The sequence below is a fragment of the Chenopodium album genome, chromosome 17 (assembly GCF_948465745.1).
Source record: "Chenopodium album chromosome 17, dcCheAlbu1.1, whole genome shotgun sequence".
In the NCBI taxonomy this organism is placed as follows: domain Eukaryota; kingdom Viridiplantae; phylum Streptophyta; class Magnoliopsida; order Caryophyllales; family Amaranthaceae; genus Chenopodium; species Chenopodium album.
This window is the reverse complement of record NC_137850.1, coordinates 6066599-6131412: the sequence shown is the minus strand read 5'-3', so window position 1 is coordinate 6131412 and position 64814 is coordinate 6066599. Positions and strand designations below refer to the sequence as shown.

Sequence of the window (64814 nt, the reverse complement as noted above, 5' to 3'; positions counted from 1 at the left end):
ATGAAGAGTAGTCACCTTGAATACTTGCTTCCCCTTAAGACAATGAGGACATTGTCTGATTTAGCTTGGGGGGAGGTTCTCGTGTTCATATGGTATATCTTTCACTCTCTCTCTTGGTATGCTTAGTGTAGTTTTACTGCTTTCCTAGTGTAGTTTTATTGCTTTCCTATAAGAAAAATACAAAAAAATTGAAAAATTAAAAAATCCAAAAATACGTTCCAATGAATTGTAAATCATGCTTCTCTATGCCCCCATACTTGAGAAAATTTGTTTTGATTCTTGGTTATTGATGATAAGCATTGTGGACTTGTTGGTCATGATTTGAAGTTTAATTGCTTGGATGCCTAAACATGCGTCAATTTTGTCCAACTACTTGTGAATATAGTGCTTGACTAGTTGATTTGGTTAGGAATGTGTGTTTAGTTCCTGGTATGTCAATGAATTTGAGTATTGGTTTGAAACTATGAGTAGTATTTCATGACTCACCTATTATGCACATGAGGAGGACGAAGGCGTTCATTCTTTTAGGTAGCCTTCAGTCGATATGAGATACATTTGTTCCCTTCTTGCTACCCATGTTGTTGCTTGTGCCCTTTTATTGTTTATTTAGCCACATTACAAGCCTTTTTAGCCCCATTGGTTACTAGTCCCAAGCTTGGCTTGGGGGAGCTATAGTTAGTGAGGTGAGGGAGTTGTAGTGTGCACATTATTTGCACAATGTGGAGGTATAAGAAGAGTAATTTGTTCTTTGATTTTTGTGATTGGAAAAAATAAGAATTTGTGTTTCAAAGTTGAAATTTCCAATGTGGAATAAAAAGAAAAAAAAGCAAAAGAAAAAAATTGTTATATGTTCAAATTATCTATATGAAAGTTGCCCAAGAAAAATTCAAAGGAAAAAAAAGTATCAAGTTTGAAAAAAGAATGAGTTCAAAGTTTGTTTATTCACTCAAGTTCTACATTGTCATATTTTTATGAGTGAAATTGTAAGTGTTGGGATTGTTTATGTTGTTTGGAGTAGTATTTGGTGGATTCTTGTTGGAGTTAGTTATGTTGGAGATGTTGATCATTGGTTTTATTAGGATTTGGCTCCCTTTAAGCATGGCTTTTCTCTCACATGTTCCCAAATATTTCTTACCCTTTATCCTAGCCTTACATTACAAGCTTTAAAGACCTTCCGACCTTGTGCATAGAGTTGTGTAGATGTGAAAGTGTTACTTATCAATGCAAGTTATGATTTGACATATTTCGAGTCGACTAGTAGGTTGACTGTATGTCTTTTTAAACACACGAGAGTGTGAGTTAGGAGGGCATTGTTCACATTAAAGGGGTTGGGATGGAGAGCGATCGAGTACATCTTTTACTCGCCACATAAATGAGAGTTGAGTGTGTGAGCACTAGTCTTGAATTCTATATGCTCGTGTGGTTTGCTCTATTTGACAATTGTTGGGGAGGAAGAGTGATTGGATGAATGAGATTGATTGATATTGAAGCATGCTCATTAGATTTTCCTTGAATCGTCTGTGCTTGATTTGATTATTGGGGTGAGGAATGTTTTATATGTTCATTGATGAGCTCTTTGCTTAGGGACAAGCAAAGGTTTGGCTTGGGGGAGTTTGATATGTCTAGTTTATGTAGTATTTTACCCCCGTCCCTTGGTCATTATTAGTAGTGTTCTTGGCTCTTTAGAGCCATTTTTATTACTAATATGTGTTTTCTAGTGTTTTCGTAGTTTTGGTTGAGTTTTGTAGGGAATTGCACCTTTGGAGTACTTTCCCGGGATTTTATGGAGCAACTACGAGCATTGGAGGAGCACGACCATCTTTCGTAGCCCAAGATCGGTTAGAGTAATCAAACCGGTGAATAAGGGCTCGACTTGTGTGAAGACGAGGCATTTGGACCGAATGATTAAAGCCCCAAAGAGGATATTTGGTTTGGGCCAAGTTACGAGCCTAAACGAGGAGTCCAAGCGGCCCAAGGGTGTCCGCCCGGTGGTTCGCCCGATGGTCCGCCCGATGGTCCGCCCGATGGCGCGCCCGATCGGGCAAAGAAGACTTATATCGCAACAGCCCTTCGCCCGATCAAAAAGGCGCGCCCGGTCGGGCGGTGTGGCGCCCGGTCGGGCGCGTGTCTCTGATAGATCTTTTAAGCATCGTTTAGTTTGTTTTAGTTTAGGATTCTTGCTTATTATAAATATATTTTTGTTAAGCAAGTTTAGGATTCTTTTTTTACACTTCGTTATTCTTCCTTTACTTTTGTAATTCTTTCTCTTAGATTTTCTCTCTCTACTTAAGCTTATTTTCTCTCTCTACTCTATATACTTTGTTCTTTACTCAACTCTTTATTCTGATTACTTTGGTAACGATTTCTTTTCTCTTAATCTCAGTTATTTATTTTATTCCTTCTATCATGTTTTATTTTGTTGCTTTGATTAGTTTAGATTTAATTATGTGTGAGTAGTTCTTTTTCTAGGGTTTATGGGGATCCATAAATAATATGAAGGGGTAATTTATTGTTGTTAATTATCAATGCTATATTAATTTCCTATTGATTGATTTAATGCTCTGTGACTAGATTAGGCCTGATCTTTTATGCATGAGTTTGACAATATTGATTCGAGATTCGAGAGATGAGAATTGATGTTTAGGTCTAGTTTCAATAGGCAGGTTAATCTATAAATGGTTAAGTCGAGATTCGAGAGATGAGATTTAATGCCGGTAGATTAATTCTGTGATTGTAATACGTAGCGAAAGCCCTTTATTATCTGGTTAATTGATGCATTAATGATTGGTTATTATGTTTTACCCTGGAATATTATTTATTGGTGAACCTATGCCCTAGGTCCTTAATTCATTGATTCCTCTTATTTTATTTTCCCTACTTATATTCTTCGTAGTATAATCTTTAAATCACAACAAATTGTTACTAATAATTTAGATTGCTATTAATTAGTTAGAAATAGAAAGACTAGTTTCCCTGTGGATTCGACTCTACTTCCCTATCTACTTTAGTTAGAGGACTTAGGTAATTACTTTTGATTAGGTGATACGACTTTAGCCTGTCAAGCACCTTGGTGAAAAAAAAGTAAAGAGCGTTCTAAAGAAAAGCAACAGATATCAAGTGGGATTAGTAGTTGTCGGTGGTCAAAGATTCATCGACAACCGACATCCGAAACTGTCGGTGATATTGCATTTATCAACAAAACGTGTACCGATAACCACTCACTGATAGTTGGTGATCACGATAAAGTAGGTCGTTGAATCTAATACCCTAATCAAATTAATTATTTATAAACCTAAACCTTTCACTAAACTAGTTAGCGGCAGGTATAGGGTCAAACCACGAGAAAGCACACAAGTTAAACATCAAATCCACTAATGCAATAGTAAATGGGAGAATATTTTTGTTGGTTTTCTTGATTGAATAAACTAAAACAATAAAGAAAGAAAGATAAAAGGGATTAAACCAAAGATAAACAACGCTAGGGGTATGGGGGTGTCAAACATGATCAAACATAGATGGACAATGATGATTATCATGAAGAACATGCCATAGAATGCTAAGTTCTACTCAAACAACTCACTTTCATGCAATTGCTTAAGCAAATCAATGAACTATGTCTTGTCCTAATTGAATCACTTTCATGCATCCAATTAGTCACTAATCATGGCAAGAGATTAAGAGTGCACAATACGTAAAACACTACTTAAATAATTCATTTTCATGCAATCATCAAAGTAAAGGTGATCTTAGTCTAATCCAAATCATTCTCATGCATTTAGATTAGGGAACATCAAATAATGTGCTACTAATAATCTCAAGCTATTAAAAATCTTATCTTTCATCAATTTATGGCACGAGTTCAATCAAATCATCATCAATCATCAATATTAACACATGTTTTCCACCCCCTTTCCCTAGCTAAAAACTTAGCCTAGGAAAGAGAAACTAACCATCATAACAAAACTAAAGAAGGATTCAATAAGCACAAAACTAGACATGATTGAAAACAAATAAAAACAATAGCAACAAGTTCAACTAAAGAGATAAATGAAAATAAGCAATAACAAAGCAAATAAATCAAACGAAAAAGAAAGGATTAGAGATTACTAAAGAGGAACTTGATTAAAGATGAAATCTTGGAACTTTGCCTTTGATTGAAATAAACTTGACCAAATGTTGAATACAATGAAGAAACTTGAGGAATAAGCTACTTTCTCTCTCTAAAATACTAGGTCTAATGTTGATTGAAAAATAGGATGATTACAAAATTCAATAAGAAGTCTATTTATATGCATCTAAAAGTCGGAAATAAAACACCAAGGAGAGGCCTCTAGCGAGCTGCCGCGCCCTTTCTAGACAGGGTACGGCTTCGGCCTGCCCTGAAAGCCGCGCTCGCGGGTCGAAGGAGGAAAGGCCTCTCCAGCTGAGGAGAGGCTGCGGCCTGGGAGCAGGGGAAAGTCAGCCTCAAAATGCCGCGTCCGCGGGTCATGGAGGAGAGACCTCTTCCAGGGTGCGGCTAGGCATCTACTGAAAATTATGTCCAAGTACACAACAGTATCCCGCGCCCACAGGCCTTGGTTCCGCGCGCCGCGGCTCCCTGAGTTGCTTCCACCTTCTCCTTGAGCATCTCTTTCCCCTCCATAGCTCAATATCCATCTATAGGCTTCTCCAAAAGGGCCAAACATCTACAAAACAACGAAGAAAAACTAAGGGAAACATAAGAAAAGGGAGAAAAGGAGGGGAAACACAAGAAAGGACAAAGCATCATTAAAGCGAAGATAAAACGCTTTGAAAAGGATCAAACAAGTGCAAATGAGGGGAAAATTCTTAGAGAAAAAGGATAAAAGAGTGGCATAAATGCCACTCATCAGTTGGTCATTGGTGTTACCAATTACCGACGATTTTTACAATTTCACCAACTATTCTGGGCCATCGGTGATTAGCTGTTTTCTTGTAGTGACAACATCAGGTAAACTGAGAAATAATATTCTTCTATGACATACAACAACAAAAAAAGTGTAGATTCAGAGTTGTAATGACATGAAACTAACACGTGTAGTCTGAAAGGTCATAATAAAAGGGGATGTAAAATTGGAGGACAAGAGAGGCAGCAGAGGTCAAGCAACAAAGTAGATGAGACATAAATAGTTGTAAGGGACAATCCATTACCCATGCACATAAGGGAGTTGGGGTGTACACATATATCCAAATGACTTTAAGAGGGTAGGAACAGTAAGTATACTATCTTTTTAAAGCTGCTCATGAGCCTTAAGCTCATTAACATCTATCTTTTTTAGGCTGCTCAAAAGCAAGCCCAAGGAGCACAACCACAACCAATACAATGCAACCCTACTTAGAGAGCCTTCATTGACATTGAGGGTGATCTAATAAAATAGTGTACTCTTTTCGGTCAAGAGTATCCCCTCTCAAGCCAACAACAAAGTTAGAATAATAATTTTATATCAAGCCAAGCACCGCAGGTAATTATAAATGGATGTATTTCAAATCAAATAAGCAACTGCAATCAACCTTACAAATGCAAACAATCTTACATTTTCAAAATACAAGATCAGTAAGGCAGTCAACTAAACTATTCTGTTTATTACAGTTTATCACAATCATTTGTAATCATTTCTTGAAAGCAAATTAAACCAACAAAACCCTACACACGCAAGCAAAATGACCTTAAATAACTCACAATTGAACCCCAAATTCAGCTTTACAACCCTTTTCATTATCTTCAGCAACAAGCCTTCCTGCATATGTTGGTTTGATTACTTCAATTCTTTCCTCATAGTCATGTACTTCATGCTTCCTACTTGCAGTAACCCCAAAATAACCTCAATTTGCGAAGAAGAAAGGTCACTTTATCCACCCATTTAAAGAATTTGCAGCCTCTTATTTCTATTTTTGCATCATAATTAGGGCAAAGGAGCCTTCTTCCAGGTTGTCATTTGTCCATGTCCTACTCTTTGACACTAACAACCCATAATGAAATCTCTTTGCTACTATAGCCACTCCATAACTGATCCTAGGGGCTCCCACATCGGAAGTTGAGAAGAACGAAACCTTTTAACATGGGGTTGATATCTCAACCAATAGAGGCCTTTTAAGTGGGACTTCTATCTTGCACCAAGCAAATCATTAAGGCTAGGCTCAAAGAGGACAATATCTTCTAATAGTGAGCTCATGTTGATTGGTGTTAGTGTGTTAGTTTATTACATTGCTGTCAAAAGCTAAAATATGTACCAAAAATGAGTGATTTTGTAATTCAAACCATATAATTTCGGTTTCTTCATTTTGCAAACCGAAACCGAACCACTTTTAAAAAGACAAACCATATTTGTTATTCGATTCGGTTTTCGGTTCGACTCGGTTTTAAACTGAGTTTGTTTCACCCCTAAAATAGTTGATTCGTTGTTCCTAAAAACACATAAAATTATGATCATTGAATTTATGATCTGACGGTTGTCATTACTCAAAATTAAATGTCAATTGTCATAAACCCCGACTCCGTTATTTTTTCCACGTTGACTATTACGCTGCACCATTAAACCCCTTATCTCTCTTTCTCTAACTCTCCTCCATTGAAGTAGCTTCTGAGCTTTCTTTCCTCAATTGAAGCAGCTTCTGAGGTAAGATATTTTGCCTCTTCTTTCTGTTATTCATCGTGTATCAGTTTCAGAATATAGCATTTATCATTAATTCAATTGTCATTATAATCAATTTAGGGTTCTTCTAATTTGAATCATTGAACTATTTACTATAATTACTGAACCTATGAAAAAATTCAATCAAATTTGTTTCTGGAACTTTGCTATTTGAAATTTACATTGATATTCTTAAGCTAGAAGAATTCAATGTGATTATTGGAGCCTAATTTGATAATGGAGTCAAATTGGGTTGCTAATGTGTTGCAGGCTGTTGTTTATAATCCTTTTAATGTAGGAAGGAACTATGAAAATGGACCTTTTCTCCCTGAGCCCGGGGCGGCTGCCGCTCTTGCCTTGGCTCAGGGATGGACCTGATTGCTTGCTGTTGTTTAATATCAGAGGTAGCTCTGCTGTTAGAATTGCAAATAGATTTCCGTATTGTACGCGAACAAGTAGTGTGCAGGATCTACCATCATCGAAGCGAAGGTCTCGTGGACCGGTCATGGCAGCAAAGAAAGGGTCTGGCGGTACGTGTCTTAATTATTTGAATTTGTTATTGGCATTTGTATTACAATGTAACTGTGGTGTTAGCTTAGTTGCATTTTTGCTACTCTAATTTGATTGCTATTGAAGGTATAATTATCTAACAAGCTATGGTTATAATTATTAATTTATTAGAATCCGTTGAGCTCAATGTCAATTTTATTTATGTTGCTCGTGCCTTGTCTTCGTCTCATGCATTAGTGATTGCTTTGCTTAGTCCCAGGCCTTATGGACCCATGTCTGCTAAATTATATTGCATTCTTAATGTTTTGCCGTCACAGTTTACATTGTATTTGGATTGAGGTTTCCAGGAAGAGTAAGAGATAGGGGAATTAACTCCTTGGCCTTGGTGTTGGTCATGCTTTGGTAATGGGAAAGATTTGCTTAAATGCACCTCTCCAAAGAGGCAAAGTTTCAAAAGTTTTGAAATTTATTATTAGTGATATTGATGTTCTTTGATGATTTGGACCTTCTAAGAACATGTGGATATTTTTCTATTGTTTTAATTTTTAAGGATACTGGTGCAATCTGATAATAGTATCCTTCTTTTCTCATTGTGCCTTCCCTTACTTGCACAGCCAAACACCATAGAAGATGATTCTCCTTCTCTGTCCATCTCATAATTACTATCCCCCGACCCTGAAGAAAATGCCAATTCCATTATAGATTATTTTCAACATATACCTTTTGAGTTTTGGCTTCGTCAATAAAACTTGGCTACAAAAATTAATAAAGTAATGTTGGTAAATGTGAGGAAATGGTTTCTTTGTTCATTTCTCCCTCCTTAGGACATTCTTGTTTCCATTCAGGTACAGAACAAGATGGAAAGTACAAAGACTCTGTAAATTTGCCTAAGACAAATTTTGGTATGAGGGCCAATTCCGTAGTGAGGGAGCCTGAAATTCAGAAATTATGGGAAGACAATCAAGTTTTCAAGAGAGTTGTAGAGAGAAATGATGGGGTAAATTCTTAACACTTCTTCTGGTGCAGTAAATTGACAACATGACTGATTTTCTCTTAATCTGGCAGGGTACTTTCATTCTTCATGATGGTCCACCATATGCTAATGGAGATTTACACATTGGGCATGCTTTAAATAAGATTTTGAAGGATATAATTAACAAATACAAGGTGATGTTCCTTATCTTGAAATTTATCTGCATACATGATATTATAGTGTGGACTGATTCCATAAGAAATAATGGCCTGTTTACCTGTTGTTTTCTTACGACAATTGTTGGTTTAAATGACTTCTTGTAAATTTTGCAATTCTTTGTATTCTAACTTAATGCGCTTGCCTGACAAGTATTTGGTCCTAGCCTACTCTGGAGTTTATAGGTTTTGGGGTGAGAAAGGCAGAAAATTCCAGATACTATACAAGTGTTAATATAATATGGAATCTTTGGCAGTAGTGCAACTTTATTGTTTTTAAGATGAAGCTTTGTGATTATGGTTGAGGAAAAGGAAGGAGACAAATAGCAAAAGGAGAAAGATAAAGGACATTAGAGAAATAAGAGAGCTGAAAGAAGGAAAAATTGTGGAAATTAGGGGAACATAATATAGAGGAATTAGTTGGATGAACAATCAATAATTCTTACCATCAATTACCAGTGGTACATGTTGATACAACAGAGGCTATGACCTATGTTTATTTCCTAAGCAGAACAAAGATATTAGAGGAAACAATCTCAATGAATTTGTAAATCCATAATGAACCTAGTCCCCAATTACTGATGTGATTATTTTTATGCCAAAAGCTAAGACAGTGGTTCAGGTACCTTGAATTGTTTGGTTTCTATTTTCAAGTTTTGGTTTCAGTTTTTATGTTGCCGATTTTCTGCACACTGGTGAGGAGAGAAACATTAAGTAATGTTTAATAAACTTCTTTTGAGAAAAGAGCTATGTAGTGTGCTTGGTTTTAAAAAGCGCGCCTCGGGCGCGCCTCACTCCCAAGCTGGGAAATGGGCTTTAGCTAGGTGAGGCTCAGTCACCTACGGAAGGCGCGTGCCTCGTGCGCCTCAAAGTGCCTTTGGTAAGGCGCACCTTTGCACCTCAAGGAAAATAACTAAGATTTAAGTTATAAATTGAAGAATGATGGACATTTTTTCAAATTCAGATTACCTTAGCTTTAAATATATCATTACTTAATTTATTATGAATCTTTTTAATTGGTATTAAGTACTATCAAAATAAAAAATAATTTGAAAAAATATATAAATACATGCGCCTTGCATACAAAAGGCGCGCGCCTTCGCCTTGCGCCTAGGCTGTAGGATCATTTGCGCCTTGGTGCGCCTTGCGCTTTTTAAAACTAAGGTAGTGTGCTTTTGGTCTTCACTTTGTTGAATATATTCCCTTTGGCAGATGGCTTTTATGAATTGTTATTTAGAAGTATGCCTTGGGCTAGGAAAAGGAAGGAGACAAATAGCAAAAGGAGAAAGATAAAGGACATTAGAGAAATAAGAGAGGGAAAGAAGGAAAAATTGTGGAAATTAGGGGAACATAATATAGAGGAATTAGTAGGATGAACAATCAATAATTCTTACCATCAATTACCAGTGGTACATGTTGATACAACTGAGGCTATTACCTATGTTTATTCCTGAACAGAACAAAGATATTAGAGGAAACAATCTCAATGAATTTGTAAATCCATAATGAACATAGTCCCCAATTATTGATTTGATAATTTTTATGCCAAAATCTAAGACAGTGGTTCAGGTACTTTGAATTGTTTGGTTTCTATTTTCAAGTTTTGGTTTCAGTTTTTATGTTGCCGGGGGAGGAGAGGCATTAAGTAATGTTTAATAAACTTCTTTTGAGAAAGAGCTATGTAGTATTGTAGTGTGCTCTTGGTCTTCACTTTGTTGAATACATTCCCTTTGACAGATGGCTTTTATGAATTGTTATTTAGAAGTATGCCTTGGGCTAGGATGCTTCTGTAGGGCTTCATGTGTCTCCTGCAGAGTTGATGGAGGTTCATCTTGAAATAGGGATTTGCATGCCATTTATTTGCATGTTTTCTTCTCTAGCGTTAGACATTAGGATACATGGGCACTTCATCTAACTGCTATGTCCGTGTCAGACACTCGTTGGACACACAAAGATACATCTCAGACTGTATCGTCCTATGATATAGTCTGTTGTGTTTCGTGACACGCCACCTTATCTTTTTTAACTTTTTTTTTTTTCAATGAGAAAATTTAAGTAAAATAAGATAAATAAGGTAATAGTTAAATAATATGGGTGCCTTCATATATAGCTCATTGTTAATATGGTATCATATGATCTAATGTGAGGACGGAATGACAAATATATGGTCAAATTCTTTTGTTAAAAATATTTTATAAGAATTTTAATATCCGGTACCCGTGTCCCCTATTTTGAGATAGATGTTTTCGCGTATCCATTTCGTACCCGTATCCGTGTCGGTATCCATTCTTGTGCTACCTTGGTTAGTCCATTATCTTTCATTGTTCAAATTCCATGATTGCAATGACGCTTCTAACGTAGGAACTTTTATCTCTGAATAGATTCGTGTTTGATTCTATTCAATTTTTAAGTACATTTTGCACAAGGGAGTGCTTTGAATTTGGTGGTGTTATGTGCTATGACTTTAACGCTGGGGGATAATCTATTTGATTATTCACACTTTTTTTTTTTAATAAATTTGGAATTCTGCATTTCTAGGTGAAAGCTTTTCTTTACAAAATTGGTGCTGGTTATTGTGCAAATCAGTCCTGTCTTATAAAGTTCATCATGCCTAAGAGTCCTGTCTAATAAAGCTTTCTTATTCTACAACAATCTCTTTGCAGCTTCTTCAAAATCACGAGGTTCATTATATTCCTGGTTGGGATTGTCATGGCCTTCCAATTGAGTTAAAAGTTTTGCAGTCTATGGATCAAGAATCCAGAAAGGAGCTCACTCCATTAAAACTGAGAGCTAAGGCAGCAAAATTTGCTAAAGAGACTGTTAAAAATCAGATGGCTTCATTTAAACGCTATGGAGTCTGGGCTTCTTGGGAGAAGCCTTATATGACTCTGGATCCTGCCTATGAAGCTGCCCAGATTGAAGTTTTTGGCCAAATGGCCCTTAAAGGGTATATTTATAGGGGCAGAAAACCAGTTCACTGGAGTCCCTCATCACGAACAGCTCTGGCAGAGGCTGAACTGGAATACCCCGAGGGACATGTTTCAAAGAGCATATATGCCAGTTTTAAGGTGGTTGAACTGTCTTTAACTTCCTGTAGCTTATTGGAGGAATTCCTTCCAGACCTTTGTTTGGCTATATGGACCACAACTCCATGGACTATTCCAGCTAATGCAGGTGAAACTTTTTATATTCTCTCTCTTCTCCGGATATTAAAAGCAACCACGGCCACTTTGTTTGTATTGGCCCTATTGGGGTAGATGCATATTACTTGTTACTGGAGTAACCAAAGACACTTTTGGGGACTCCAAGTAACAAAAAGTCACAAATTAAATACCTCTATTACTTGTAGTTCTTGTTCCATTTAATCTTGTAACTTTAGTATATCAATGCATTTCAGTGTCTGTAATATCTATTTAGAGTTGGGTGTGATTCCTTAAATATAGTTGACAATATTTTATAAATGAGAGCTATCTGAACGCAATACTGTTGCCGACTCCAAGAAACATAGAGGCCCTATTATTTGTCACATTTTAGTTATAAACTTTTCAAGATACATCTTAAGGAATGGAGAAATTCTGAGGTTGTACTTAGGACTTTAGGAGAGTTAACAGAAGCTCAGCCTCACCCCACCCCCTCCCCTCGATATCAATAAAAGGAGGTGGAAGATTTATCTCAGTTTCTGTGACCTACCGGTCTCCCTTGCTTCATAGCTCGCTTATACACTCATATGGATGTTATAAACTCATGCCTGGTCTTTTTTAGAAATGTAATTTGTGTATTGGTCTGTGGCATTTACTCTTGCTTTTTCAATTCACAGCTGTTGCGGTAAACGCAAAACTCAGTTATTCTGTTGTTGAAGTACTTTCACCAGAAGAAGTTGATGGAGTGTCTCCTTCTAGTGGAAACAAAAGGTTTGGTAGTATTTTAGGAACATTGAAAAAACCTAGTCTTATAGTAGCCACAGATCTTGTAGAAACCTTGGAAGCTAAATGGGGAGTGAAACTCCTTGTCAAGAGAACATTTTTGGGCTCAGATATAGAAAATTGCAAATATTCACATCCGATTGATAAACGAGAATGCCCGGTGGTGGTAGGAGGTGACTATATCACAACTGAATCGGGAACTGGACTCGTACACACAGCCCCTGGTCATGGCCAGGAGGATTACATAACTGGCCTGAAATATAAATTGCCTATCTTATCACCTGTGGATGATGATGGAAAGTTCACAGCAGAAGCTGGACAATTTTGTGGGCTAAATGTACTTGGGGATGGCAATTTGGCCGTTGTTGATTACTTGGACGAATGCTCATCACTTATTATAGAAGAACCCTACAAGCACAAGTATCCCTATGATTGGAGAACCAAAAAGCCTACTATATTCAGAGCCACTGAGCAGTGGTTTGCATCAGTTGAAGGGTTTCGACAGGCAGCGATGGAAGCAATTAGCAGGGTGACTTGGATCCCAGCTCAGGCAGAAAATAGGATATGCACTATGACTGCAAGTCGCTCTGACTGGTGTATTTCTAGGCAGAGGACATGGGGTGTCCCAATTCCTGTATTCTATCATAGAGTGTCAAAGGAACCTTTAATGAATCAAGAGACTATCAATCATATTCAGTCTATAATATCTGAGAAGGGAAGTGATGCTTGGTGGTATATGACTGTAGAAGAATTACTTCCTGAGAAATATCGTGATAAAGCATCAGAATATGAGAAGGGGTTTGATACCATGGATGTTTGGTTTGACTCTGGCTCATCTTGGGCTGCCGTTTTGCAGAATAGAGAAGGTCTCAGCCTTCCAGCAGACTTGTATTTTGAAGGATCAGATCAGCATCGTGGGTGGTTTCAAAGTTCTTTGTTAACTAGTGTTGCTACTAGGGGAATTGCTCCATATTCTGGTGTTATAACTCATGGATTTGTACTGGATGAAAAGGGTTTAAAGATGAGCAAGTCCTTGGGTAATGTTGTAGATCCTCGAGTTGTAATTGATGGTGGTAAAAACCAAAAAGATTCACCAGCCTATGGAGCAGATGTCCTCAGACTTTGGGTGTCTAGTGTAGATTATACAGGTGATGTGTTGATTGGAGCACAGATTCTTCGTCAGATGTCTGATATATATCGAAAGCTTCGTGGAACTCTGCGGTATCTTTTGTCAAACCTGTACGATTGGCAGGTATTTACAGCAATTTGTTAAAGCAATGATTTCATTCACTGAGAAAAGTTTCTTAATACTCCAATTGTTTTGACGGAAAACATTTTCAAGGAAAATGATTTTCTCATTTTCAATTGCTTGGTTTGTGAAGGGTGGAAAACAGTTTTCTCTAAGATGGAAAATAGTTCTCGCAAGACTCTAAAACATTTTCCATTGAAAAGGAAGGCATATATATTTTCCTCCCTACTCCTAACATACCTTTCGCTCCTCCCATCCATCTTCTCTTTTCCACTCCCATTTTCCTAATTGTTTTCATTCTTGTCAGCATGTGTATGATGGTCTGTTGAGTTGGTTGAGGGGTGAGATGGCTATCTGTGTATGACAGAGAGAATGGTGCTTAGGTGTGAGCATATGATTTGGTGTGGTTACCTTGCATTGCAAATGGCTCAGGAATTTGTTGTCTCTTTTTCATTAGTTGCCAGGGGAGAGGTGTGCGCATGTGATCTTGATATGTTTAATTGCATTGCATATAGGAGCGCCCATGTCCGAGTATATAGTAGGGGTGATTTTATCAGTGATGTGTACCTGTTATTATTACTATTTTGTTACTCTCTTTTCTTTCTCTTGCCTAGCGCTTTTTATTTCCCTTTTTTTTTTTTTTTTTTGAAATTTATCTCTCATTCTAAAATAATTTTTCCCCTCTGTGCAGGAAGAGAATACTGTTTCTTACAATGATTTGCCAATGATTGATCAACATGCACTCTTTCAGTTGGAAAATGTTGTCAAGAACATTACTGATAGCTATGAAAAGTATCAATTTTTTAAAATATTTCAGGTTAGGCTACCAAAACTCAATCCATAGCTTTTATTCACAATTAAATTGATGGTTTATTTTTAGTTATGCATCTTGGAGAACTGGAGCGAATAGAACTCTGCATTGTGATGGAGTGACTATTCATATGGATACATTTCTCAACTTTTCATGATGTGATTAATGTAGTTTATCTTCTAGTTTGAGCTCCATTGATGAATATTGCTCTTATATGAAGAGTTGGGCTTGGAGAACAGGAGTGTTTTGGGACCAAGATGGCAGGAAAAAAAATAATTATACTGTGTCTGTACCGTAGGCTTTTTAAACGAACATGCTGTCAAGTTTATATTTATGACGGTAATTTGAACAAAGCATAGAGTGATTCTAATTAGGATTGGCTTCCTCCCCTCTCCCCTTCCCTAAAATTTAATGGATATAACATACTTCATCCAAAGGCTAAAGAAGTGCCTTGATGAACTTCAACTTTTACTGTTGCCTGTATAATGAATTATTTGTTTCTTATTTTAAGTGTGTTTTCTTGAAAATTTTATTACAAATTGGTTTAGATAGTTGTCCAAAAGAACGACAACACTTTCTTTTCTTTTTTTTTCTTGTATTTGAGTTTGAAGTATGTAGACCTCTTCTCATATAGAGGCTTGTTGCATAGACCACTACTCATTTGCTGAAATTCTATGTAAAGAGGATCTATCTCCATGTAAAGAGGTCAACCTCAGCTGCTGCCTTTATGGAAGCAGGAATGGATTCCTATCCATTATTACTTAAGAGGATAATTTATGTGGTTGCTTTTGGAGATATGGTGATTTTTGCTCACTTTAGATTCTTTGGGTAAAACCTTGCATGTAGATCGCACAACCTAATCACAATGGGAGAGCCATTTCAAGTAAGATGATTGAACTATGAAACTAGAGATATAAATCACCTCCTTGATTAACAGCATTACGAGGGCATGGTGAATTATAAGTAAGGAGATCAACCAGACATATCTATCTCCTTGTAAAGAGATCAACTTCAACTGCTGCCTTCATGGGAAGCTGCAATGTACTCCTATTCATTGGGAGGACAGTTCATGTCGTTACTTTTGGAACTATGGTAATTTTGACTTATTTTTCGATTCTTAGGGTAAAACCTTGTATGTAGATCTCACAACCTAATCACAATTGATGAGCGTTCTTCAAGCAAAGGTGATTGAACTATGAAACTAGAGATATCAACCTCACCCCCTTGTTTAGAAGCAATAAGGGGACTCACTAACCCAGTAAACTATAAGTTATTGAAAATATTTAAGATGGTCAACACAAGGGTTTTTTTTTGACTTTTACCACCTTTAAAAACTCCGATTTTTATTTTAACTACATCAAATAATTTTATTTTTTAATTTACCACAAAAAAATGTACTTCCTCTAAATTTTTTTAATCGCAACTTTGAAGATTTCACGTTTGCCAATGCACATTTCATAATTTAAACGTCTTAAGTTATGTTGTATTAAAATTTTTAAAAAGTTCCATATTATGAAAGTATATTTTTGGATGAATCTAACAAGATCACAGATGACTGAATTCTTTCCAACGTATTAATCACAAAAGACAATCAAATGAGTGGCTTGTGAATAGTGTATAATTCCAAACGTTGCAACTAAAGAAAAAACGGAGGAAGTAATAATTATGATTTTACCACCACTTAAACAGATTTTGTCCATTTATCAATTAAGTGGTGGCAAAATCATTTTTTTTGGATTTTACCACCACTTGATAGCTTTTGTCCATGAATTTGTTAAGTGGTGGCAAAATCAGTTTATTTAGTTTATTTTTTTATTTCTATTTTTATTTTTAAAGGGTGGTAAATTTTTTTTTTTTTTTTATTTTTTTTCAAAAAAGAAAAAGGTGGTAAAAGTCAAAAACAGTCCAAACAATTGAAATGTAAAGGAAAACTTGATGGTTATTCAGATTGATCATTATAGCTTTAATACTTTATGTTAGTGGTTAAGACTTAGGAGGCGCTAATATGCAATGTAGAATGGAATATCAAGAATTAGTTGTCACCCTCTCCTGATGCTGGCCCATCAGAATTTTTGCAGGCTGCCATGCTGTAGTGTTCCGAGTGTGAATTCTGTGATAGAGGAAGTGAGCTGCTAATTTATTTTCTTGAACCTGGACTTGATTCCATTAGGAAGACAATTTATGTGGTTGCTTCTGGATCTTTCTGGTAATTTTAGCTTAACTTAGGGTGAAAAACATCCAAAGAGTGATATAAGGAGCATTTCCCTGATTGGATATAATTGAAGGTGATTGAGTGATGAAAGTTCTGAAACTTGAGATTGTAGTCATGAGCACTGTTGAGAAAGCAATAGAGTTATGCTGGTAAATGGGAAGATGGCCAAAGTAATTGAAAAGTTAGACAATTTTTGACAATCATCTTGGAAATAAGACATATCATTATTGCCTGGAACCCTTTTCTTCATGGATAAGAGATAAAATATACATTGGGGCATCAACAATGAGCTAGCAGTGTTTTCAGACTCAAGCACGTTGAAATGCTTACAGGCAACTGTGTTGCCTTGCTACTGTTTTAAACTCTGAGATAGAAGCTGTGGGCTGTTACTTTGTGTGCATACAAGCTATGGGCCATGCTCATGTTCAAACAGGAACCAAAAAAGAGAGCCAACATTTGCATTACAAATTATCTGCCTTTTTTTTAATATGATGCAACGAGGCTTTGAATATGACTTCTGAATCACCACTTTCTATGTTTTAGATCCATCTTGATTGGATCAACATTCAACAGTGAGGCTTTTGGTCTCCTGGTTTTCTAATTCTTACATTCTGCTCCTTAATAATTGTACTGCGCTGTTTTGTTGTGTTGTTTAGAATGTTTACTGTGGTCTTGCTGGTTTGGGATCTTTGATGAATTTTTTTTACATATTTCAGAGTATTCAAAGGTTTGTGATTGTTGATCTGTCAAATTTCTATCTTGACGTTGCTAAAGATCGTCTGTATATCGGGTAAGCATTTCTCCACAAATTTAAACGTCCCCTTCTTTTCTCTTATGATTTTTTTCTTTTTCATTTCATTGCTGTGGTTTCGTTTACTGTATCATTTTCCTGGCATAAGACGTTGAAGAAATATATTTTTTGTTTTATTTTTGGTTGTGGATGGAGGGGTAGGGGCTTGATCCAGAATTATACTTCAACTTTATGCATAAATCTTGTTTCCAAAAAAAAAAAAAAAATTACTTCCTCCATTTTCTTAGTTAATTGTTCCACTTTGACTTTTGCATGACTCGTATGTTTTTCTTGACCATGTATACCTACTTATATTAAAGACAAATATTATTATGCAAAATCTCATTGTGTATTGTCAACTTATCAATATTTTAAAATTTTAGCTTATAAATAATTGAAGATATTAATGGTGAAAGTTATGCATCGACAAACATCATGAAAGTTAAAGTAGAACAATCAATAAAACATAAATAAAGGAGAGTATGTGTGTTGTCAAAACTCAAAATATCCACTTTTAATATCTTTAGCTATGAAGTGAGTGATGAGGAAGGATTGTATTGATTTGTACCCGCACATATACCCGCCATTTTGTTATAGGCGGTAATGGGAATATTATTTTTCCCTTCTAAAAATCCGATTAGCAAAATATCAACTGCCTATTAACAAAGAAGGCCATGGGGCAAGCAAGGGACAAGCTTATTTATTCCAATAGGGGTATATCTAAAACCCCATTTTTCATTAAAACTTCAATTCAAAAGTTGGTGGTTAAGGTAGATTTACGTACATGTAAGGTGAGTGGTAGGTGATGGAGCGAGATGCTATCGAATTTTATATCTGCCATGGGTGATGAGCAAAGCGTGGATGAAAATACATATATTTGTATATTTTAAGTATAAATTTTATCTTTTTTAAAAAAGAGAGGATAGTTTGTGATGAGCTTAGTCATCACTCTAGAGGAATATATTATGCCCTCATATTGAATAATAAATATTGCCAAACTAGAAGACCTTCAAAATGAGAAGGATGAGAAATATTTTATATACATATTTTTCATGCCCGGGCATATATATTTTGAAATGAATGTGCATCCTTTTTTTTACTCATATGATGTGCATATTTTTAGATTTCCAAGATCAAAATCTATTATTGAATTGAAAATCTAATATGCACATTCAATTGAGAAAATATGCTTATTTCATTTAAAAAAATTGCACATCAATCCCTCTCATTCTTGGGTTAAGAAACTTCTCATTGGATAATTAAAAAAAAAAAAAAAAGTTAGTATATACTTCATCTGTTTCTTAATACATGCAACATTTGACTTTGTAAAGTAATATCATTAACTTTGACCTTATTTATTGCTAACATACAACTGATACAAGTATTAAACTAATAATCACCAGTCTCATTATTGTTGGGTTGATCTCAATGTATAATTTCATAACATCAAATTCTATAATTATTTTTGATTTACAAATACAAGATATTGATGGTCAAAGTTAATATTAAAATATTGCAAAAAATCAAATGTTGCATGTATTAAGAAACGGAGAAAGTATATACCACAAGAAAGAGACATAGTGAAATTAGTTACCAACATTATGCATTGGTAAACGTGAAAAGGCAAATGGTTGGATTGTGGCACAATCTTAAAACCACACCTGCCTTTTTTATTAAATAAACTAACTTCCCATCCTTAGATTAATTTGATGTAGATTTGTTTAATTGTAGCTACAACATTAAAAACTCACTAGTATTTAAGTTTTATTACATATTTGGCCTGGAATTTACTGCTGCATCTGGTTGAGCTTCTGCAAAGTGTGTTGTCTTATTTAAATTCACAATTTTGGTATGGAGTAGAAATCCTCTCTACCTGTTCTGGCTTCACTAAACCGGGACGTTTTTCAGGGGATTGAAGAGCTTTACAAGAAGAAGTTGCCAAACTGTTCTGGCAGCACATCTTCTTTCAATTGTGAGGGTTATTGCTCCAATATTGCCACATTTGGCTGAGGATGTCTGGCAGAACCTGCCATTCCAGTTTGCTAATGATGATGGCTCCACAGCAAAATATGTTTTTGAGTCAAGATGGCCAGTGCTAAACGAGCAATGGCTTGCTTTTCCTGATGATGAAGTGCAGTTTTGGTCTAAAGTTCTTGAGGTAATTTTCTTAGCACAACCTGAGAGACCAGTGTAAGTGGGACTTTCAAAATATATTATGTAGTTTAGGTGTATATTGGTGGCTTTGAACATGCCAAAGTTCCCTCTTTCACTTATTTATGCAAAGCTAATTGCTACATGATGCTATAAAATGAAACTTAACTGAGTAGGGTGCTTAGTATTTACCTTTTTTTTAAATTTTTTTTTTTTTATCTACTTTGGAATTAAAGGCCAAACTTGCATTTTCTTGTCAATTTTTCAATCAATTGTCTGTTTTTATTTTCAATTTTATGAAGGCGTAAGGTTTGCCATTCTGATGCTGATTTCATATGGAAACCATTCTTGTACAGTGGACCACTACTATTGGCAAAATCTTGGTCCATGCAGCCTACTCCACTCATGGGGAATAAGGCTATGCTGTTGTTATGTTCATACTTCAGAGTAATAAAGTTAAAATTAACACTTGATGCTGTCATGATTCATGAATCTAAAGATTTTCAATATTGCTTACTGTTTCGTTACTGTACTTGATTGTAGAAATTTTTTCATTTAAATTTCATTACCGGTGTAGTATATGTATTTAGTATTTCTTAGAAGTTAAAATGAACAGGTCCTTATCTTTCTTAATTTTCTAATTAACCAAGTTGCTGACCACCTTATAAACAGAGTACTTCTTAAAAGTTAAATAAGGAGTACTCTGTTTTTCTTATAAGTCAACGAGAAAAGGAACTTATTTTTCTTATTTTCTACACAACCAAATCGCCTATCACCTTCTATATAAAAATCTGGGAACAAGTCCAACTTTATCATTCCTTTAATTGATCGATTTAAATGTATAAATTAGTTTTAATCAGTAAATTAGTTTCTGTTCATGTGAAGAGTGTAATGCCATAATTTTCATTAAAGCTCACAAAGTAGTCCGTATTACGCTGGAACAAATGTTTGAGTGAGCATATATTTGATGATTTGATCTATGCTTGTGGTACTCTCTCTCTCTCTCTCTCTCTCTCACTCTGGGAGCTTGTGGGATTGTTATGTTTCTGTTTCTATGTGGCTTTTTCTCCCCACGTGTATGTTTGTGCATTTTTCCCACTCCATCTTGACTGTATTCTACCTTAAGAATCTAATCATAAAATAAACATCAATTTTTGCAGTTGCGAACTGAGGTAAATAAGGTACTGGAATTTGCTCGAACTGAAAAGTTAATTGGGTCCAGCTTAGAAGCAAAGGTTTATATTCACACCCCAGATGCAAGCCTTGCCAAAAGATTACATCAGATGTGTGAAGCAGAGAACGATGCTGATTCACTTAATCGTCTTTTTATTACCTCCCAGGTAATTTCACCTCCTTTGCCACCTTACTTTACTAATTCTTTCCTTTCAAGTTTATAACTCGTTTAATAATTGGTTATACAGGCCGAGGTTATTTCGTCTTTGGAGAATAATCCTAGTGAGAAAATACCATACACCGGGGAGTATGTTATTCAAGGAAGTGATAATAAGGTCTGGATTGGTGTATCAAGAGCAGATGGCTCAAAATGTGAAAGATGCTGGAATTACTCAACCCAAGTTGGTTCCTTCTCTGAGCATCCTACTCTTTGTCCTCGTTGCTATAATGTTGTCGACGTTCAGCCAATCCCTGAACTAGCTGCTGTCAATTGAAATCTTGAAGAAGACTGCACGATTTATTTCATGGTTAACCAGCATTATTTGTGTGCATATTGCCTCAAATGAGTTTTTTGTAGCTGCAAAGTGTTGGTAGAATATTGTTGGTAATTGATTAACCTTTACTGTGGCTAGAAGGTTATAGCTGGCTTCGTCATACAGCATCAGGTATTGAAGATTTTGTACAGAATAATTCATATGCAATGCAGTCTATGATATCACCTCTATATTTGTTTAGTAAAATAATTCTCAAGCTAACAAGTATCAGAAAAAGTACCATTGTATGAGATGTCACAATGTGAGCTCTGAAGCCTGGTTTACTGAGTACTGATATTTTTTTCTTTTGAAAATTATCCTTCTTGAATGGGGAAAATTGGCTGCCAAAGTGTCAATACAATGTTTCTGTGATTACATTTGCTGCCCTATTATAGTCTGGTTTGTCCCATACTTCGTATAATTCTTTCTAGCAAATGTATATCCACCTGATAAACTTTCTTGTAGACGGTGTAGCATTGGAGTATCCTCTTAAATTTGGTGGTGTTGAGAAAAGGGCGACTGCAAGAGGGCATTTGTTGAACTCGCAAGTGTAAAAGTTCAAACATCATCATCAGAGATGGATGCATATCTGCATATGCTATTTCTTTGTCCCTCAGCTGCATCAGCTGAGTTCTGGCCTATCATGCTGCCTCGTCTTGGAGCATGAGATATCTTCAGCTGTACAATTTCACTGACTGCTGTTGCAGGTTTTTGGGTAGAGTCGTAGAGAAGTCATGTGTATATTCCCATCGGTCTATATGTGCATTTATTCTTTAGCATTTTGTATTGAAGATGAATGGATGAAAGAAGAGGAAGAAGATGAACTAGAGTACAAATTACAAATATATCCTTCATTTTATACAAAAATTACAAGTTTACTCCTTGATAAACATTTATCTAGTGAAAAAAATTTCAATTACAGCTAGTTAAGTATTCATTTTGCGGGTTCCAACCATCAAAGTTTATGTTTGCAAATTACAATCATAAAAGTCACCAAACATTTTAAAGTATGTAAAACCAAAATTTGATTTTTGGCCACTTTCACCGAAATATGACGTCATTAATCATTTTTTATTATTATTATTATTATTAGCCAATATTAGGGGTTTTTTTTTTTTTTTTTTTTTTGAACAGAACCAAGTCAATATGGAGTATTAGTGTGGAATCATTTTTTGATTATTTTTTTACTCCGTAATTGTTTTATTTATTTACTAGATAAGTCCTGTGCGATGCACCGCATAAAAAAATTTATTGAAATTTATATGTATATTATATATGTCCCTCATATGAAATAAATTATAAAAATATAACTATTAATTGTCTTTGTAATGATATTTAAATCTTATTAATTTTGAAGAAGCGTAAAAACATAAGCAAATTATGTATTACGGAGTACTCTTTAACCGAGAGTAATTATATTTTAAAGTCAGATAGTTGCTCATAATAATAATGATAATAATAATAATAATCGTGTGAAGTGCACTCGCATTGGTCCTTCCTGGGTTTTTTTACTTAATGTTGTTTTAGTCTTCTTGTGTGTTTTGTTGTATGATTGTTTTATTTATAAGATCCTTATATATATATATAAAAAAAAAATAAAAAAAAAAGGAAAAAGTACCAAATAAGTTGTAACTCGCAAAATGGTACGGTAGGAGATAACTACAACAATCAAAATTTTACTAGAGAGTACGACTGTTGTTCCGTAAGCATAGAAACAAGAAGCTAGCATGGCAGACGATAAGCCAGAGACTCTGATATGCACCATTGTAGCAGTAGACTCCACCAACGACTTCTCCTACTTGGTTTGTTCAGTCTGCGAAAAGCCCCTTCACAACCCCATTTCACCCTGCAACTTCTGCAATCGCAACGCCTTCAATTCCTCTTCTTTTCCTTCCAAACGCCTCTTTCGCCTTCTTGTAAGTTTTTCTTCCTGCAAATTTACCAATCTGATCCTGAAATTTCAGAGATAATTATGTGTCAGATTACAATCGTTTTGTTTCTGGGTTAGGTTCACAATGTAGGAATTGTACTGCCTAAACCCGGATCAAATTCCGTCTACATCACTGCCCTTTGCGAATATGTGTGTATTTTAATATTTCTTGGTGGGGGGTTTATGGGTTTTTTCAAATTTAGGCTTGGAATTCGGAATTTTGTTGAAAAATGTCTAATTCTTCAACTGATGATTATGGGTTTTTTGTGAATTTTTTGGCAGATGTCAATAGCATCAGATACAAAGGTATTTAGGGTGATCTGCTTTGATAGGGCTGCTAAAGTTTTGCTTGGTTGTTCTGCTGGTGAATTCTTCGATTTTGCCAAGCTTCATCCTTTTGCAGGTACATTTTTCCCTTGTTAGCGTTCATGGGGCAATAGTATGGTGCAATAATGAAATTTCGAGTTCTTTCAGTTGTTTTTAGTCATGCCCTTCTTATGATAATGTTATTGTAGTTGATGTTGCATAGTAATTGCATAACTTTTGTATTTAGTCATGTTAGTAGTAATCTGTGGTTGGGTTCTTACAGCTGCAAATGCTGGAAGGATCCTGGAAGGTGAAATGTGTCGGATGACATTGGCGAAACCAAAGAATGGTAATGCTCAACATCTGCGCGTTGCATCTGTTGTTCCTTTGAGCTCTGGCTTTCAGCCAGTAATTCAGTCTTTGAAAGAACACTATGGAGTGCACTAGTTCTTGATTTTTCTATTTGGTATATTGGGGCTTAGTTACAGACTTACAAGTTGTTAAAGATACTAGATGTATTGAAAGTCTTCTTGTTAGCAATGGATAGTTGTGGGAACTTGAGTGCATTTAAGGCTTATTACTGTCCTTGAGACTGAGAGAGTTTTAACAGATAGGCTTATCCTGTTACATAATAAAACAGACGATGCTGGTCTCTGCAAGTGTTCTACAGTTTTTCTTATCCAAACTTGTTCACGGTTGAACTTAAGTTGTACCGATTTAGTGATGAGCTTGTTATTGTAGAGAGTTGATGATAGACAGTAGCAACGGCCTACAGATACAGACGTGTGGTTTGTGATTAGAAGCCACTTTTGTATTACTGTGATTTGCTAAGTGAAATGAATTTTTGTATTTTGAACACTAGTACGTGAATGGATTGCTTAAACCAGTTTGGGTTTTGTGAAAGGGTTATGTTTGAAGTTTCAGTGATGGCTTCAAGTTTCAATTGTTGTATGGCCTGGAACTTTGTTTTATTTTCCTGTCATAGTGTTAAGGCTGAACACTCTTTCTTATTCACTGTTCCTTTGAAACCTTTGCTGTCGATCTTACAAATTAGAAATCCGAAGCTTTGTGGAACAGAGGGTAGTATAATTTATTTGTATGCTTAAAAAGAATAAACTTGAAAATTCATGGCTACATAAGATCTTAGGTACTGCACACTGATGTCTATATGGGTCAAAGTAGTTGCTCGTTCATATCAGACTGTACGTTTGATTTTACTACAAGTGCTTCTGACCCATCAACAACGGGCAGAGTATCACACGGGTGAAATCTTCTCTGTTATATCTGCTGAAGCCAGAGTACCTTTAGTCCACCTCTTGAGCATCTCTAGAGCAGCCTTAGGCTGGTCCATTGGGACCATGTGTCCAGCATCATGCACCTGTCTCATAAAAATTCCAAAGTTAGCTACTACATTGTAGTAAAGACGAAGACTTTTAGGTGATGGTTGATTAAAAATCAGGCTCAAAATTGAGCAAACTTAGATGATTGGCACCATGTTTAAAGGATGCAATGCCCTTGATCTTTTCCTCAGTCATCCTAAGACTCCCAACAGTAAGAACATAAGGTAAATTTATGCCATTATATAGAAACATAAGTACAAGAGCTAGACCTTGAGGAAAGCAAGGGAACCATGGCTTTTCATTTGTCCTGCTTCTTTGTTATCAACAGTGAAGGATACAGTAGGAGCTGCTGTAAAATCTTTTTGTCCAGACCATTCCACGGCATGCACCCACCTAGAGTTCCCTGCAGCAGATAGAAAGACAACTCATTTATATGATGAAGGTTAATGACTGGTAAATCTGGATAAGATTAAAAAGCTTCTGGTGAACAATAACTTACCAAGCCAGTTGCATATCAGATCATACTCCCCAGCATAAACCAACAACTTGATTCCATCCTCCAAAAGGGCAGGGATACCAACTTCGAGATTCCTCATCCAGTCCATTTGCATGGCATCATACACCTCGGTACTACATGATACGAAGTCAATGTCCCCAACACCAAGGGCTTTTCTTACTGATTTCTGATTCAGTAATGTCTCCATATTCGAAAAGTCATAACACAAGCTGGTCTCACACTTCTTCCTGATGTCATAGTACTGCATATAGAAGAAATAGATTTTTCGCAGTTAGTCCATGCTTAAGGCAGGCTTTTCGAAATGTTATGTTTCCATTTCCATTTCTATTTCTAAAATGTAATACAGTGTTACTTACGTTTGTATCTCCTGCATAGTCCATGATTTTGTTGAAGATGTTGGTGCAAGCAAAGTACGCATTCAAGCAAGAATCTTTACCATCAGTACCTGAAATCCCCAAGGACGAGAAAACACTTCATATACGACTTACAGAAGTCTTAATAGCTGCGTTTAGCAGGAAACAGGAAGACACAGGATAAATACCACACTGCTTGATTGCTTGTTCACAGGCAGGAACCATTTCGCTGATGCTTTTGTGCTCTGCCTGTTTGATGATCCCATTATCCAAAGCAAAGTCCGGGTATGCTTTGTATTGAATTTCTGGATGGGTGAGGCCGTTACCAATTGCAAAACCCTGATTACAAGGAAAACAGATTGAAATTAAGTCCTTGCAAGTAATTCAAAGATGGAAAAGAAAAGTAAAGGGGAGATTGAAGTACCTTGAGATTTATGGGAAGTCCTTCTTTCGCCTTGTTTCCGTTGTGAACTCTAGCAGCAAAGGCAGGGATGTAGTGCCCAGCATAGGATTCTCCTGTGATATAGAAGTCATTCTTGGCATACTGAGGATGCGCCTTGAAGAAAGCCTATAAATTTCCAAAAATATTTCGAGTTAGAACTGGATTGTAGTCCCTTACTAGTATTTCAATAGCTCGAGAAATCAATTTGAACCAACAGCAGCACACGCACCTGCAGGAAGTCGTACAAGTCATTGCTAACACCATTCTCATCGTGTCGAATGTCACCAGAATTGGAAGTGTAACTAAAGCCTGTTCCTATTGGCTGGTCGACGTAGATGAGATTGGAAGCCTACAAAAGTATCAACAAAATGTCATATGTCATGAAATCATCACAGGATCAAGACGAATAACTCAAAGAAGTTGAATGACCAAGGATTAGAATGATACCTTATCCCAACCATAATCATTCCAAACCAGAGACATGTTGTTGGCAATTTGATAAGGTCCATTCTCATAGAATAGAGCTAGCTCACTGCTGCACCCTGGTCCTCCTGTCAACCAAATCACGACGGGATCATCCTTGCGATTTCGTGATTCAAAGAAGAAGTAGAACATCCTGCAAAGATTTTTGTTCATTAAGTCATCAGATTTATATCACTTTGATTAAGAAAATTTTATAAAAAATAAAAAAATAGGTACATTTACATTGATAGATGGGCTTAAAATTAACTTTTGTACTGTATTAATAAAACACTAAGCCATTTTTCATTAAAAAGATGGCCTTTTTGTCCCGGATTATGTAATTTTTTTTTTTTTTTAATGAAAAGTAAAAAAATCTATTGGCAAATCAACTTCCCAGAAGTAATTTTTAAAGAGACTTGTAATATTGATAATTACAGTAATAAAAAATTGATTTCCTTTTTGTGTATGCAACATTGTTTGATGCTTTGTATTATTAGCAAATTCTTTATTTCTGCCTATTCTCTTTTTATGTAACATGTTTTGTGCTTTGTTTAGCAAATACACTAAGCCTTGAATTGTGACATATTGTCATTAAAATGACGGTTTTTTCGTCTCATAATATAATTCCTTAACGAAAAGTATAAAAATTACAGGGCCAACGCAACTTCCCAAGGAGTAATTTTTTTTTTTTTTTTTTTGACGGGATCCCAAGGAGTAATTTTAAGGAGAAACATGATATTACTTTGTAACAAATAAAATTAAAAAAAAAAAATCAACTTAAAAGAACAGAGTACAAATTCTTTCAAGGATAAAACTAGTATTAAAAATGTACCGAGTAATCAAAGTGTAAAAATTACACAATTGCATTATCTAGCAAATATAGAATTCAATCATTTCAACACAAAAACAGCCAAACATTGATTTCCTTTACTTATCCTTTCTCTCTTTTTATGCAACATTTTTTATGCTAGCTTAGTATAGGCCGTCAATTATTCATGCTTGCATATGCAGAAACCTTTAACGAAATATATATGACACATAATAATCACAACATCATGAGTATTCTTTACTCTATTATTATATACAATTAAAACCTCTATTATAATAAATAAATATACAATTAAAACCCATTTAATATATTATTAAGTTAATCCATGTATTTAGTTAGGCTTAGGCATGAACTTCACTTTTGTTCTTAAAAAAGAAACATCTTTTTCTTTACTTTACTGTCTTTTCCTTGCTTCTTAGAAAGTGTACCATTAATTTACTCCATAGATTAAGGCAAGCAATCACATGTAATTACAACGCTTTGCGCGGTAACATCAACTCAACATTAATAATATTGATGGACACGTAATTAAATTTAATTTGTACCAATATCGCCAAACATATATCAAAACCATAATTATTGATTACTCCCACGCAATTTTATTTCATTAAAAATTAACATAAGTCTTTTTACATATATATATATTCTGGAAGAGGATAAAGGATATTTTATGCTTAATTGTATATAATACGACCGTTGTATATAATTTTATTTATCGTATGATAATTGCACGCCACAAAAACAAAATGAAAATTATATATGATCATGTGTGAATATGCGATGTAAACCACTATCGTGCAAAAGTATAGTATCCATAAAATTCAATCAAATAGTTGAACTAGGATTCCAAAGTCAAAAAAATCTGGTAAAACTAATAAAAACAAACCAATGAAAAACCAACTCTTGAAAAAAATAAAAGATAGAAAACACAAAGAACACAAAAACACACCTGGCATCTTTAGAATGAGGAAGACGATAATACCCTGCATGATGACCCAAATCCTCAACACTAGTACCCGGGTCACCACCCAATTCGGATATCTTAAACCTCTTCTCTTCCAAACCCGATTCCGAAACCGATAACCCGGTTTCGACATCGTCGTGGTGGTTATAAGGGTGTTTTGGGAATAAATTAAGTTGCCTTATAAGTCTCTCTGCTTGAAGTTTTGGAAATGTTGTGGTAGATGATAACTTAAAGTGTTCTTGTTGTTTATGGTTTGGTTTAGCATTTGTTAATGATTGTAAATTCAATAGACAAAAAACAACAACAAAATAACTAAATTTATGAGAAAACTTAAACCCCATTTTTATTTTTGTTGGTTTTTAATTTTTGAAATTTGAGATAAGAAAAAGAAGAGAAGTTTGAAGGCTATTTATAGAGTTTGGAATTTAGGTATAAAGTGGGGGGAAATAAAATGTGAGAAAAAAGAGTGCCTTAACGGTCTAAGGGTTGTTCAGTTGTTGCACTAAAAGTAATGTATTTCTTACTTTAAAGCTATTTGTTTACAAATTAATATTATGTATTATTATATTTTGGCTCTTTGTTTCCTTTGTTTTTTTAGTTGTCATTCTTTTTCTTTGTCTTTGCTCCTACTTATCTTTTTCTTTGATGTGCCATCATTACCTTCCCTTGTTTGGATTTGTTTATATTAAGTGATATATTTATTTTATTTTATAAAGGGATTTCAAAATTTAGGAAATATTAAAATATATATATATATATATATATATATATATATATATATATATATATATATATATATATATATATATATATATATATATATATATATATATATATATATATATATATATAAAGTAATGTTATGTAAATTATTTGATGCAATTAAGAGAATGTAATTACTTACACATTATGCAATGAATGTGGCTATAGCGTTTAAAGCTAAGAAAGGAAATCTATTACTCCGTATCTTTAAAGCCATATTCTTTTGCCATGTTTACTTCTCTATTTAGTGTTATAGTCCTAGTGAGATGTAAATCAAATTTAATGTTTACTATAATCTTCAAATTCAGGGAATAGTATAATTCATCATATCTTCATATCGATAAATCATTAGATGCATTTGAGAGAATGAATATGTATTCAATAATAACTACTTTCTCCGTTCTTTATTACTTAACCCGCTTTGACTTTTACACTATTCACCACCCCTCCTTTGACCGTCTTTTGTGAATAATATGTAAGAAAAAATATATTCATGTATGATCTTTTTGGATTCGTCTCAATAACTACTATCATAATATATAACTTTTATAATTTTTACTTATGGAGAATTTAAGTTATTGATCGTGAAAGTTTTGCATTGGCAAGCGTGATAAAAGAAACAGATCAAGTAAAAAAGAACAGAGGAAGTATATACTAAAAGACACACCAGCAATCACACGTGTCATCTCCTGGTTTTTTTTTTTTTTTTTTTTTTTTTTTTTTGGCTAAACAAATTTCTATTAAAGAAGTAAATCTTATAAAAAAAACAACTCCCTAATCTTATACTGTGCATTATAATTACTTGAGATAAAAAGAATTTCTTTAACACAATTCTTTAGCTATAAAAAAAAAAAAAACCATTCCTAACATAATAATTTGCAATATATTCTTTAAAAAAATAATAATAAAAAAATAAAAATAGAATCCATAATTCTACTAACAAGAAGGTATTTACTACCTCCGTTAACTATTAATTGCAACAAAGGGATATTATTTGTGAGATATAAAATATTCCTTTGTTGCAAATAATAGTTAACGGAGGTAGTATATAGTAAGTGTTTTTAGAAAGTTAACAACACATATTTTTATCATCCCTTTGAAAATTATGTTCATAATAGAAAGTCAATAATCAATAATTTATTTATACATATACTAAACTATAGGTCTCTAACTTAAAAAAATAACACATATCACTATCTCATTAATCTCCAGCGTTTTTTCCTTCTTTGATTAAAATATTTGTGAAGTATTTTTTTTTAATTATAAGATCACTTAATGTAAAAGTTAGTTAGAATATAATATTACATAACCCCAAAAAACCTAAGGTAGATCAATATTATTTGTTATTGCTATTTTTCAAATATATTGATAGTACATTTAACATCCAATGCTTCTTATAGAAAAAAATTGACCAAATTAATTTATTTTATTAATCTTTTAATTATTATTTTTTTCTTACACATACCAATAGAATTTATTTCCCAATCCAATCTTTAAAAAATATTTTACAATTATTCTATCGTTACAACACATGATTTTATATCTATCATATCATTCGTACTCCGCATTTTGATCTAAAGTTGACTATAAATATTTTTAAATATTTTTTATCTATAAAAATTAATTATTATAATAACCTAATAATGATTATTAAAAAGTACCGTGCATGAAACGGGAACTAACCTAATTTGCAATAAATGCGAACATAAGCTAAGTTTGAAGGAAAAAAAAAAAAAATGTAATCCTTACTTTTACTTCGTATATTCTTTCTTATGTTATCTCATTATTGGGGGATAAACAATCTTTGTCACACCTAATAAGACATTTCTTTATTCAAGAAACTTCTTATTTTAATTTTTGTTCATGTCTCTTATAAGGACTTTTATAATCGAGTTAAGGAACACTTAAGGGCTTTCAATTTTACATCCACAAATTCTTGTTTAAACTACGTATACTTTGGTGTTTTATTGCAAAACGAATGGACTATATTATGCTTCTAATTAATCAAGTGAACCTACACTTTTTTTTTTTTTGATCATAGGATCTACACACTATTGAGCCAGAAACCACCCCTAATGTTTTGATAAGGTAAGTTAGTTGACATCTACGAGTGTGTAAGAAATATAATCAAAAAAAGGTAGAGTAACTTATTACTTATGTAAGGAAAATGTCACTACTTAAATCTAGATAACTAATTAATAATCCCGTCAAGGTAATCACGGAAATTAGAGCAAGTACAAAATTTGCTTTGAATCATGGCTTTTTCGATCTAAGTTTTTTTTTTTTTTTTTTTTTTTTTTTCATATTTGAAAGATTAGCTCTCAAAATTTTAAACATCAAACACCCACACTCTCCAACGCCAAAAATTGGAATGCTTTACTTAGCTTTATTTATCAACTTTGTAATATATAATATACTATGTAAAATGTATAGAGTATTATTATTTTAAAAATCACAATATAATCAATACTTAATTAGTTAATTTTTCTATCTATTAGGACAATGCTTAAGTCTATGCTAGTTTAGAGCCACCGAATAAGAGAATCTCCATTTCCAATAATTACAATTGTTGGAGTATTCTTCTAACAATGGTGTGTTTTTTTTTTTTTAATGTTGGCCAGTTGGGTGTTTGTCCTACACTGGAAGAAAAAGAGTTTTTACTTACTTTATATACATTGACTTGTGGTGTAAACATGAATAAGTTCCTAATAATATAGAATGTATAAATTAAATAACCTTAATCTCTACTAGTGTCACAAAGTACTACTCCTTAATCTCTACTAGTACTTTGTATTAAATTAACATAATTATTTGTCATATCATGAGTGAAATTTTAATGACAGTATATGTATGTTACATACTACGTATATTATTGGTACATTAATGCATGTAGAGAGAGTGAGGGATATCTTAAGTGGTTAGAGTTCTCCTTTCGTTTCCATGTGATCCTGGGATCGATTCTCATTACCCGCCCTTGTGACTCTCTAAACACCCAAAAAAAAAAAAAAACATGTAGAACTTACCCTTCAAGGCTTCAATGAAGTTTTTGACTAACATACCAACCCAAAGTGGAATTAATAGCTTCCTTAATTTAATACCTTTACAACATGCTTAGCTTCTGATATTTATTGTAGGTTTTAGTGTTTTGGTGAAGTCAAACACACTAGTTTAAACTTTAAGGTAATGATTAGCCTTAAGTAGTAATAACATTATTCAATTCGATTCCAACTTTACAATAGGGTAAAAAAAACCTTAATTTTCCTTAATTACCTATCATATAAGTAAATTATATATCTACCTCGGCTCTAATACAAGTTAATAATAGTGAAATTCAACCAACACTACGTACTACCCTATATATATTATGCACTACTAGTAATTAGTTTTATCGAATATACCCTATCTACTAGTTTGATGATGTGAAATGGTTATTTTTTGTCCGAGTGTTAAATCTGTTGAAAAATAAATGACGAATGAAAAAAACGGCTTGAAAAAAGTACCAAAATGAGCTAGCTAAGGAATACATAAACCGTCAACGTCATATTAGAGACAGTTTGATCCCTAAAACATGGAATATTGTTGAGTACACACAAAAGATGCAGAAGATAGATTAAAGGGTATGTTTTGGTAAGCAATTGCGTAAAAGGAGCCACCTTTCTAAACTAATTAATTTAATACATACATCACAAAAAATAAGGGCCTTTTTTTAATAAATAAAGCAAGCTTAACAAGCCAAAAAAAAAATAAAAAATAAAAAAAATATAAGTGTAGTTGTCAGTGAATCGGTAATTAAGCGTGAAGTGAAATATACGTGGACCTTTTATTGTTTGTTTAATGACGAGTTGATGACTGATCTCCCATACTTAGTTGACGTAAGACTACCTAATTATAGAGCTTATACTAGAATACTTGTTTTATTGTCTCAACACTACTATATGTTCAATTACTACAACAATACAAATTCTTAAATGGACCTAATTCACACTAATTTATTGTGAACCACCAACATTAGAGACAATATGATTGTTTTATTAATAAAAAAAAAGGTTACTATATTAAAATAAAGGTTATTATGTTGAAATAAAAGTTAGTGTGACATTATAAAAGCTATAAGAGGTTAATTTTTTAATTTAATGAAATTTTTAATATAATGGTCAATATGAATAATAATAATAATAATCACTATGTTAAAATTAGGTCAATATTCAACATAATGTTGTACTTTAAATTCATAATAACATTAAAGGTTCTACAAATTTTAAAAAAGGTTAATTACTTGTTAAAAATAAAGTTATTATATTAAAATTAGGGGTCACTATGTTAAAGATAATGCATGTTACGTGTATATAAACCTTAGGTCCACAATAATATTATTGTGAACCAGGTCCACGCAAGATTTTCTAATCTTATCTTATGTCTTGATATTTTTAATTTGCTCATTTTCATTGTCATTTTGTATAATATTGCCATACTCCGATCCCTAAGCTACCTCCTCTTTGTAAGTGACACGCTAGTTTTCCAGCGGAGTTAAGTTGCATATATAGGTTATCAGATGAGAATATGTGATAAATAAGTGGTGACTACAAAGTGGTTTTAATTAATGTGGTATTAGACGCCAAAAGAAAGATATAGTCCCTTTAAAATAATCTTTTTGTATTCCTTTTTAAGATGTTCACAAAAAATGTACTATCTACGTTAGAATGATACTTGTTTTACTTGATAGATAATAGGTTAATATTATCTTGTTAATATTTTGTAAAGATATATCTTGTGTAATTTAGGTTATCTCATAACTAGGTTGTAAATCCTATATATATTGAATTAATGAGAAGCCTCCACTCAAAGAGAATTACACTATTCTACATGGTATCAGATTTCTATTAGGGTTTTTCCACTTTTTCCTTTGCAAACCCTAAATGATCCTTTTGGACCTGCCGTACCATAGCAGTACACCACCATCTGCCCAGCCGTCTACTACACCCTTCCATGGCCGGTGACGATACCACTCCTCCCCCTCCCCCTCCCTCAAACACCCCCTTCCACCCGGCTTTTGTCGTCTCCAACATCAAGAACCTTATGAGCTTCTCCCTTAATCACAAAGATGCGCAGTATGCTACGTGGGTCGAATTATTTCAAATTCAAGCCATTGTCTTTAACGTGCTAGACCACATAGATATCAAGGTTTCTCGTCCGACGGACATTGATGATGCGATACGAAATTGAAGAGGTTAGATGCTATTGTGAAGCAATGGATCTATGGTACCATCTCCCAAGACCTTGTTCACAAAATCATGAAATCGAGTGCCACGGCTCTTGAATTATGGACTCGACTCGAAGAGGTGTTTCATGACAATAAGCATACTAGGGCGGTATACTTGGAAGAGCAGTTCGCCAATGCAAAGCTCGAGCATTATGCTAACATGTCCGACTATAGCAAGCAAATTAAGCTCCTTGCCGATCAACTTGCTAATGTCGATTGCCCCGTCTCCGACCGTAAGATGGTTATGCAACTAATTGCGGGTCTCACCGAGGGTGAATATGACACTGTGGCTGCTATCGTCTCCCAATCTGAGCCAACTCCGAGTTTCAACAAAGCACGATCAATGTTTTTGTTGGAGGAAACCCGAAAGAACAAGCAAAAGGAAAACGGCCAACAAGCTTATGTTGCCGCCGCCACTAACACCTCGTCACCACCACAACAGCCCGGTGGACCAGACTCGTGTTGGTGGTAGGGGTGGTGGCCGAGGAAAAGCAAAAGGGAGCAACAATAAAAGCAAGGGCCGTGGGCAAGGCAGGGGCAACAACTCGCATCAATAAGGAAATCAAGCTACTGGGCCTAACACACAACAGCAGCAGGCGGCCCCTCAGTGGGAACCCAACCCATTTAGGCCAGCAGCCTGGCAGTGGGTTTCACCACCCTGCCCATTTTCTACCAGTCCGGCCCAACAACAGCAGCAATCGCGGGTCCAACCCCTCCATATTGGGCCCAAGTCTATCACAACAACAAGCATACTATGTGTAGCTCGGATACAGACAACTTATGACTCCAACGGAATTGGGCCAAGCCTATAGCTCCATGAGTCTCCAGCCTGCTGACAACGGATGGTACATGGACACGGGGGCCACCTCTCACATGACTCGTGATTCGGGTAAACTTTCTAATTTGTTTAATTTCAGCATTCCTCAATTTATTTTAGTTGGTGATGACAAATGCATTCCGATCAATGGTTACGACAATTCTACTACCCCTACACCTAATCCACCTTTCAATCTCAAGAATGTCCTTTATTTCCCTAACATAATTAAAAATTTAATTTCTGTTAGAAATTTCACTTATGACAAATCTGTGTCTATTGAATTTGATTCTCTTGGTTTTTCTGTGAAGGACCTTCATTCGGGGACAATTCTAGCGAGGTGCAATAGTGTGGGGGACCTCTATCCTTTCTCACCAGTTTCCGCAACAAATGACAATAGTCATCTATCTCTAGCTGCAATTTCCTCCTTCAACTTGGCATCATAGAGTTGGACACCCTGACGATCATGTTTTTTATTTTCTTAGGAAAAACAACTTCATTCGTTGTAATAAGAGAAATAGTTCTCATTTTTGCTATTCTTGTCCATTAGGAAAACATGTACGGCTTCCCTTTAAGCCCTCTACTTCTATTACTTTTTCGCCTTTTGATATTATTCATATGGATCTATGGACATCTCCTATTGCTAGCAAATTGGGTCACAAATATTACTTAGTTTTACTTGATGATTTCTCTCATTTTCTATGGGTTTTTCCTATCAAATATAAATCACAAGTCTATGATATCTTAGTTAATTTCCGAGCATTATTCGAACTCAATTCGGAAAGGACATTAAAACTTTCCAAAGTGACAATGGCCGTGAATTTGATAATTTCCCTTTTCGAAAGTTTTGTGTGAATAATGGCATGGTTTTCCGCTTCACTTGCCCTAATACTTCTTCTCAAAATGGCAAAGCCGAAAGGATTATTCGCACAATTAACAATATATCTCGTAATCTCCTTTTCCATGCCTCTCTTCTCCCATCCTTTTGGGTTTATTCCGTGTCTATGGTTGCCTATATTCTTAATATTCTTCCCTCCACAACCATACATAATAAAACCCCTACCGAGGTTCTATATCGTAGGTGTCCCACTTATGATCATCTTCGTACTTTTGGGTGTCTTAGCTACCCAAACCTTAGTGCTACCGCTCCTAATAAGCTCGCACCTCGGTCCACACCATGTGTTTTCTTGGGATTCCCTTCCAATCATCGTGGTTATTTGCGCTATGATTTATCATCCAGAAAAATAATTATTTCTCGTCATTTGACATTTGTTGAAGATTATTTCCCTTTCTCAAACATTCAATAATTAAAAGAAAATGATTATGAGTTTTTGGATTCGTGTGACACTTACAATAATTTGATGCAAACTCACTGTCAAAGTCCACAATACACAAACCCCGCTTAAACACATGGCCCACATCAAAAACCCACAAATCCCACAAATCCCACTAATGCTACGGACCTCCAGTACGATCCACAGGTGGGCCGCGGCTTTCTCCCTCCAACCGCAGGCCACCTGCGGATCCCCCCTGTCCAGCCCACCCAATTCCCCTTCTAGCCCACCTAACTCTCCTATTTCACTTTCTATACAATTGGATCACTTCCGAGCCCCACTCCTGTTATCACTCCTCACTCTCGGCCTAATATTCAACCTTCCCACACCATGACAACTCATGCTAAAGACGGGATTTTTAAGCCGAACCCCAAATATCAAGCCAATATTGCGGTTCCTGCTATTTCCCCACTTCCTAAAAACCCAATTAGCCATGCTTGATCATAATTGGAATGCCGCCATGAATGAGGAATTTAATGCTCTTACTAAATAACATACTTGGGACCTTGTTCCAAGACCAGAAGGGGTCAATATTATTCGTTGTATGTGGTTATTTAAGCACAAATACAGGGAAAACGGTGACTTGGAGAGACACAAAGCAAGACTTGTTGTGAATGGCAAGTCTCAACAGGTTGGTGTGGATTGTGATGAGACATTTAGTCCCATGGTGAAACCAGCAACTGTTCGCACTGTTTTGAGTATTGCTATGGGTAGGGACTGGCCTATTCATTAGTTAAATGTCAAAAATGTGTTTCTTCACAGTGATCTCAAAGAGACTGTATTTATGCATCAACCACCGGGATTTGTAAATCCCAATGCTCCCACTTATGTTTATCGGCTCTGAAAATCTCTTTTTGGTCTTAAACAGGCCTCGCGGACTTGGTATCAACGGTTTGTTAATTATCTCCTGCAGATTGGCTTGGTATGCAACAAGAGTTATAATTCCCTCTTTATTTTGCGACATGGTGCTAATATTGCATATCTCTTGCTCGAATTATTTTGGCTCCGGAATGATCTTCTTCTCGAGTTACATTGCTCTATTCAACGGGCATCCTTAGTTTATTGTGATAATATCTCTGCCGTATACTTGTAGTGCAATCCGATACAACACCAACGTACCAAACACATTGAGATGGACATTTATTTTGTACGCGATAAGGTCTCTCTAGGTGAGATCAAGGTGTTACATGTACCGTCTTCATACCAGTACACAGATATTTTCACCAAAGGATTACCTCGCCAACTATTTTTAGACCTCAGAGACAGTCTCAGCGTCTGACCTTCTCCCGCTTCAACTGCAGGGGTGTGATAAATATTATCTTGTTAATATTCTGTAAAGATATATCTTGTGTAATTTAGGTTATCTCATAACTAGGTTGTAAATCCTATGTATATTGAATTAATGAGAAGCCTCCACTCAAGGAGAATTACACTATTCTACATTACTCACACATATAAAACATGTGAAGTGGGTCACTTCGCTAACTTTCTTTCTCTCACAACTTACATAACCTTATTAAATTCCTTAATATGCATGTCCTAACATATCTATAATATGATGCTCCTTTCTAGGGGTGCTAATTGAGTTGAGCAGCTCGCGAGCAACTGGTACTCGACTCGGTCAACACTCGGTCAAAACTCGACTCGGGTTAGCTCGACTTGACTCGAAATGTTAACAAGCACGAGTTGAGCAAGCTCTAAATCGACTCGATAAGCTCGTGAGCAACTCGAAAATATATTATTAATATAAAATTTGCAAACAAAGTTACTATATTTAAACAGATTTGACACTTATTAAGCCTTAATTTATATCATAAAAAAAGAAAGAGTAAATTTTTAATAATATCTATATATAATAAGAAAAACAATATAAATTGAACAAAAAATAAATAAAGGCATATAATAATAGAAGGACCAAAATTTTAATGAGCAGATTGTGAGCTACTCGACTCGACTCGAAACTTTAACGAGCACGAGTCGAGCAGATTTTATTTGCTCGAAACTTTAGCGAGCACGAGTTGAGCACATGTAAAAAAATTTCGAGTTGAGTCGAGCACCCCTCAGCTCGTGATCGACTCGCTCGATAAGCACCCCTACTCCCTTCATTTAGTAATAATCACGACAATTTTCTTTTACATTCATTTTATAATAATTGCAAGACTTACTTATCTAGTAAAGGACTCACTACTATTGTATTAATTAATTTCCTTTCTAGGGATGAAAGTTCGGTTTGCGGTTAGGATTATAGCTAAAACCAAATCTTATATATCCGAATTAATTCGATTTTGGATTTCTCAAACCAAATCCAAACCAAATCAACATTCGGTCCAATCCAAACCAAACTGAATTAATTCGTTTTTTCTAATTAGAATCCAATTCAAATTAGAACTTCTAAGTAGTAAAGGACTCACTACTATTGTTTTTTTCTTTCGTTCGCAACAATCAAACCCAAAGCTCGAACTTCGCTCAGAATTTCCTGTAATCATTCAACCTTTTCTTGATGTTAAATAAATTCTCTTTATAATATCCACTATCAATGTTGAAGAAATTGAGATAGGATGGAGAACGGGAGAAGATGTGGCTGATGAGGGTGGCTGGTAAGCAGATCGAGTGTGAAATGAGGGAGAAAAGTGAGAAGATGTGGCGTGAGGCCGTGAGCGATGAGTCGTGACTTTTTATTTTAAGAGAGTGAGATAATACTGAGAAAGGAGAATTGAAAATTAGACTTTTTTTATAATTTGGGTTTATATCTGAAAGAAGAAAAGGGGTTGGGATATATACTTTGTAAAAACAAATAGGCTTAATGACTTAATGTAATGGGTCGAAATTTCGGTTTGTAATTCGATTTTCTGTTTTTTAAACCCCAAATCAAATCCAAATCGTAATCCATAATTTTTAATTTTTCCAAACCAAATCCAATCCGAATTTAGAAAAAAAAATCCAAACCGAATTAGTAATTTAGTAATTCGGTTGGTTTTTGGTTCGGTTCGATTTTAATCCGAATTACTTTTACCCCTACCCTCTCCTAATAACCCCACTTGCACATTATTTCTCAATCCTATCAACCTTACTTATAATACTTTTTGAGATACTTCGTATTCTCTTTCCTACTGATTATACTTAAGAAACTCTATATTGGGTGAGACTTGCTTTACTAATGGCTTCGTTCGTGAGACAAGTCCAAAATAAGAAACGTCTAACCTTTAAAAATGCTAAATAAACATATGAGATATCGTATATATACTTAATCATATTATCTAGCCAATTAACCATGTTATTTAGCCAATTAATCATATCATCCAATTTAAACGCTTGAAGATCGATATCATCCAGACAATTAATCATACCATCCAAACAATTAAATATGTCATCCAATTAGCCAACCAATCATATCATCTTGTTAAGGCAATTAATGATATCATATAAACAATTAATTAATCATACCATTCAGGTAATTAACCATGTTATCTAGCCAACTAATCATACCATTCAGAATAAACTCATCAAAACAGTCTTTTGAAATTAGTTTATTAAATAGTTAACTTTTTGGGTATTACAAACAATGAAATAACTAACGTTTACCAATGTTTACCAAATACTTTTTACAAAATCACCTATTAACAACTGACTAGTTAAACCAATTAATTAAACCAGTTAACACAACCAGATATATCAATCAACAGCTAATTACTTCCTCCGTTTTTTTAAGTGCCCCACTGGGGATTTTTGGCACTATTCATTAAACATACTTTGACCAATGTTTGTGATAGTCTATTGTAGGTACATGTTAGAATCTTCTCGATGAGTAGATAATTAATATTCAATTGTTATAATTTATAGTTAATGATAATTAACGATATTATTAATTAGTCAAAATTTTGCATCGAAATGCATATCATATCACTATGGGCCCATGGGGCACTTAAAAAAAATGGAGGGAATATCAAATAGCTTAAGATCATTTAATTGTTAGTAAGAAAGAGAAATAATAAAAAGATAGTGCAAGTGGGTTGGAAGGAGAGAGAAATAATAATATAGTAGTGGTTCCGTATCAAATATGAAAGTGTTGCAATTATTATGAAACGATGAAAATGTGGCATTTATTACAAGTACTTCTCCTAAAACTCCGCGTCCGAAGAAATGGAACAAGTTCTAAAAAACGGATGAAGTATTAAACTCTCACTTTGAACCCACCCTATGATTTTAACAAAATTACGTGTCATGACGATTACTACTAAACGAAGGCAACACATTATTAAGGACATGTTTACTTTAGCTTAATTTCAGTTCAGCTCCAATCAATTGTATCCTAATTTCCTTCGCTCATAAAATATTAATTTCAGCTCAATTCAGTTCCAATCATTTCAGTAACTCCATAACCCCTAACCCTTACCCTAACAACATGCTCTGTAACGGCGTAATCCTGTAACACTAACGACTGGTGATATAATTTTCACAAGTTTTTAAAAAGTTAACGAACTTTCAAATATGAACCAAAAAAAAAGGGTGATTCATGAATGAAATTAAAATGTCAATCACCAAGTACCAAAATTCTGCGTTGTGCATACATTGCAGGCTTGCAGCAATGCACAGAAACGCTCTCAAATCTCTTATCTTTTCTCACACTAGTTTCCACACTTCATCTTCCCCAATTTCCGTCGTTTTAAACAACCAAATTCCGACGCTTCCATTTTCGTCGCTTCAATGTCGAGCTATCCTACAGTCCCTTACCAACTCCAAATCCTTAAAAACGGGCAAAGCTCTTCATGCCCTTATGTTATCTTCTGGTATTCTTCATAAAAACACAAATTTAAGCACTAAACTTGCTGCATTTTATGCAAATTGTGGAAAAATGTCAGAAGCCCAGAAAATTTTTGATCGAATTGAGTTTAAATCTTCGTTTTTATGGAATTATATGATTCGGGGTTATACTGGATGTGGGTTTTATCTTAAATCTGTGTTGTTTTATCGTAAAATGATTAATTTTGGTGTTCAACCGGATAATTTTACATACCCTTTTGTAATTAAGGCTTGTGGTGATTCTTTGATTGTTGGGTTTGGGAAGATAATTCATGGTGAGGTTGTGATTAGTGGGTTTGAGTCGGATGTTTATGTGGGCAATTGTTTATTGGCAATGTACTTGAAATTCGGGGAAATGGGTAATGCACGGTTAGTGTTCGATAGAATGTCTAAGAGAGATTTGACCTCCTGGAATACTATGATCACTGGGTATGCAAAGAATGGTTACTCTAAGGAGGCCTTGTGTATTTTTGCTTTGTTTCTTAGATCTCGGTTAGTTTCTGATTCGGCTAGTTTGCTTGGTCTCCTTTCGGCTTGTTCTAATATGCAAATGGTTGAGAAGGGAAAGGAAGTACATGGCTATGTTTTACGGAATAGCTTGTTTAGTTCTAATAGATTTTTGACCAATTCTCTTGTTGAGTTGTATTGTAAATGCAAGACAATGTTGTACGCAAGGCGGTTGTTCGCTGTCTCATTGAAGGATTCTGTTACTTGGAATACAATGATTTCAGGTTATGTACAAATTGGCAAGGGTTTTGAAGGTTTAAAACTTTTCTGCCAAATGGTTTCATATGGTGAACAGCCGGACTTAGCTACGATCATTGCTCTGCTGAGGGCTTGTGAACAGGTCACTGCCATTGATTTTGGCATGTCTATTCACTCTTATCTTGTTCAGAAAGGGTTTGGATGTAGCATTATGGCTGCAACTTCTCTTATAGGTATGTATGCCCAATGTGGTAGGCTGTCTTGTTCACAACGTGTTTTTGATGAAATAGCAGAGAAATCTTTGGTTTCTTGGACTGCTATTATTTCAGCATATGGGCACCATGGGAAGGGAAGGGAAGCTATTTCAGTTTTTGACCAAATGGTAGGAAATGGCATTGTTCCTGACAAGGGTGCTTTTACTTGTGCATTGACTGCGTGTAGCCACGCAGGACTTGTTGAGGATGGGAGAGAAATTTTTAATCAAATACAACAGAAGTATGGCATGAAGCCTGCACTGGCTCATTATGAATGCTTGGTTGATCTTCTTAGCAGAGCAGGACACTTAGAAGAAGCATATGAATTCATTAACAATATGGCAGTGGAACCGACAGATGATGTATGGGTTTCTCTTCTCTCTGGTTGTAGGCTTCATGGTAATGTTGGTCTAGCTGAGGTGTGTGCTCAGAAAGTTTCTGAACAAAATCCAAATAGAGTAAGCAGCTACATTTCTTTATCACATGTATATGCAGATGAGAAACGGTGGGATGATGCAGAGAAGCTGCGAGTTAAATTACAAAGTAAAGGACTGGTTATGCCTAGAGGTTCTAGCTTCATTGAGTAGTATGACAGCGAAATATTTATTGTAGTTGGGACACTTTGGGATTCTACAGATAGAGCTCTCACTCATTCAATCACCAGTGAATTTGATTGTGATTGACCGTGATACTATGTCGTAGTAAGCAGGGTATGAAATGATCTTCATTCTTCAATGATATTGTATGCCACCCATTTAAAGACTTGATTGTATGTACAATAAGTGACTATGACTACAGCGAGATCATTTAGCAAAGGGAACTTATGAGAACTATCCGGGAAAAAGAGCATGATCTTCTGTTTATTGTTTAATGAAGTGGTACTGGGTGAACTGTTGAGGGGTTAAAAGCCATGTATATTACCAACACTTGTACAGTTAAACAGCAAACATTTTCTGAGACATCCTTCTCTGATTTTATTTCATTCTCGTAAGTTTCCTTATGATGAAGGAAACTTCCTTATTGGAAAAAAAACAACAGCATCAACAGCGGAAACATCAACAACAATTAACAACAAACAACGAGAACTCCCAGTGAGGATTCCCACAGATAGATTCTGTGGCTTCCTAATTAGCCTACCTGGGTCTTATTAGCCTATCTTAACGGAAACGGAAACATTATTTTCTTGCTTGACAATTGCATGTTTGCCAACTGCCTTAGGTTAACTCTATTATAGAAGCTTCTCAAACTTTCATATCCGTTTCATTGTCAAAGGGAAATGGTTCCATTGGTTTAGTTGCTTCTAGAAGAACCTGCAGAGGAATCTTTGGCTTTGACTGCTCCAGTGGAGTGATGTGCCGTCCATAATTTTCAGGGTTCGGACAGTACTCCTGAACATAATTTTAAGAATATTATAAGAATGAAGCGTTTTGTGCCTTTTCCATAGAAGCTCAGTTACATTCATATATTGTGATGGTAAATCTGGTCACTTACTTGATCAGCATGCATTTTCCTTACAAATGTCTTGAATGTTCCAAAATTACCCCCATCCAGTAGCTGATTGCACAAACGAAGATATGTCAAGCCATACATTTTCAGTTTTGGTGGACCATCTCTGTTCACCCCATTTGGCCTGGCATTCAGCAGCATCTGATCATAAGCGTTGGGATCATATCTGGGAAGTGCATTTTCACCTGCAACCTCAATGCTTTCTCTCCAGCTACCACTTAAGACCTGCACATAAAAATTGTGCACCATGTCAAAGGTATGGAAATTCACATGGAATTAATTTTGTAGCATACCTTACTAATCTTAGTATAATTGTTTTTGAAAGGAATATTGTTGGTGTCATGTGCATTCTGATATCATCATATTTGTTATGTAACAACAATAAGGAATTGACAAGAGTTTTTGATGGTTTGAACTTGTATAGTTTTTAATCAAAGGTCACTTATTAGTCAATAATTTGCAAGGTCTCATGAGTAATCGTGTAGTATCCCATGCTACACTGTTTTGGATGCTATTGACCTGACATGGTAGAGAAATATTTGATCATCAAGCTCTCATGCTCTCACCTGTTTCACAAGCTCTTGTGGAGCACTTTTAGCATAACCAGGCTGTTCATAGTCCTTCATCTCCAGACATGTAAAGTCTAAAACCCCATAGTGACGAGACAGCATCCTTGCTATTGGACGATACCCGTCTCGGTCTTTCAAGTTGTAGTATCCTGCAGTAACCTCAGCAGCATGACTTTCATCATTGTACCACCAATGTATTCCAGAAACCTGTTTGTCAATTGAAAACAAATAAAATTAGTCACCTTGTGGACAATACTTTCTCTAGCAATTGATGCTCCTATGACTATATTTACTTACCTTTGCTGCTACTTTGACTTTGCAGCCACAAAATGCTGTATTTGCTTCTTCCAGGATCTGGTCACCATGGATCAACAGCTTGTTTGAATACCAAGTCAAGAAGAATTTTCCACTTTCAGTTAGGTACGTCCCGTTGTTTCTGAAAAACTCTGTGGCTTCTGGTCTGTCATTATATTGCCCTGCATTTGCGGGTAATTCCCACTCAGGATGGCCAGCCTCAGTTGCTGCTTTTTTAAAATCCTCCTTTAAATATTTGTCATAGCACTGCACGATAAAAAAAATCGAAATTCAGTTAGCTTCTAAACATAAGCTATATTTATCAGTTTAGTTACACATAAGTGGGCATGTCGGATTAGCTGGCAGAGCCCATTTCGTTTAAACCTGAAATTCCCCTATTCCTGGGTAGCTCCATCCTTGATTTTGTGGATAAGAAGGATAACGTAGTTCTCCAGCTGGGCCAAGACCTACTTCAATGTCAACTATCACACCAGCATCTAGAAAATCTGACATACTCTGTCTGAAGCTCTTCATGTAATCACTATAGATCTGTGAAGTTATAGGAAGAAATTAGTGCCAACAAACTATTGAATTTAGAGAAACCTAGGGATTTCAAACTCCATTTAATAATTTGTGTAAAAATTATTTGGTAAAACTGCAGGCTTTAATTGGGAAGGATAGTTACCTGAACCGGAGTTCGTCCTCCAATGATAGCTTCATTATCAACACCAATAGTCAGATATTCTTTGTTTCTAGTACCCCTTCTATTAGTATAGAAAATATCAGGGTTTGTATCTCCAACTTGTAGTACCCATTGAGGAAGTGGAACGTTCACAGCATCTCCTACATTCCCTCCACATTGATGAAATGACATTATGGCTTGTACTTTCAGGCCACAATCCTTTATGACCTGAAATAAGCTTCTGTAAGCATTCCAATTGTATTGCTTAGGTCCTTTAGCTTCTATTATTCCCCACCAGACGTCAACCATGACTCCATCAACTTCTGCTTCCTTCAGTTTGTATAGTTGTCTCTTGATGTCATCCTGGTTCTCAAAGTTGTTGTCATCTGTAACCACTCCCAACTGTTTCCATCAAACAAATAAAGGATTTGTCATTCTGTGACTCTGTTATTCGAGTATAAGTAGCTGATGCTTGTGTTAATCAGGGCTTACCGGTAGCATTGCATAGACGGGCACATAGTTCAGAAGAATCTTTGCCATATCCCTGACTCTAGCTGGGACCTGCATCATCTTATTGAACTGTTATTAGGAATCAGGAGGAAGATTGGCGTTTTTAATGGAATAGGCAAATAGAAGATTCTTTGAGTGCATTGATATGGATCTGATCATAATAGATGTACATTTAATCTTTAATAGCCAAACAACCAACCGCATGTTTCTCTAGCTGAGATCCACATTGTTAGTTGCACTGTGATGCATTCTCATAACTACACATAGAGTTCCTTACATTATTGGCAACTTACCATGGAGGCCCAATTTCAGAACTTTTTTTATGGTCACTTATAAACTTGAACTATTCTATACATTGGTGGATTTCAAGTTTAAATTTTCAATCCTATACAAAAAAATCGTTAATGATCAATACATATTTAAAAGAAATAAATAAAAATATTAAGTAAATAAATAAGAAAGAAAGGAAAAAGAAACCTAATTAGCATCAAGATATAGCTATAAAATGTGTTATATCTGATGATATATTGCTTTATAGAGCACATGATTAGCATCAAGATAGCTATGAAACATGATAATGACTTGTAAATCTCAAAGAGGATGGATAAATAATCTCTTACAATGCACGCTAATCAAAGTGATTAATTGATCCTTGTTTCTGAAATCAGGCTCTCTTGAACAATTGAAATCCTAGAACAGAGTACAGTTTCTTTCTCTCTTAAACAAAATGATCCTTGTGTTTTGCTGTGATTCTTTCTTGCACTTTGATTGATGCTATTTAAACTAATTCTCTCTGAATCTGTTACATATATAGCCAACTAAATATGTCACGATTGAAAATCAAGACTTTACTGACTTTTGCCTTTCGGTTCTAAATGATGGCCACCCCTAAGTTCTGTGATTATCAACTGTTTTTTTATGAAATCAAAATCAACTGTGGAGCTTGAACCTTACATATCAATGAACGGTCTATTTTAGTATATCGAGACCAACTGCGGAGCTTGAACCTTACATAACAATGAACTGTCTATATTATGATGTTTGGATCAATTGTGGAGCTTGAGCCTTACATAACAATAAACTGTCTAATTATCCTATGACGTTTTCAGAGATCCTTCCAAAGGCTGTGAGTAATTCAGTTCTGCATGGGAATGCACAATCTTCTTCTGCAGCATATTGCAGAGATAATCTTACATCTTCATGGAATTGATTTATTGAAGATAGTATGAAACGTTGAAAATAATGGACACTAGGGAAGTAAGGGAATGCCTTGGCGCGTCAACTTCACGGAGAAAGATTTGCTAAACATGTAATAGAAAGCTGACCAACAATTTGCTAAACCCTGTAGGCCTGTACTACCTTCTTTTCTGGTTTTTTCGTATATGCTTATGATTTAAACTCGAAAATGTCTTGGTCCTTATTCTCTATGTTAAATCACGAATTCCGTATACATTTGCATTCCTTCATTAAGCTTAAAGAACTTGGGTTTTTCTCTAATATTGTAAATGCAGAACCACTGCTGGATTGTAGAATACTGATTGCAAGACAGATTATGTATTTGTTTTCTAATGTAATTGCAAGATTAAATCTGAGGTTCAAAGTATAATTAATTACCCGAATGTTACTCTTTCTAATTCTTTTGCAAAAATGATTGTTTCACTATCTTTGTACTTTATACTATGTAATAAGAAGTATCCACATACCTTTAAACAAAAATTATTATCAGTGTTTTAGAGTGTACCCATGCTAGTACACAGGAAATGTCCGAGTTTAGAAAGAAATACTATATTAGAAAAAGAAGTGGAACATATGGGAAGTTATTATATGGTGTCATTTAATTTTATCTATTTATTTATTTATGATTTTTCTTTTTTTCCTGAAACGTCTGATTTTGGTTTCAGGATCTAACGTCAGTTCAGTCCTGCTGCAAACTGATTTCAGTTGCAAACAGATTCGTTTTGCCTCTGCACTCTTTGTTTTTTATTCTGTCGAATTAACAGAAACTGTTGTGAAGTAAAGACTATCGTCTGAAGTGGTTGAATAAAGTGGTAGCCGCCTTGCCTCCTTATTATCAGCTTTTCTAGCTTCAGAAACAGTTACTGCTGCTACACCTTGCTGTAATTTGCGCACCTAGTTAATGCTGTGAACTACGAGTAATTAAAAATAGGATCTTCCTAACAAGCGTCTCGGGGTATTAGATAAGGATTTAATATATTACTTAAAATAATATTAAGTTCGGAATGCATGACAAAATCACGCGTTGATCGATATAATTAATAGTAATTTTAGTATACTCCGTAATATTTTCACATTTAGCTCTAGGGGTTTGTTAGCTTTTGCCTTAAAAATAAATTATACGCGTAACATAATCTACTACAATATACTACAATAGAAGCCACAGCCACAGGTTACCAATCTTAGCATCATGTACCGCCTACATATGTTCATACTCAAATTCATACATATGGAGTATATGTTTCAAATATACTGTGGCTATTCACTATTGTCATTATTTTCAATCTCGGCTGCTCAATTTTAAAGACCAATCTTGTCCTTCCATCCAAGTGACTTTAAAAGTTATTTAAATACTACCTCTGTTACAGGTTATGTGCAACGATTTGATATAAAGCAGAGAGGGAAAATGTCTAATCGTCGCACATAACCTGTAACGGAGATGGTATATTTTTTCAAAAAAAAATAGTTATTTTACTATAAAATAAAAAATGAAAAAAAAAACTATTTTCTAGTTATTTTAAAAAAAAAAAAAAGAAAAAAAAAAAGGAAAGTAGAATGGTCTTTGCTAAAGGATTTTAAATATATGCTTATACAATGAGTCCATATGGTTATGTATTAGGTCTTTTATTTGACCTGCTCCACTGACATCCTTACTCTTAGTTTGATAGACATATAATTTCTCGTGAAATATAAATTCTCATGGAAATCTGTCAACAAACAACCACAAAAATTTTCCAATGTTCATGTGCAGTTATGGAATGTCGAACCAGGCCATCAATAAGGCCAGCAACTTGGCAAGAAGAATTTTATTTGTTTGTAATTGATGGGCTCATACACAGTAATCAAGAAAAGAAACTTGCTTTTCATATTGACTCAGAAATCAAAATATTGTTGAATGAAAAGCCAATATATCTCATGAGCCCAAACCTAAGATTATACATTATCGGCCTTTTATTACTTACGAGAAAAAGAATTCCGCTTGACTTCTAAAATCAACATCAATATACGAATTACTACCTTCGTTTTTTTAGTTGACACGTTTTGACTTTATTCACTCTTCACATAACCTAATTTAACTTCATTTTATGATTTAATGTTAGATAAATACATACTCATGTAGACTATTGTTAGAATAATCTCAATTTCTATTTTCCAAATATCAAAATTTCATTATTTTTGCTAATATGTAACTAAAAATATTTACATTTAAAAGTATGTGTTTTAAACGTGTCTAAATGAAATGTATCAACTAATAAAAAAAGAAAAAATATTAATTTTTAAGAATCTATTTTCCCGATTTTTTACTACGTACAAAGCCTCCAAATTTTCAAGTCTAGACATCTTTGCACTCCTTTTTTTCATTTTTTGAAACAAAAAAAAATAACATCTCCAAAAACAGATCAAAACCTAGGCTGTTCAGCACCTTGCGATTTGAAAATTATGGTGTGGTTTGAAATTTTTGATAAACCATGGTTTGTAGTTGCGGTTTCCAAAAGTTTTTGGACCAAACTGCACTGCAAATCGTATTTTTATTAAAGGTTAAATAATATGAGGTTTAATATTTAAATTATAAATTCATACTCCGGGTGTAGACCCACCTTAATTTATGGTGAGTCCCGTAAGACCATCATCACTCATGGTATAAAAATTTATACCATCCCTCTCTCTCTACCACTTTCTCACTCCTCCACATCATTTATACCACAATACAATATATTTTCTTCAAAAATCACCCCACCCATGGTATAAAAAAATTTTACCACCACACTTTCTCTCTCCTATATGTATTAATTATACAATTAATTTTATTATAATTATATTTTATTTTGTTATTGGAAATAGCTAATTAATGTTTGTAAAGCTAATTAAATAAAATAAGCAATTTAGGTAGTAAAAAGCAAATTTGAAAAAAATATATAAAACTATATCAATATAGGTGTCTATGTGTAGGTCTTGAAAATTTATGAACAATGGTAATTTTTTCATAATTATTTACTTTATAATTTGTTCTTAAAATGCAGTTGAAAAAAATAAATAAATAAAAGATACATGATAACCAGGCCACATGGCGTGACCTGGTTGGTTTATATTACACGGGGACCAAAGCAAATGTTTACCATGGGATGGTATATACCATTCCATGGTATACTTTTATACCACCATTGTAGTAAAAATTATCATGTTTTGGATGAATATTTACACCGTGGTATAAAATTATACCACGAGTGTTGATGCTAATAGGTAGTCAGACTACGTACTACTAAAGGTGGGCACGGGCCGTGCCAGCACACGGGCGGCACGGGCCCGGCACGGCACGGCGGCCCACATGTGGGCCGTGGGCCGTGCCATGAACACAAATTCCAGATTTGGCACGGGCACGGCACGGGGCACGACCCGGGCACTGTGCCGCCCGGGGCAAAGCACGGCACGCCCTGTGCCAACTAGCCGTTGGAAGTAGCCGTTTTCCAACAGCTCTAAAACGGCTGTAAAACGGCTAGTTTTTGGCCATTTTTCCCACCCAAAATCCCTACAAATACCCTATTTCTTCTTCCAAAATTTTCACAATTCATCAACTCATCTCTTCTCTCTTATTCTCTAATTCCTACAATCTTACTCTCTTTCTCTTTTGTGCAAAGAAAAAAAAATTCCTACTCTCTTATAAATTTTACAATTTTACTATTATTAGTCTACTACAAAAAAAAAAAAAAAAAAAAAAAAAAAAAAAAAAAAAAAAAATTCTTATATTTACACTCGGGAAATTATAAATTTGGGAAAGCAATTGAAACGTCATTGTAAGATCTAACTCAACTTTATTTTAATTTGTTATTATTATTATTATTGTTATTATTATTATTATTATTATTGTAGTTGTTGTTGTTGTTGTTGTTGTTGTTTTCTTGGAAGTTGGAACAACTTAATTATATAAAAACTACTTTCTATTTTTATTGTGGATAATTTAAATTGTTAGTGAAATCTGTCTAAGGCGGGACTTGGGCTCAGGACAACGTCGTTCCTAACCTCTCCTACCTGGGATCTCATTAACCTAAGTAATCTACTATTATTATAATTATTATTGAAAACTTAATTTATATAAAAACTACTTACTAATTCTTATTGCTATTGTTATTATTGTTGTTGTTAATTGTTATTATTATTGTTATTGTTAATTTGTTATTTGTATTATTATTATTGTTGTTATTATTATTAAATATCATGGCATCAAACCCGAACACTTCCTCCTTCTCTAGAAAAGCCAAGTCAAAACGTAGGGAATCACCAAACCCAAACACTTCAATTCCCCCTCCTAACACCTTTCCCTCCCCTAACATGCCCCTTCACTCCCCTAACATGCCCTTTCCAAACACTTCCACCCCTTTCTTTCATCCCCAAACCACGGAAGGGCACGAACAAATGGATGATATGACTCCTTGGACTATGCCTAGTTCGGGATTTCAACAAACCCAATTCTCACCTCATTTATACGGATCACAACATGAATTTTCTATTCCTAGTAACTAAGGTAGCCAAACACAAGCCTTCGGGTCGAGTGAACAATCCACCCAAATGCCTAACCCCCAAAATCCTAACATATTAGAGTGGCGTACCGAAGAGGAATTTGCTCAAACCAACCGAAAGAGTGAAGTTTGGGCACATTATCAATTGAGTAAAAATGGAACCAAAGCCCGGTGTCGGACTTGTAGTAAAATTTTCTCGGCCGATACCAAGGGAGGGACGGGACACCTTAGTAGACATTCAAAAAGATGTGGTAGACCATCTAATGATCGAACCCAACCCAAAATTTCTCAATTCCATCCACAAGGCTTCATTTACAGTTATGAGAGAAATAGGGATGAACTTGGGAGAATGATTGTACATGAATTTTGAAGATGATGTTGAAACTTTTAAAAATAAGGTGACTAATGAGTTTTTCTCTTTATATAGAGTTTATGAAATTAAATATGGAACCGTGTCTCGATTTGCCCCTTCTCAAACATCCAAAAACGTAAGTAAACGGGCCAAAGGTTTATTTGCACAAGCTACTAACATGATGTCCAAGTTTTCAGGTACGGAATCATCATCAACTAGGAGAACACAAAGCGATGTTTCGGAGTTGCAAATGTACCTAAGTTACGACTTCATTAAAGGCATGGAGGATGAAGAGAAGTTTGGCCTTGACATCCTTGATTGGTGGAAATCACAAACCATGAAACATCCAATTTTGTCGGCAATGGCTCGTGATATTTTTGCTATCCAAGTCTCCTCCGTTGCCTCCGAAAGAGCTTTTAGTGCGTCAGGACGGGTTTTAGATGATACAAGAACAAGACTAAAACCCGAAACACTTGAAATGTGTGTTTGCTTGAAGGATTGGTTGGATACCGAAACTCGTTCTCAAGATCGTACTTATGCACAAAACGACGACGATGAAGGAACGTCGACTTCTTTTAGTTCTCAACTTCTCAATCAACTCAATTGGCCAATGAACTTGAACCACAAGAAGACGAAGACGAAGACGAACAATAATAATTACATTATTACATATTTACATTATACACTATTGTACAATTTTTGTATTATCGAACTTCGTATTCCGTATAATAAATGAAGTTATTCACCAAATATTGTACGATTTTTAATTATCATTAATTATTTGTATTATCGATTTATCGTACCGACTACCGGTATATAATAAAATAAGTTATTCTTCAATTTTTTGTGTTTTCGGATTATCGCACTCATAATTTTTTTTTTATTATATGCATTGTTGTTTTTTGCTAAATTAATAAGATTGTTTTTATTTGTTTATATAAACTTAAACATAATTAGATAAATAATTTATATAACCTTAATTAAAATAAAATTGTTCAAAACAAAATATATTAACATTAACATAAACATAAATTAATCACATTATTTATATAAAATTAAGTTGTACTAAAAAATATATATATCGTTTTTTATTTACATTTATTATTAAAATAAAAATAAAAATAAAATAAGTGGCACGGTTTGGCCCACGGCACGCCAGGCACGTGGGCCGTGCCGTGGGCTGGGGTGTGCCAAAATTAAGCACGGCACGACACGCCCCCCACCGCGGCACGGCCCGTTGCCCATGTTTACGTACTACTCCTAAAAGTCATAAGGGCATGTTTATTGCAAGTCTTGACATGAGTCTTAAGTCTCTTGACTTGACTTTGTTATGGGTCTTATACTCTTGTGCAATAAATTAGTGTAAGACTACATAGAGTCAAAAACTCACCCCAGCCATGTGTCCAACTTTATTGGTTGGTTTTTTTTTTATAAATAGCCTAAAAAAAATGTTTGACGATATTTTTAGTGAATTTGAAATGGAGTCTTAGGGATAAAGTTTTAAAGTAAAGAAAATCTTTATACGAGTCTAAATAATAATAATAATAAAAAAAAGGTAATTAAAAGTTAGTGGAAATCTGATGTGGCAGAATTTGGAGTATTAATTTCGGACTGGGGATAAACTCAACCCAAGTAGTTTTACGCGAAACCATAAAAATTTAATTTAAAAAAAAATGAAAGGAATCTTTGTGAACTTGTCATACTTTTGTTAGTTGTCCATGATATTTCCACAAGATTATTAAAAAATAATAATAAAAAAAAATAATAAAAAAAATAATAACCAGCCTCCACAAGTTTAAGAATTCAAGCGATTCCTTATAAAGTTATTTGCTTATGCTAATTTCTTTATAGATTTGTGTTGTTGTAATTCTTCTTGTTCTAATTCAATTTACAAAGCTTGCTTTGTATTGATTATTAGTTATACTTACTATTAGGGTTTTACATTGATTAGTTATTGTATACATTGTGTAATTGACGAATTGTTCTTGAAAAATACTATTGAGAATAGGAAATTAAAGTTGCATTGCTATTGAATTTTTTTTATCAATTGTGAATTTGTGATTTGTGAATGGAGTTTTATTTATAATGATAAGTCTTAGTTTATAAGCAAACTATTATAAGAAAAAAAATTAGATTGTTATCTAATTCAAACTTAAATTTTAATTTTAGAAAGAAAAGAAAAAAAAAATACTTGAGATATTTCAGGCTTTTTCACTAAAAGATTGCCCCTCTAAATCCTTCCCTTGCACAAAATGATACACCTCCTCAACAAAAGGATCGTTATCGAGACATGAAAACTCGTTGAAAGCAATTATAAATTTTTTTTTTTAATTTTCTCTTCTAAACTCTACTTAATCTTTTACTAGGTTATTCTCATGCGATGCACATTTAGAATTAATCTTTCTTGTAATTTTATGTTCTGTTGCATTGCATTGTATATGAAGATTGGAATTATATACAAAAATAATTTGCTCTTAAAGAAAGTAAAAAAAATTGAAATCACCATCAAACATAAAACAAATTAGGTATGTGAAACTATAATTTAGGAGAGAAACTTGGTTAATTTGAATTTTATATAGACACTATGCATTGAAGTCAAAAGTGTAGATTAAAAATTAAATAAAACCATTAATAATTAATGACATCACACATATAGTTGGAGAGAAAATTTTTGGTTGGGGGTCGCGTGACTCGCGTCCTTCGAAAATCCGAATTCGAGGTTGGGGCGCGCGGCTCGCTTTGCTTTTGTTGCGAAGCGTGCAATGTGAAAGTTTGAAGGTTGATGATGTCAGCAATGTTTCGTTTTTAGTAATGGTTAATAAAGTTTTCTTTTGTTTTTTTAGATTTTTTGCTAAATTAATTTTATTATTTATTGTTGTGATTGACTTATGAATTACTCATTCCATATTTTATTACTTGTATTTTATTATTTGTTCCATTATTTTTTTGAAAATTTTTAATCATCTATAATCGACACTTGGCATAATATTGAAAAAAATAATTCCCTCCGTCCCCGAAAGAACGACCCATTTGGGTTGATTACGCGAGTATTAAGAAAGTTAAATAAAAAGAAGTAAAAGTATATTGGAAAGATAAATTTACATGAGATTTGTAAAAAAGCAGATAGAGAAAGTAATAAAAGTACATAGAGAAACAAAATTTTATATGGGGAAGCTAATTTTGCACAAATATTATTGCAAATTGATGGGGATTTTAATGCAAATGGATCATTCTTTTTGGGACTAAAATTAGGCCAAATGGGTCGTTCTTTCGGGGACGGAGGTAGTATTTATTTTTGTAAAAAATTCTATTAAAAATAAATTGAAATTCTGTTAATAATTTTATGTATACTTCCTCCGTTCTTTTTTTATTGCACCATAAGGGGCTTTACGCTTGCCAATGCATTACTTTAGTTATTAATATCTTTAATTATACTTTTGTAAAAATTATAAAAAATTGATATTTGAAAAGTAGATTTCGAGACGAATCTAACTAGATCACACATGATTATATTTTTCCTAATTGATAAAACACAAAAGATGATCAAAGTAGATTAAGTGAATAGTGTAAAAGTCTTTATGGTGCAATAAAAGAAAAATGGAAGAAGTATATGTGACACATAAGAATTTTAAAAGTAGACTTTTAGTAAAATTCAAATGTAAATAAATAATGTTACATAAGTGATAAGTCATTCAATCTCGATTAATTTCGTTTAAATTGACTATAATTATTAATAATTATATATAATTTTTTTTAACCTTTTCATATAACTTTTAATCTCGTCCAAAACTCATTAATTTCAACTAATCATTTTTTTTTGTTTCCCCAAAAAAAAAAAAAAAACTAATCAATTTTTTTTTTGGTTTAGGGATTAGGGTTTTAGTTTCAAGTACATAAAACCATGTGTCCATTTTTTATTGGTTGATTTTTTTTTTTTAAATTGCCAAAAAAATTTAAAAAATAAAAACAAATTAATTTTTTTTTTTTTGTTTTAAAAAAAATTTTAAACTAAACATATTTGCCATGGCCACCTCTATTGCTAAACTTGTGAGAAGTTTATGTTCGAGTCTTGCTTTCATCAATTTTTTCTTTTGAATTATCGAATATCAATTTCACGCTTCTAATTGGTGAAATGATATCAATGATTCTCTTCTTTGGCAAAATCAAAGAGGTTAGGAAAAAGAATGATATGGTACCAGACCTTTCTTTCTCATTCTTCGATCAAAGACCACCATTTCTTGGATTTTTGCAAATTTTAATGGTTGTAGAGAGAATAAACATGGAAGAAGAGAGAGAGAAGGAAGGGGGAATCGAGTGACGGAGATGCAGTATCTCTTGTTTCCGTTGTTAATTTTAATGGTAATTTCATTATTATTTTTTATTTTTTTTATTTTATTTTTATTTTTATTTTTATTATTTTTTTAATACCCTGGGTTCTATATGGTATTAATTTGTTTGATTTCCTGTTTTTTTGGTGAAAATAATTGGTTTTTTTATTTTTTATTTTTTATTTTTTTATTATTTAGTTTATTTTAATTGGAATTGAAATTTGGAAAATGGACTATATGATCTGATTTGTTGTAATTTATATAAATTAAGAATTTGAAAGTAGGATGTTGTTTTAAAGATGATGATATATGAATTTTATGGATTTTTTTTTTTGTATGGGTCATTGATATTGTGAATTTGTGGGACATATTATGTGGGTGTTGTAGGTACAATTGATTATAATACAATTGAGAGTTCCTGAGTACGGATAGACCACTCAGAAGGTTTTTCAATGAGGGTATTTTGAATTGATGGTTTTCATGGCAGTAGAACTATTTGCTTCTTTTAAATTTGGTGACATTCTTAGATGGATACAATTACTATAAATTACTACTATAAGTTTATGTTTGTGCATTTAGATGTGTAGTTTTTGTGCTTCGCAGTGAAGAAAATCAAACCTCAAGCTGACTATAGATTCATATATATTAAAGGGATAAATTCATTGTGGCATTTTCAAGACTTAATATTTATTTAGTGTTCTTGTTGACATATTCTAGATTGTAACTTAGAAGCACTAAGGATTCTAGGCTAGAAAGGGTAATCCTTACCCTTAGGAATGCAGCTGGTGCGGATACATGGTATGCCCAACTAGTAGCTGAACAAAATAAAAGATGTTTTCTCTCAAAAAAAAAAAAAAAAAAAAAATAAATAAAAGATGTTTACATACTAATTATTTTTGGGATTTTGGTTTGTTCAGTTGCTCTATTTTTCACCTCCAGCCCAGAAGCAACAAGGATGTTGGAGATTTCGAGTTTCCGGCAGAGTACATTTTCACAGCAAACCACTAAAGGTATACAAATTCAAATATTATAATCTTGGATTTCGAGTGATCTTGAATAAGCCACCCGTTTTTGGAGCCCATTTAAGATGTGCGAATATAAGTTGAATGTCTGTGCCCAAGAGATCACTTCCTAGCTCATTCATATTGCTATGATCTAATTGGATTTTGATTCCCTCTCCTTTTTATTTTAGAGTATGTCAAAACATCATTAAGGTAGATCAATTGGCTTATCTAAATCTACATGGCATGTGAAGCCCCATAAAGACGAGAAATCCCCACATCCAAAAACCAAAATCCAGGAGTTGGGGGATTTCAATTCGAAAGTATGGAGTACTCTACTTATCCCTTCGATTTAGCTTTGTGTCCTAAATCTTTTGATCTTATGTGATTTAATACGGAGTATTATTTATCCCCTTTGATTCAAACTAGGATATTCCTTTTGACTTTACTCTTTGTAATCAGTTTCTGTTGTGTTTTTCTACAGAATTGTGTTACGGAGTACATGAGAATTCAACCTTTCTTTTTCTTTGGGACCTTCTTAACTCAAGATCTCTGCTATCGATGTAAGGTTCTGGTTAAGTTTTGAGTAAACACGATTTATTTTCATTAGATTCAACTGATAATTCCTACTTTATGTCCACCCCCTGTTTTCGTGGATTATTATCTCTCTCCTTATTGATTTCATAAAAATTATAAACATGATATTGTTATGCTCTATTTGCTGATTTTGCAGATATAACTGAAGATATGTGGCATCCTTGTTGGGATTAAGACTGTTTAAGGACTATATTTATTGAGTTTTGTGCCCGAACATTGGTGGGTTTGTTGTTCAAAAGGATTGTAAGTGTTTGATTTTTTTTCACCCTTTGTTTTGGTTAAATTTGTTGATATTATTTTGAGGTTTTGGTTCATGTATCCGTCTTCACTTATGGAATTAAGGCTTTGATTGAATGATTTTGAGGTTTTGATTGTTCTTGGTTTACATGATGATCGGCTTTTTAAATTTAAGTTCAAAATTTTATTTGGCTTTTGAAAACATATTTACAATTGGTTAAGTTTTGAGGTTATGGTTGACTGATCATTTATTGAAATAATGTTTGCCGTAAGAGCTTCAACATCCTATGAATATGGCTGATAATCCTTATTTCGCCTTCAATTTTAATTAACTTATATCAAAGGATTCAAAGCCTAATGATAATTGAAGAGGGAGAGTTTTTAGTATACAGAAAGTTAGATCACTTAATAGATTGCTTGTTATTATTATGTATAGAGGCAGAGAATCGGTTGTTTGGATCATGTTCGACTAAGGTCATAATTGAGTGATGATTCATTTAAATCATGGTCAGGTTGGTTCAGGTTCTCTAAGTCTCTTTTAAATTAGCTTATTATGATAATTTAATCAATATTATTTAGAGCCTTAGAGGCCTTTGGCTTGTTAATCACTTTGCTTAACCGGTGAAGCTGGAAATCTGCTTCTGTTGTATCTTATGCTAGCTCAAGCCTTCAACATTTAAATTATGTTTTACTTTGGTTTCTTGATGAAATTTTTGGTCACTGTTTGGTTTGAGGAGGACAATTGCTTGATATTACTATTCCCTTTTATGTAAACTGCTTGAGAAGATTGTCTTGTTCATGCTAGAGCAACAAGGGCGACTCGCAAAGAGGTCGTCTGCTCTCAGGGAACAGCAAGACACTGCCTTTCAGCAGGGAAGCATTCTTGATGTGTCTGAAGCACAAGAAGCATATTACGCTGTGGGACAAGACCTGTTGAGGCTTCTCTTCTTTGTAGGACAAGAAGCATTATCATGTCAATACTCGAGCTAATCATCCCTATTCACAGCTGCAACAAATATTCAAGCGTGTGGTAATACCCTGAGCTCTGCTCATAAAATGACAGTTACACTTGGCCTTTCTGAATTTGCTTCATGTTTGCTCGCATCTGTTTTCACATTGCAATTTAAGGCATGGAGGATCCTTGATTTTTGATACTTTTGTGATCTTGATGTTGAGATATGGTGGATTGTTATATCTAGATTCACATATACTTCTTATTCTCAGAGGGATTATGGGTGTCTTATAGAAATTTGTATAATGGATTAAGGTTAATTAACTTTATGGAGGGAAGAATGTAGAGGGAGTACATGCCTCGTTGATAAATGATGAACAGTTTTGATGACTAAGATGACATACAATCATTAAGAATTATCTTTTCCTTCTTGTGATACCATTACAAGATTGGCTTTCTGAGACTAAAGGCTCTGGCATCTGTCATGTCATTTTGGTTATTAAAAATAATTAGTTTTGTTTGTAAATAATGGGAACTAATGCGCTCCCTTGATGTTGTTTTACTATTAACCTCCTATTTTGTTGAACATGAAGGGCTTTGGGGCTGTTGTGGGAGCCATATCCCGGCAATCCCGCAATCTTGCAGATCTCCAGGACAACAAAGGAAGTTATGTATCAATATATGACCAACCAATTCTTAATATCCAGGCCTCTCTTGAACAACTACTTCGTATCATTTAGTGCTGCTTCTTCATTTCATGCTAAATTACCAGATATTCTCATATCATAGCTCTTCAAGGAAAAACATAACTTACCTGCTGAACCTTCTCTAAAATTTTCTGAACAGAGGTGCAATGTGGCCTTTATATTGACTTATGTATTGTTTGCAGGATCGTTATAAGGTAGCTACTATACACCTTAATGTAGAGGTGCAATGTGGCCTTTCTTGACTTTAATAGTGGTTAGAAAGCTAGATCGGTTGAGAGGTTGGTCTTTATTTTCTTTGTATATCATCTTTGATCCTGATTAGTTTCTTATGTGATTCTAGCAATAAATGTTCAAATTCACCTTCAATATCTTAGTTTCTTGTTTGAGTGAAATGATCAGATGTTTTTTTCCGTTCAGACGGGATATTAATGAGTATGGTTTGCTTTGTATTTTAGTCGGATGGACATATGGTTACTCAGGTTTAATTGTCAGATATCCAACATAGATATGCATATGAAATGATGAATGTGTGTTATGTGTCTTTGTTCAGTTGTGTATCAAGTATAAAGTCACAAACTATGCTATAACAGTATTTTCTGACTGATGTGGATCTGCTTTCTAGCTTGCTCATTTCTTTTCATGAGAAAACTTGCATATCCAATGCATTTATTCTAAAGAAGTGGAAAATGGGTGCATTTTTTCTGCTAATATGTATTTATTTTCAGACCTGTGGGGATAAGCCTACTTTAGATTGGAGCAAGCGCTAAATTATTCATAGGGATGTGAAGGCTGCCAACATCACACTGCACATATTGCTCAGGGAGCTCGCCGTGGAGTAAGCAATTTGTCGCTCATTACTCATTGTTAGTGAGAAGAGGAAAAGTTTATAGCATTAGTGAACAATTTTATAAGCTTTCTCTGTAACATACAATCATAATACATAGTGATTAAACGTTGTGATACAAAGTGTTAATGTCCACCCCAGATAATAACAAACAAATTGAACACATTTGGAGAAAGAAGATCCAATAGCAGCTCATAACCATCGCTAAGCGCTAACATGTTTCTTGCTGTTTTTTTATCCTTCTAACAATCATTTTACAAAATTAAATCAGTTCTATCAAAGCATCAAGTGTTAATGTATCTCAAATCGACATACAATCTTCATCAGGCTAACAGAGTGGACTATAGAACAGTAAAATTTAATATCACCAACTCTGAAATTCTGCAAATTCTATATAAGTTGCAAATGCTGAATTGTTGATGAATTTAAGACGAGTGACAATGCCAAAGATAATTTGTTGGTATTATCTCTCTTCGCGTTATTATCTTAAATAAACAATGGAATTTAAGACGGGTGACAATGTCAAAGATAATTCAATTTTATTAACTCTCTCTCTTTCTCTCTCTCTCTTTTTTTGAATTTTTATCAACTCTCTTGTTGTTATTATCTTAGTGTTATTATTATGCCAAAAATATTTCTTAAATGTCTTTTTCTCTTCATCGCACCTTCTCTTAAAAATCATTGAAGATGTGAGAAAGTGCGATAAAGAAAAAAAAACATTTAAGACCATTTTTAAGGTAAAATGAAGAGTTATTGAATCTTATTTTAAAAATCCTTCCTCTGTTTTTAGTTTGCACATTTGAGATTTGACTTTTACACTATTTACAAAGTGTTACTTTAGAAGAATACTACAAGAGGGGGGGTGAATTGTAGTTAAGTGAAATTAGGCTAACTTTTTGTGGAATTAAAGAAACTGAGCTATAGGAACTTTAAAGTAAGACATAGAGATTTTACGTGGAAAACCTCTTGGCCCTAACAAGAGGAAAAACCACGACCACTTTGGATTTTAGGAAAGATTCTTCGCTATAATAGGGCAAACAACCTATTACAAGCTAAAGGATCAATCTTCAAGTTCCTCTACGAACTTGAAGTTCCCAGCAGCAAGTCCCTCTACTTGCCACTCTTCTCTTCTCTATTCTCTTCTCTCACTTTCTCTACTGACTTCTCTTAGAGTTCACTCAAACTCCCAATTCCCAATTACAACTCAAATGAACAATACTCTAGTGAAAGTAATTAAGAAAGTTAACTTCTAAGTAGAATGCGACTCTTGACTCTTTTTAGAAAACAAGATAGATAGAAAAGTATGATTGAGCAAGGTGAAGTTTTCCGGAGAACAACTTCGATATTTATAGAAAAACATTGCTTGATTAAAACGCCACAACTTCCACTACTCACGCCACTACTGCTGCATCTTAACGCCACTACTTTCCACTACTACCAAAGCTTCAAACATGTCCTAAAAACCAGGGCACGTTGAACCTCTTAGAAGCAGTTTCTGTGTTGGTGGTGAAGAATAAATCAACAGGTATTGGCGTAAGTTTAGGAAGTTAGTTTTTCTAAACTTTTCAAAGATATTTTTCCTGAAAAAGATATTAACTAAAGAATATGAACAAAAAGATATTTTTGAAAACAATATTTCCTATATTTTAGCAATCAAAGAAATTCTATCTAATTGACAAATTCAAATCGCATTCCACTCATCATCAACTCCTAATTAATCTCACTTACATAAAACCTAAAACATGAAAAATATTTTAGACTTTAATTTTTGTAAGAAGTCTCTGCTCTGAGTCTTCTTTCCTTAGCTTCTGCTCCGAAGCTTCAGTTCCTTCACAGGAACACTGCAACATGTCTTTTAATCTTTTAGCCCTTGTTCCTTTGCCTTGAATTAATCCTGCAACTTTATTATAAACAAACTACAAAACTGATCAAGGCATTAGTCCTTTTATTTGTCTTGTGTTATCATCAAAACATCAAGGGCAACAATATTCCCCCTTTTTGATGATGACAAACAAGGAAAACACATTAGAGCAAAAATAAAATTAAAAGACAAGTAGACTACTGTAAAGTAAAACACATGATAGAAAGAAATGAAAGAAAAGTTTTTATACCTGACTGAGAATCAGAGAGACACAAAACTTTGAAGTAGAGATGGATGATAAGTGTGTAAGTAGTTTGCCTGTATATTTTCCCCCTTTTGGCATTATCAAAAACACAATGTATATAGCAAATTATCTCAAGCACAACACCATAACATGGTCTAATGATAAGGCAGAGAGCATATAAACAGTCCAAGCAGAGAATATGCACAAAATATTAATAAACCATCCATCCAAAACCAATGTTAAACATCGGCCAAAGTGCACTAAATTCACAAGTTCACAAAAAAAACAAGTAATCCCTGTTTTAGTTACAGACCCAAAAGCAAAATAAAATTGTTCAAGATCAGCAAAATAAAAACAAAGGCTTCATCATCATAAACTGGAGGGATAAGAAATGGGTTCAAACTTCTTCTGCAGTAAGATCATCAAGCTTTGCTGCAATCTTCTCCACCACCTGCTTGATTGCTTCATCTCTTGCTTGAGCAACTTGGAGAAGCAAAGACTTTGCATCACCTGCACAGCTTGACACAGCTGGTTCCGGAGCATCTACCCTGAGTGTATTTGTCTTGAGGGTAGAGGTGATATCCTTAAGCATTTTCTTCAAACCCTACAGCTCTATGGAGACAACTTCATTTAGCATAGCTGGTGAACTGATCTCTACAAACCCTGTTTCCTTAGGAGCAGACTTAGGAGGTGACTCAGGAGGGGTAAGAACTGCAGATTCCTGTACTATGTCCTGTTCCTCTAGATCAATAGGAATAGGGTCTACTTCTGTAGGAGCACTTTTCTTGGACAACCTTAAGCTCTTTCTCTTTCTTCCCCCTGTCTCCAGGACCCTAGTTTCCTCAGGCTCAACAGTCTTCTCCCTCTCTCTCTTTTTCTCTTTCTTATCTTCCTCTACAGCTTTTCCTCCCTCAACACCCTTGCTTTCTACTGCTTCCCCCTCAACTTTAGGCTCCTCTTCACCTTTTGGATCAACAGGAAACTCCTCCAAACATCCATACACTACATGCAGACCTCTATTTTCAAGAAAGGTTCTCTGAATAAACTCATTGTTTTTCAGAGGCAGGGGTTCATATTTGGAGAGGTCAATGTCAAAGCTTTCAAAAACAGTAGTAAGGAGGTTACCATAGCCTATCTTCCAGTTGCGAGGCACACAGTGATCAAGGTGTTGTATCATAATGGAAGGGAAGTTGATTGGGATTTTGTGTTCAAGACAGTACATGAAAATGCAGTCAAGTTTGTTGGCTGAATCTCTTTTCTGAGTTCTGGGAACAATGTAATTGTGAATTATTTCAAAGAGTAATTTTTGGAGAGGGGTGAAGTTGTTGTGATTAACATATGTGGTTTTAGGGTTTCCCTGGAAGTGCTCTACAATTGATTCAATTGAGATGTTAGGAAGAGGTTTCTGCACAGATCTTTTGAAATACAACTCATAACCAGCATTAGGAACATCAAATAGTTCCCCCAAATACTCAGCATCAAACTCAATTGATTTCTCCTGAATTATGCATGTAATTTTTCCTTTCTTACATTTGAAAGTAGAATGAAATTCTTTCAAAGCACCAGCATACAAAGGCTTATTAAAACATTCACTCAACAGATAAGTCCAATTTTGAAATTCAACAAGCTCAAGAAATTCATTGAACTTACAGACCTTACACCATGGAAGATTGATGCTCAAACCCGAGACAAAGTGCTTCGCATTCTTTTCAAGACGCTTCATTGCCGGAGTCTTGTGTTTGTACGAAACCCCCAACTCTTCGACTTCTTCTTCTTTGGGAAGCTCTGGTTCCTCTTCCATTTTGCTTGATTTTGGTGATGGAGGATATTTAAGAAGGGGTTGTTTGTGAGTGTTTGTGGTTTCGTCCGTGAAATGTCTTGGATTTTCACAGCAGAGGTTTGATCTTTGGCTAGGTTTTGGTCTTTTGGTGAGATATCCATGGGAGAGTATGAGTGAGGTTCTTTGAAAGGGAGAGGTATAATTGATATGAGCGGAGTAAATATTCTGGAATCACCCATCACCTTTTTATACTGGAGTAAATGTGAGGTGTCACTTCAGGGTAGAGGTTAGGTGAGATGAATTATGATGATTCGTCTTTTGCATTTATAGCTTTGGGA

General features: G+C 34.5%; 5 protein-coding genes and 1 long non-coding RNA gene across 8 annotated transcripts; 4 read left to right on the top strand and 2 right to left on the bottom strand.

The window, feature by feature from the left end:
- The first annotated feature begins 6509 nt into the window (after positions 1 to 6509).
- On the top strand, positions 6510 to 22010 carry LOC145589445 (isoleucine--tRNA ligase, chloroplastic/mitochondrial-like). Of its 3 annotated transcripts, XR_014101681.1 has the most exons (12): positions 6519 to 6635; positions 6921 to 7180; positions 8006 to 8157; positions 8226 to 8327; positions 11012 to 11522; positions 12166 to 13523; positions 14212 to 14337; positions 17260 to 17333; positions 19242 to 19491; positions 20645 to 20824; positions 20906 to 21322; positions 21656 to 22010. XR_014101681.1 is itself a non-coding variant. In XM_081646015.1 (11 exons), exons 2-11 carry the CDS (start codon positions 6958 to 6960, stop codon positions 21149 to 21151), a joined length of 3222 nt encoding a protein of 1073 aa, XP_081502141.1. In that variant the 5' UTR covers positions 6510 to 6635; positions 6949 to 6957; the 3' UTR covers positions 21152 to 21565. The 3 variants fall into 3 exon arrangements, 2 of the variants coding, with proteins under 2 accessions (XP_081502141.1, XP_081502140.1); XM_081646015.1 differs by lacking the exon at positions 21656 to 22010 and having other exon boundaries at positions 6510 to 6635; positions 6949 to 7180; positions 20906 to 21565; XM_081646014.1 differs by lacking the exon at positions 21656 to 22010 and having other exon boundaries at positions 20906 to 21565.
- A 907-nt stretch (positions 22011 to 22917) lies between these two features.
- On the top strand, positions 22918 to 23930 carry LOC145588578 (uncharacterized). The gene is made up of 3 exons (XM_081645209.1): positions 22918 to 23106; positions 23403 to 23523; positions 23710 to 23930. The coding sequence occupies exons 1-3, from the start codon at positions 22918 to 22920 to the stop codon at positions 23871 to 23873; spliced, it is 474 nt and encodes a 157-aa protein (XP_081501335.1). The 3' UTR covers positions 23874 to 23930.
- A 483-nt stretch (positions 23931 to 24413) lies between these two features.
- On the bottom strand, positions 24414 to 28812 carry LOC145589444 (serine carboxypeptidase-like). The gene is made up of 9 exons (XM_081646013.1): positions 28319 to 28812; positions 26526 to 26694; positions 26308 to 26427; positions 26061 to 26204; positions 25825 to 25975; positions 25640 to 25728; positions 25266 to 25524; positions 25036 to 25169; positions 24414 to 24804 (listed from the first exon to the last, which is right to left on the bottom strand). The coding sequence occupies exons 1-9, from the start codon at positions 28672 to 28674 to the stop codon at positions 24682 to 24684; spliced, it is 1545 nt and encodes a 514-aa protein (XP_081502139.1). The 5' UTR covers positions 28675 to 28812; the 3' UTR covers positions 24414 to 24681.
- A 12192-nt stretch (positions 28813 to 41004) lies between these two features.
- On the top strand, positions 41005 to 43093 carry LOC145589442 (putative pentatricopeptide repeat-containing protein At3g05240). Its single transcript, XM_081646010.1, has one exon. It carries the CDS (start codon positions 41017 to 41019, stop codon positions 42847 to 42849), a length of 1833 nt encoding a protein of 610 aa, XP_081502136.1. The 5' UTR covers positions 41005 to 41016; the 3' UTR covers positions 42850 to 43093.
- A 104-nt stretch (positions 43094 to 43197) lies between these two features.
- Positions 43198 to 46516, bottom strand: LOC145589443 (beta-amylase-like). Its single transcript, XM_081646011.1, has 8 exons — positions 46444 to 46516; positions 45806 to 45874; positions 45317 to 45715; positions 45016 to 45180; positions 44635 to 44898; positions 44335 to 44544; positions 43754 to 43993; positions 43198 to 43650 (listed from the first exon to the last, which is right to left on the bottom strand). The coding sequence occupies exons 2-8, from the start codon at positions 45851 to 45853 to the stop codon at positions 43504 to 43506; spliced, it is 1473 nt and encodes a 490-aa protein (XP_081502137.1). The 5' UTR covers positions 45854 to 45874; positions 46444 to 46516; the 3' UTR covers positions 43198 to 43503.
- An 11096-nt stretch (positions 46517 to 57612) lies between these two features.
- LOC145587508 (uncharacterized) lies at positions 57613 to 60819 on the top strand. The gene is made up of 3 exons (XR_014101282.1): positions 57613 to 57817; positions 57988 to 58094; positions 58894 to 60819. It is a non-coding gene; the product is annotated as an uncharacterized LOC145587508 (long non-coding RNA).
- Positions 60820 to 64814: the final 3995 nt, after the last annotated feature.

Bases quoted from the DNA above. Each gene is read 5' to 3' on its own strand.
- LOC145588578 (XM_081645209.1), top strand. From the start codon at position 22,918: ATGGCAGACGATAAGCCAGAGACTCTGATATGCACCATTGTAGCAGTA. The intron at 23,107-23,402 runs GTAAGTTTTTCT...ATTTTTTGGCAG, and splicing joins AACGCCTCTTTCGCCTTCTT to ATGTCAATAGCATCAGATAC. The intron at 23,524-23,709 runs GTACATTTTTCC...GGGTTCTTACAG, and splicing joins CAAGCTTCATCCTTTTGCAG to CTGCAAATGCTGGAAGGATC.
- LOC145589442 (XM_081646010.1), top strand. From the start codon at position 41,017: ATGAATGAAATTAAAATGTCAATCACCAAGTACCAAAATTCTGCGTTG.
- LOC145589443 (XM_081646011.1), bottom strand. From the start codon at position 45,853: ATGGCAAAGATTCTTCTGAACTATGTGCCCGTCTATGCAATGCTACCG. The intron at 45,716-45,805 runs GTAAGCCCTGAT...TGATGGAAACAG, and splicing joins CCGTCTATGCAATGCTACCG to TTGGGAGTGGTTACAGATGA. The intron at 44,899-45,015 runs GTTTAAACGAAA...TTTATCGTGCAG, and splicing joins CAGGAATAGGGGAATTTCAG to TGCTATGACAAATATTTAAA.
- LOC145589444 (XM_081646013.1), bottom strand. From the start codon at position 28,674: ATGGGGTTTAAGTTTTCTCATAAATTTAGTTATTTTGTTGTTGTTTTT. The intron at 26,695-28,318 runs GTGTGTTTTTGT...AAATCTTTGCAG, and splicing joins CCTCATTCTAAAGATGCCAG to GATGTTCTACTTCTTCTTTG. The intron at 25,976-26,060 runs GTACTTCAATCT...CCTTGTAATCAG, and splicing joins GACTTCCCATAAATCTCAAG to GGTTTTGCAATTGGTAACGG.
- LOC145589445 (XM_081646015.1), top strand. From the start codon at position 6,958: ATGAAAATGGACCTTTTCTCCCTGAGCCCGGGGCGGCTGCCGCTCTTG. The intron at 7,181-8,005 runs GTACGTGTCTTA...GTTTCCATTCAG, and splicing joins AGCAAAGAAAGGGTCTGGCG to GTACAGAACAAGATGGAAAG. The intron at 20,825-20,905 runs GTAATTTCACCT...TTGGTTATACAG, and splicing joins GTCTTTTTATTACCTCCCAG to GCCGAGGTTATTTCGTCTTT.